General features: G+C 38.5%; 1 protein-coding gene and 1 non-coding gene across 8 annotated transcripts; both read right to left on the reverse strand.

Moving 5' to 3' along the window:
• Positions 1–240: 240 nt before the first annotated feature.
• On the reverse strand, positions 241–47,633 carry MATR3 (matrin 3). 7 transcript variants are annotated; one of them, XM_054568375.1, is made up of 20 exons: positions 47,468–47,632; positions 45,527–45,555; positions 44,144–44,221; positions 43,356–43,440; positions 37,508–37,622; positions 36,801–36,955; positions 17,499–18,584; positions 12,608–12,669; positions 11,657–11,698; positions 11,234–11,346; positions 10,937–10,989; positions 10,115–10,240; positions 9,299–9,424; positions 8,970–9,137; positions 8,124–8,255; positions 7,693–7,736; positions 7,203–7,575; positions 5,297–5,663; positions 4,690–4,811; positions 243–2,253 (listed from the first exon to the last, which is right to left on the reverse strand). In XM_054568375.1, exons 7-20 carry the CDS (start codon positions 18,408–18,410, stop codon positions 2,203–2,205), a joined length of 2,691 nt encoding a protein of 896 aa, XP_054424350.1. In that variant the 5' UTR covers positions 18,411–18,584; positions 36,801–36,955; positions 37,508–37,622; positions 43,356–43,440; positions 44,144–44,221; positions 45,527–45,555; positions 47,468–47,632; the 3' UTR covers positions 243–2,202. The 7 variants fall into 7 exon arrangements, with proteins under 7 accessions (XP_054424354.1, XP_054424356.1, XP_054424355.1 ...); XM_054568378.1 differs by having other exon boundaries at positions 786–2,253; positions 5,297–5,519; positions 47,468–47,627; XM_054568379.1 differs by lacking the exon at positions 4,690–4,811 and having other exon boundaries at positions 241–2,253; positions 47,468–47,633.
• Positions 43,503–43,703, reverse strand: LOC129066799 (small nucleolar RNA SNORA74). The gene has a single exon (XR_008528734.1). It is a non-coding gene; the product is annotated as a small nucleolar RNA SNORA74 (small nucleolar RNA).
• Positions 47,634–64,646: the final 17,013 nt, after the last annotated feature.

Raw genomic sequence — 64,646 nt, forward strand, 5'->3', positions numbered from 1 at the left:
ATCCCCAACTGGAGGCATGCGAGAGGCAACTAACTGATCAACATCTCTTTCCCACTGAGGTCCCTCTCCTTTTTTCTCCCTCCCTTCCCCTCTAAAGATAAATAAAATCTTTAAAAAATAAATAAATAAGACTTTACAGCAGATTTAAGTAAAAACATTCCTACTAAATAAAGGTTTGCCATAATCTGGTAAAGAGTTGTTACTGTTTTATTTATCACTAGCAGTTTATGAGAATTTCTGCTTTCTAAATGCTCTCAAATGAAGATATTAAACATTTTCTACAACTCGGTACTTTGACAAGTAGGACCTATGGGGGAAAAAGCTATCATTGACAGCAAACAATTAGGAATGCCATTATACACATAAAGCTTTGTGTTGTTGCTGTTAGTCAAAAGTTGGAATTAAACTAAAGTAGGTAATTAGTAAAGACTACAATTAAGCTGAAGAAGTAAACTGGCAAGGATTTTTTGTGCATGTTACATTAAAAAATTATCACATGATCTTCAGAGGTAATTACACCTTAAAATTCTATCCAACTACTTGACATTTCCTTTAATACACTTGGACCTAAGAGTTTAAAAACAGAATTACTGTAGCCCTGGCTGGTGTGGCTCAGTCAGTCAGTGTTGGCCTGTGAACTGAAAGGTCACTGGTTTGATTCCCTGCCAGAGCACAAGCCTGGGTCGTGGATTCGGTCCCCCATCAGGGCTTGTTTGGGAGGCAACTAATCAATGTTTCTCCCTCCCTTTCTCCTCTAAAAATAAATAAAATTTTAAACACATAAAAAGAAAAGAAAAAAAAAAACTGAAAACGTTTAATCTGTTATACCAAGAAGCCCAACATATATTAAAAGGCTGGTACAACTATTTCTTGCTATTCCACGCTATTTACAATTTTACTGTTAAATATAGTTAAACATGTTTAAACTTCAGTGTTTGCTATTTCTTCATCCTTGGCATGTAACCCCCAAGGTTTGAAAAAACCATGGACAGCCTCAGTTTCTTTGTTACATAACAGGAACAAGAAATCCACCAGCACCAAAAACTTTAAAACTCAGATCTTTAGTAGCACTCTTTAGAACACTCTAGATTAAAAAACGTAGTAATTTGTTAAAGCATGCAAAAAAGCGTAACAGTGAATAAAAACCACAACTGACAAATATATTGGTTAACATTCCAAACATGTATAACCAATGAACATGACCTAAGTTTTTATTGTATTCACTTCAGAAACTTGAATCCACAGATATAAGCAGTATATAACCAGAAAGTTACAAGTAAACACAGATTATACATGCAAATTTCTGTTCACAAAGGTCACATGTGCAGGTATATGGATTAGAAGCGTGCGTCTAGATTATGGCCAAACTGTTTTTAAAATGCGTTAAGTGTAAAATTACATCTTGAAAATATGAAAAGATGGTCTACACACTTCAAGAATCAGATGTTGCTTATACCAGATGTATGACAGCTACAGGATTCAAGTGACAAGCAATAAGGTCTCAAAAAATTAATACTGGTCAAAGAGAATGGGCATTTTTTTACATTTCACTGAAAATACATTGACTACTAGAATACGAAATCTAGCAGAAACTTAGGGAAAAAAATTACAAAATCTAAAGCCAATTACTTAATATTTCTTATTACCTAAACAACAGCATAACATTAAAAGAAAACTGCACCTGTATTTAAATTGCTACTCAGTTAATGAAGTTCTCCAAAAATGAAATGCAATCAAAAAAGCTTCAAACTCAAAATGAAAAGTCTGCAAGGCTCAGATTAAAATGTGGAATGTTTCAGATGAAAATAATAAAAATACAATTGGTTTTGTTCTTTATTGAATGGAATCAAAAGTTTTGACATTTCTTTGAAACCTAGAACTACTAAATTTCATTTCTTTGAATAGTTCTATGTATCTTTTTCTTAGTGGTGCAAGTTGTCTTAAGTATCTTACTGAAGTCAGTCTCTACAAAGTACTTGTCTGTTACCATTCTGATAAAACAAAAACAATTCTTCATTAACTTAACCGTATATGTGTTTTTGCTATAACACTGAACACATGAACAGACATCTATTATTTTTCCACTAAAACAAAAAGAGTACAATGTTTTTCTTCTAACTATCAGTATTGTATTTAAAAAAGGTTAACATTAAAAACAAAGAACCATTATTTCCTTTGAAATCTTTAAGCTTCTTGCACATCTTAAGTTTCCTTCTTCTGCCTGCGTTCTTCTGCCAATTTATTCAGAAACTTCTGAAAAGAAAAAATAAATTACAGGAATTGAGTTACTTAAGAGAAACACAAATTAATTCTGAAATAAAATGGTGTATCCAAATTTGGGGGTTTGAGTATAATTTAGTCTATAATCTTATCATTATTTTAAAGACTCAGTTATTCCTATTAGTGTACAAAACTAAACTGGTTCAGGATACCACAATAAGGCATGGGAGGGGAAAAAAATGGTAAAATGTGAAAAACAATTTTCAATGTGCAATTAACAATAACATAAAGATGAGAGAAACAAGACCACACACAGCCCTGCCTGGTGTGGCTCAGTGGATTGAGTGTTTGCCTGCGAACCAAAGCATCACTGGTCAGATCCCCGGGGGGGGGGGGGGGGCGCGGGGGCCCACACGAGAGGCAACCACACAGTGATGTTTCTCTCCCTCTCTTTAAAAATAAAAATCTTAACCACCCCTCCCCCAAAACAACACACACTATCACAGAGAACTGCTGCTACTTCAAGAATATAGATTAATTAAAATGACATGAATTTATTCAATGCTCCTTCCACTTAAACCAAGTAGGTAACATTTTCTTAAAAGGCCAGCAATAAATTTTTTAGGTCTGTGGGCCATTTGGTCTTTGTTTGAACTATTAATTCTGCCATTACAGCAAATAAAATCAGCCATAAACAATACTTAATGATGTGGCTGCATCCCAAGAAAACTTTATAAAAAAATGGAGGCTGGGCTGCAAGTGTAGCTTGCTGACCCCTATATCAGACTGATAACGTCTAGATTTCCCAAATACCAGAGATCTGTTAAGACATTAATGAAAGTACAAAAACTACAAAGAGTATTGTCCTGCCTGGTGTGGCTCAGCACACTGAGTGCTGGCCTGTCAACTGAAAGGCTGCTGGTTCAATTCCCAGTCAGGGCACAAGCCTGGGTTGTGGGCTGGGTCCCCAGTTGGGGGCATGTGAGAGGCAACCACACATGGATGTTTCTCTCCCTTTCTTTTTCCCTCCTTTCCCCTCTCTCTGAAAATAAACAAAATCTTAAAAAAATAAAAATAAAAACCTAATCTAAAACTTCAAAAGCTTCTTTAGTTTTGGCTGAAATTCATCAACTGCAGTTACTGGAAACTGAAGAGGATTAGAAGCCAATATAGCCTTAAAAAGTAAAAAGGTTGTTAGTAAAGTATCAAGTAATTTATCATTAGCAAGATACTACTTAATAATTCTTGAATAAAGTTGACAGAGTTCTTTTAAAATAGGAAATGAGAGCCACCTCCTAAAGAATATCTGGAAAAGCATTAGAAAACATGATATTCTTTATAAAGTATCAAGCACCCAAAGACCACATTTATGTATCTCTAGGAAATAGTTTCTGCCATTGAATAGCTTTATATTAAGTCAGAAAAACGTGTATGACATTGCTCCTACTGTTGAAAATCCATCATTCTTTTTACATATTCATGATGGTAAGTAAGGTACACATAGAGAGCAAAGAACAGGTACACAGAACAAATGATACATCCCTAGCTGGTGTGGCTCCGTGGACTGAGCGCCAGGCTGTGAACCAAAGGGTTGCCGGTTCCACTCCCAGTGTAGGGCACAAGCCTGGATTGCAGGCAAAATCCCCAGAAGGGGGTGCAAGAGATGCAACCACACACTGATGTTTCTCTCCTCTTTCTCCCTCCCTTCCCTGCTCTAAACACAAAACCTTAAAAAAAAAAAAAAAAGTGATATAGCCAAGAACTAGATTTCCTGAATTCAATACTATATCCATCTAATCAACACATAGAACATGTTTGATGACTAAACACTTTTGTAGTTTTGTATTATAAAGCAGTGTAAAAAACCAAGTTAACTACAACTGTGAGTTCAGTTCTTTAACTCCTACTTTGATGTTGTTTTCCCACCATCTATTTCAATGCTCAGTCCTTAAAGCCACTAAATTATCAAATTTTAAATTATCCAAATAAAAACTTACTATTTTGTACTTTATTAAGTTATCCCATTAACTTTATATTCTATTGGTTATAAAAGTAACTGAAGAGTGTCATTAACAAATAATAATTTAAAGTCCATGTAAAATCAATTAGGCATGACAGGACATAAACTTTATAAAGCTGAAAAGGCTTTATACTATGCCACTTGGTCTTCTGGCTTCAGTATTTTCCAAATTAGACAAATTATAGTCCAATACCCATTTGATAATACTTAAAAATACCTTTAATTTTATTACAAAATTTATGATATGGTTAGAAATTACTAACGTATCATCATTATAGTATTATAGAAAGAGGCTGAATAAATGTTTCTAGAATTGACTAAACTACTCAGGGCCTATCAATGTTACACCTCTGGGTCCAAAGAAGGTTGCTATACACATTTTATTTTCCATAAACTTATATCATTTGTTTTAACAAGGGAACTCTCCTCTTTTTAAGATTTAGCCTTACCTTTAATTTCTGATAATGAGGAAGGCTGCTGCAATGAGTATTCTTTGCAACTTCTTCATTTGTATAAAAGAGTGAACACAGCTTACAGTAAAACCCTGTTTTAGGTATCACATAGTCTATACCTAGAACACAAACATACATTCTTACAAATTCAGTAAACTGAGTATTAGTGTTCTCAAATCTTGTGTGTGTGTGTGTGTGTGTGTGTGTGTGTGAAGTCCAATATAACCTAATCTAAAAAAAAATTAAAAAAAGGAAAATCCAACAAAAACCACGACATTAGCAGTGAGTTGTATTTAATTGATATTCAAGGTCCCACCTGATAGTACTCTTTAAAAGGCAGAAATATAACACGTAAACAAAACAAAAGCAAAGTGAAATTCTCTGAAAGCTTTGAGGAGAATAGTACATATTGTGTAATGGTAACAAAAGATAATACAAAATCAGGTGACCTGGGTAAGAAAGAAAGAATATATCAAGATTTACAAATTGTTCTGTACAGAATTAAATGTAAAATGCTATCAGAGCTTACGTAAGACCAATTTTTAAATCATATAGTAAGAGTTTGGGGAGGGTGAGAGGGGAAGAACAAAGCCTTAAATCTCACCAACAGGAACATTGGGCTGATATGGTCCAATTCTATACTCATCTGGGATTGTATAGTCTTCCTTGTTTTCATCACTTTGGCCATCTGCATTTTCACTTGTGTCTTTGTTCGGATCATCAGCATTCTCGCCAGATTCAGCGCCTGGTTCTGCGTTTTCCTCATTTTTAATTCCATTTTCCAACGCTGCTTCATTTTCTTGATCAAGTTCCTCCATCTTGTCCACCTTAATTTCAACCAAACCATCATCATTTTTGTCACCAGATTTAAATGCCATGCCCGATTTACGAAGTTTCTGAAGTTCCGAATCTTCCTCATCACCAACCTCATCTAGAGTGACAAAACCTTCCATATTCCCTGGGAAACGACGCTGTTAAGAAAGACAAATTTACTCTGCAACAATTGTCCTGCAGTATCCCTTCCATTTTTGCTTTACTTGAAGGGAAAGGGATAGCGTCTTTTGTCTTTATGTAGTCTCTCAAAATACTGACTTTTCTTTTTCCCCCAAAAATCACTAATAAAAAACACACACACACAAACTTAGTTTGTTTTAAAGCTAAATAATTGAAGACTTGCCTTATACAAAGAGTACAAGATAAACGAAATGAGGTCTTTCGTATTCTACACTTTGAGGCTTTTATACTTCTAGGGAATGTATTAAAAAAACTGGTTACAAATAATTGAATGATGTCCTTTGGAAGGCAGTATCTTATGATACAATTGTTGTTTAAGAGAATTCTCAGTCTGAAACAGTGGATTTAAAAAAAAAATAAAAAAAAAAAGGCAGGCTTTGGAGCATGACCACCTAGATTTAAGTTTTGGCTTAGTCACTTATGAGCAGTATGATCATGGACAATTTACAATTTATGGAACTTCTCCATGCCTCAATTTCCTCATTCATAAAATACAGATAACAAAGGCATCTATTGCACATGGTTACTGCAAGGATTAAGTTCATTAATGTATAGAAAGAGCTTGCAAAACTTTATAGCATGTAATAAATGCTCAATAATCACAAGCTCTTAACAATATGGAGGTAAAAATTAAGTTTTCCAATAGTTGAGACTTGTTTGGAAAAAACCAATAGAACAGGATTACAAAAGTCTCAATTCCTAAGCCATTTAACGTAGAGGCTTCAAAGGCATTTTAATGCTTGAATCCTTGATGTAGGTAGTATTACATAGGTCATTACTGTTCTATGTATTTTTATATTTATATTCACCAGATAACGCTCTTATTTATAACATGTTAAAGAAAAATACTTTAAAATTTATTCATGTGTCTGCCCTGGCTGAGTGGCTCAGTTGGTTGGAGAATCATCCCATACACCAAAAGGTTACGGATTCAATCCGGGGTCAGGGTGAGCACAGGAGGCAACTGATGTTTCTATCTTTTTCTTTCTTTCTCCCTAGCTCTCTAAATTCAATAAACATATCCTTGGGTGAGGATTAAAAAAATATTATCTTTTAAAAAGTTATTAAAGTATGTGATCAAGCTCATAATTCTCAAATATAAAGGTCTTCAATTTTTTGAGTAAGTGGACAAATGTTTTCAGTATCTTTCATCAGTTAACTTAATGCAAACTTATACCCCATCTTTTAAAAAAAAACAAGATGAACTATACAGCTGCCTACAAGACACACTACCAACTACAATACAGAAAAAGTCTTTCTCCTTCATTACTAGAAAGTTCTCTGTTAAGCTGGCATTTTCGGGCCACTGTAAGAGGTACTATTTAATCTATTTATTGCAGAGTTTAGATTTAAATGCTTGTATTTTTGTTCATATCTGTTTTTTTCTAATATAAATGACTAATTCTCTTTAATCTGATCCTGCTAGGGTAAATAATTTGAAACATTCATCTGACCTAGTTTTTTATTAGAACAGGTCAGTGTATAATCTTCTTTACCTTTTTAAGCTTTTTCTTTGACGCTGAAGCACTTGCACTTCCATCTTTTTTCACAGCTTTGTCTGAAGGTTCCTTTTTCCCATCAGAAGTCACATCACCTAAATTAGCAAGATCTGTCTCATCTCCCACTGAACTGCCACTTTCTAGCAGTGCTGCTGCTTCTTCTTCATCCACGAGTAGCTCATCTTCAGATTCAAGAAGCATGCTAGGTTCTTGTTCTGCCTGGTCATCTTTTGTGTCTTTTTCACCATCTTCACCTGACTTTTCTTCTTGTTCTTTACCTTCAGTTGTACTTTCAGTCTTCTGGGAACCATCAGTTTTCGATTTCTTATCACTCGGAGATTCTTTGCCGTCTGGAGAGTAAGATCTTTTTCTGAAATCAAGAAGATACACCTCAATTAATTTTGAGCTGGAAAATAAAAGTCCAATATACTACTGTTTATATACATACACACATACACACACACAAAGACACACACAATTAAATTACCGAGATTTATCTTTTTTCAGTAGGTCAATGCCTCTGTTAGGAATCTAAAAGACAAAATTTTGCATTACTTAATGTATTAAAATATTCATTTGCAGAATACATAATTATCTCATTAACTGATAACCACCCTTCCCTTCGTATAACCAAATAAGCTTATTCAATCCCTATAAATATATCCAAGAATTTAAGCCACCTATAGTCAGCAGTTCATTACAAACATTTCAATAAAGCAATATATAATAAAACATCCTGGTAGCAGAACTGTTCAAATAAAATCTAAAATACAACAGATAGATAAAAGCAATAAAGGTGCTTTTGCAGAACACTCGATAAAAAAACTTTTGCTACCGAGTAACACCAGAAAAAGAGAAGTTGCTCTCTTCTAATAACTAAACTATATTCTTAATAATTACAAATCAAGTACTACATACCCTTAGTACCAATTTTTTGTATTTTTCAGACAGGTCAACTTTCACACATCTCCCTTGAAACCAAAGGGCCTTTTTCAAACAGTGGTCGACCATTGCCATTGCATCTTCTCTGGTCTCCATCTCAATAAAGGCCTTAAAAAAATAAGAAGGAACATTACTTTTCAAAAAATTGTACGGAACTCTAGTGCTTATTATTCTTTCCATCCACTTGTTAGGAAAATTTAATCTTTAGCAGAGCCATTGGTAAGAGTTAAAAGTCACCCAATAAAATAAGGACAACTTAAAATTTACAAAGTAGCACCAAATATTAAACCACCTGTATGAAGGCTTTCTGTAAAAAGTAATTAAACTAATAAGCTTAGAAGATATTAGTCAAAATATTGTAAGGAAAAGAAAAAGTTAATAAAAATGTCTGAAAGGATATAAATTCAGAATGCTGTTTAAGTAAATATCAGATGGCGCAACAAACAAATGAACAAACCAAATTCTTAAAAATTATGTATAATGTGGAAAACAGTATAATCCTGGGTGAAGTGAGAGTGAGAGTTTGAGAGAGACAGACCAATACACACAAAGATTTTTGGTAAGCAAAACCTGGAAACAAATAGTGTTACTAGCCTGAGCAAGATAGCTTTACTTTCCACTTATACTCTTCAATATTTATTCAATGCTTTACTCTTAGCATCAAGTACAATGTGGGGAAAAACATATTTATCATTTTTTGCCTAAGAAAATTTACCTATGAGATGATAAAGAAAATTCCCTTGCTTTCTTTACTAAAAATGAGTATATACCAAAAGAAAATTTAAAAAATAATCTTTTTCAAAACCTCTACACATATATTACCTGACTTTTCATTCTCATCAGTATATAATTCTTTATTTTCCCATAAGGCTCAGCAAGCTTAAGGACAGCACTGTCAGAATAGCCAGAATGAGGTAAATTGCTGAGATGTATCACACGTCCAAGCTCCTGCTTTTGATCAAACTTCTGGTCTGGCTTCCCTTCAGGTTTCTTTAATAAACAAGAAAAAAAAAGTCATGTCAAATGTTGGCAGGTGTGCAATAATTATTAGTTAATACTTAATATTATCCTAAGTATTAGCAGCAATTTAAAGTAGCTAAGATTAATTATTAAAATGATTGGTAATACACATCTGAAAAAAATAGATTTACCTTTATTCTTTTATACTTCTGGGATAAATGAACTCTCACTGGCTTGCCAAATACTAATGCTGGTGTTGTTGTATAATAATCTACTGCAGCCTGAGCATCTTCTGTGGTTGCCATTTCAATAAATGCCTGAAGTTGTAAACACACAGACAAAAAAACTATTTCAAACAAACATTGTTCAAAGTCTTTCCAGACATATTTAACCATTAAATAAAAAATACTTTCAAGAATCTAAAAGCAGAAATACCAACATTGCTGACGTGCTATTTTATTAAAGGTCATCTCATACTTTATTTATGCTACTACAACTATAGCTTATGCCCACTGGACTTGAAATAATGATTCACCACTATTTTGGTTAAAGTCTGAAATGACTTCCCAAAGAATTATCCTTTTACAGACCTTTTAGTAGTTTAATAATAACAATTTACAACTTAAGAATCACAATTTATAAACTAATTACCCATTAGTACTAGAATTTAGTATTACACAGGTTCTTGAATGTTTTGTTATGACATTGATGAGATGCCTTAAGAACTTAACTCTTGTTTATACTAATTAGCACATGGTAAAAATGGTTTCATTATATGTCATTTCACTTAAAGAACATACTAACTTAAGACTTCCTATATCAACATACTTCACTGGCTTTTCCTCTACTTCATTCCACATTGATGATTTAAGGTTACATACAGATAGTTCCTTTTCTTTGCATTTTTTCACACTGAGTTTTCTAATACAAACTCATGTTATCCCATGTTATCTGCTTGGGAAAATATATTAGTGATGAATAAATACTACATTTATTTCAACTCATACCTCATTAATTTTATTTAAAATGAGATGATTTGAAATGACTCCAAATGGTTCCACCAGCTGTAGCAGTTGATATCTCAAGTTTTTCCCTCGCTGAAAATCCATGATGTGAACAACTCGGCTAGTTTCCTATGCATTGGAGGGGGGAAAAAATCACGCCAATGAATCTCTTTAAAAGCAATGAGACAGATTAGGCACTACAAATTTGGTAAGTCTAGTCTAATGTTAACCAGAATAGAGTATTTAAAATAACAATTCATGTAACATTCTAGAGAATTTAAAAACTAGACAGAAAATCAAAAGTCAGTGGGGTAGATCTCAGTATTTCAGAAAACAGTCTCTACACTGATTTTTAAATTGAATACTGTGGACACTACTGGATAGCAAAGATCTTAAGATCCTGAATCAAAGTGAGATGTATCCACTACAGGCATATTAAAATTAAAGTTCTATGCCCTTGCTGGTAGGGCTCAGTGGACTGAGCATCAGCCCGCGAACCAGAGGGTCACTGGTTCGATTCTTGGTCTAGGGCACATGCCTGGGTCACATGCCAGGTTTCCAGTGGTGGGCGTGCAAGAGGCAACCACACGTTGGTATGTCTCTCCCTCCCCTTTTTCTCTCCCTTCCCCTCTCTAAAAATAAATAAAATCTTAAAAAAGTTTTAACTCTTATCAACATCACAGAAAAGCCTGATGGCTTCAAACTATAGCAGTCTTCTGATAGCAAGGACTATGACAAAGATTCAGAGATTCAATTAGCAAGGATTTAAGTCAAATCATTCATAAAACAGTAAATACAGTAAAAGCCAAGAACTGTGTTACTGACCACTCTGCCTTTTTGCATGTGTCTTGGTCCTTGCAGGTTCCCGTTTCCAGCACCTTTATGGGGGAAAAAGTACTTTTTTCAGTCTTATACTTGCTATAAACATACTTGCCGTAACAGGTGATTTCAATTGGAAAATAAACTTTTAAAACACTAAAAGAATATTACAAATCATGAGCACCATGTCTTTTCATGCAATGTTATTTTTGAGTAGCAGTTTAACTGTCCTTCTTTTGCCCATAATCACTGTTTATTTGTACAGTAAAAGCTCTTAGGAAACAACATAAACTTTATAATCACCCAGATTTCCTCTTGGTCCAACTGCTGGTCCCCCAAGATGAAATGAGGGAGGTGGAGGCCCCAGAATTCCTGGTGCTGGGTTTGTTGATTGCTGCAACATGAACGGATCACCCCTAGCAATGTGAAGAAATAATATATAAATAAGGTGCATGACAAAGACATCCATCAGAAATAAGATTTAGTAAAAACACTCCTTGTATAACTACGATTCTAATCTTTGGGGGCATTTCTGTGTGAAGCAACTAGGGGAAAATCTTAATAAAATAAAAATTACTACATAAAATAATTTCTAAAAATTCTTTCACCCACTGACTTTTCCCTCATATTCAATAAAAAAAAAATTCAGAAAATATTTTGAAAGTTTAACCTGAATTCCTTACACTCATCTCCTTTACAAACAGTAGCTTAAAAAATTTAACTTACATTGTATGTCCTGTATCATTGTCAGGGTTCCATTCTGGGTAGCTTTAAAAAGACCAGAAAATTAACTTTAAAATAAAACTGTCCTTTTCACAAAGTAGCCTTGTTTGGCCTTTAAAATAGAGATTAGTTATTAGTAAAGTTATATGAGAGTCTAAATGTTAGAAATATTACAATTTAAACATGTCATATATATTTCCCAAATAAAAATGTCAAAACTTCAAGTTAATCCAAATGAACAAAACAACAAAACTTGTTCTGTACTGCTTGAAACTGTAGGTAGTTAATACTAAAATTAAGTTTTCTGTATTTGTCAAGTCTTTAAGTAGGAAAACTGCTGCATGAGTAATTGGTAGTATGGGCCATATAAAGAAAGACCAACCACAGGCTTTCCTTCTCCAATATAAGTACCAAGAGCACACTAGAAAGGATAGCCCCAACAGAGCTAGGCATATGTGAAAATTGCAACTCCAGAAAACGGATATTGTGCGTGCTGCTTAGGCAGGGAGATTCTTCAGGAATTCAACTTCATTGTAGCTTAAAGTCAGAAAAAAAGGTATCCCAAAACCAGAAAGTATATCCTGAAGGCTTCTGATTAAAAACTAATTTATAATTTGCTAATGACTTGCCCTCTTTTGTATATTCAGTATTTTTAGAGCATGTAAATATCCTATGTATCAAAAGCTTTCTTTAAGTCTATTAAAAATTCTCTGGATTTGTATAAAAAGACCGATGTTAATTTACTCTAGAAATAATATTAAGTAAAAAAGCACCTCTATCACTGAATCTAATATTCCATATACGATCCCTTATAATTAGCATTGCCTGGACAGTATCAACTATGCAGCAATAATAATGTGGATATTACAAGTAAATAGCCAATTCCCAAAAACCAATCAATAGCTGTTTCTGATTCACGATTAAGGATGCTTTAAAGGTATTTCAAACTCCTACATTTCAAGAAGAAGCTGGCATCGACGACTGTGACTTGCTCCATTGATATGTTGACTCCACTCCTGCAGCAAAGTAAATTAGTAGAATTAACAAAAATAAAACTAAAATATTTTCATTTGAACCATTCAAACTCTAGATGTTAATCTATATGCAATATCATAGGCTGCACAAACACCTGCACATTCACTTATCATACTGAATTTAAAACTATTTCTCTGAAGCCATGTATCTTGATCCTGCCCTCAAATACGCCAAGCACATTCTTGGAAAAACTGGATAATTTGGTTAATATACTAATAGACCTGACAGGGAAAGATACAGAGTTAATAAAGATCAAGAGGAGTAACTGACCTTGAGATCAGCTAGACATTAATTTCTGCTGTAGACCAAACTAATTTATTCATGTCATTTTAGAAATGCTTTTTTATAGCATTCTAAATATGACTAAGTATGACAAAATATGCATGCTTATATCTACTTTTGTAGGAAATATACGCTTTAAATGTGAACAATGAAAGATATAGGCTTTGATTTCATCCAGCCTTTGAGGTATGATCCAAGTATACTACAGACATAAAAAGCTAAGAGGACTAAACAAATGACTTTGTTCAAAGAAATGCTCCCCATTTATCCAAAAACTAAGTCCCCCATTGTATTTCCCAAAAATAAAAAAGCAAATTTCAATGCCTGTTTCCAACTTTTAGTGAAGGAAACATGGTATCAATATTTGCTTTGTGGTTATTTTAAATTTAACGGGATTAACGTTTTTCCTATTTCATATATAAATGATTGATGTTTTAGGTGATGTAAGAAAAAATTATTAGGAAAAGTAGGCTCTGCTGCACACTGCCTGGTTTCCATTTCCAAGGTTTCACTTACTTGCTAGATGTGAATCCCTGGTACAAAAAAAATTCACTGTGATTCAATATTTTCACATGGTTTTATAGAAAGTAAATAATGAAAGGTAAACTGCTTATCAGAACATTGCCAAGCACACAGAAAGTGCTCAAAAAGTGAACTATTATTACACTGCTTATAAAAGCTACTGTGTTTTACAATTCCTGCTTTTTAAGTATTGTTTCATAAATTCCCACAAAATGAAGCAACATCTTTTGTGACACCCACACTACCCTAATACAATTGTATTTGGAACATAAAACATGGTCAGGCAATGTTTTTAAAAAGGGTCTCACTTAGAGCTAAATTAAAACAAGGAACCAAATTACAAGAGATGCTTTTTGAAAAGCTTTAGAATTATATTTTATAAACGGGATCCTAATTTTAAAAAGTGGTTTATATTACAAGTTTACATACATTCCTATCCTGTAAGAGAATTAACTAAAATCCCATGAGAGAACTAAGATGGAATACATCCACACAGAATGGAACGTCTTCAGAACTCGAAGAGCTATCTCTCAAATCTAGATTGTCTTTTAAAAATAATGGCTATTAACTAAGAAATTCAAAGAGATCATCCAGCTAGCTCTACACCCAAATATTTAGGTTATAAAAAGGTTTTACTTGTAAAGCAACAGACCACTAACTTGTTGGAGGCCATTTTTAAAATAGCTGTAAGCAAGGGGCATCATAGGTAGAGTTCACAAAAATCCAGAAGAGTAGGATTAAACAAGTAATTTAGAGTTTTTTTTGAAAAATATTCTCAGATTTTACTTATAAAATAATCTTGAAAAGTAATGTGTTGGGAGGAGTAAGACAGCCTACTAAGGCATCCTTCTAATTCATAGGAGATGGGATGGGTCTCTAGTTGAACAGAAATTACTTACATCCAATCCCCCATGCCCTCTAAAGGTTCAAATTTATATTAAGTGTGGCTGATCTTTCTAAATACTGAAGTACCAGAAGGCCTGCCAAGATGAAAGAATCAGTTACAAACCTCCCAAGCCCACCCATTACTAATCTGCACTACCCACACTTTATCTTTTACTGTCTGGTTTCAGGTGAAGATTAAGAATCAAAGGGCCTTTTGAAAACCTATTTCTTTGGATTCTACACTGAGGTAATTCTCACATCAGATTCATAAAGAACAAGGATTCACTTTTTGAATTCAGAAGTTCTGTCAGAAAACAGTTATATAAAGAAAGAATAATTTGGAGAAAGATAATTAAAAGGATAATTCTGGAATGGCAGAATAAAGAATAACAATTTCTAGAGTAATAGTAAAAGGAAAAATATGGACTCAAGTGACAAGACAGCGAAAGGGCAGTTTTCTTTAAATGAAAGAATTTGAGGTTGTGTAGAAAAGCAACTTGAAGTTCTAAAAATGACCTAGAAAGAAAGAAAAGCAACACCATCACTGAAAGTCACTTAAAATAGCAAAAATAATGACGACAAATTAGACGATCTTTTTCACCTAAAAGTTTCTCATTTCATTTTAATAAGTTTAGATCGTGTATGTTATGTAATGTTACCACTAAATGAAAAGAACAGATTTTCCAAGTTATGCAGCAATACCAGAGAGCAGGATTAAATGTTTAAAAAATTTTTCATCATCTACTTTCACCACAGGAATTTTCTCTGAAGTCACTGTTTCTATATCAGCTATCAAATAAGAAAGAACCACTGCGAAACATGAGTATTTAATTATTTTTTTCAATAACCCAGAAAATATCACCGATGTTAAGGAAACTAGAATACACTCAGAATCAATCCAGGTGTTTACGCTTAAAATTGGTCCAGTTTACAATGATAAATTTTGTAAATAAAAGAATCAAAGGGCCTCTAAACTAATTCTTAAATATTCCCAATACTGTGTCAGAAAATCAAAACTAGCTTGGGCCTAAGCATTTTTCAGGTTAAAAGTACCTATTACACTAGAGTTAGGATATCTCAGTCTTGAATCCAATGTTTCACCAAAATTTTTAAACTGTTCTATGTTAATTTAGACCTATTTATTATCATTTATTAATATCATTGTCCAGGAACTAGAAAGTAGCAAAATTTGGAGAAAAAAATCATCATATATAAAAAATAGAAATTTTTCTGATTCAAGTCCTCCCATGGCTTCCTTTTGTGTTCCTTTATTCAACTTATTTTCTATATGCAAGCAACAAGGTTAAATTACCATTCAAAGTCAGGAGAAGGGACTTCTAACAACAGGTTTTGATTTATGATGACTCCAGTAACAAAGATTTTAAATCCCTACATTCACTTTCATTTGAGACACTGTAACTAGTGATTTTCCTTGGAATTTAAGAGATCCTACCTGAAAACAGTGATCAATATTGCAATTACTGCAAATAGGCAAGAAGTTAATGAAAACATTTTGAGTCATCAAAGTTTAACAGACCTCTTCATTAAATCAACTCCCATCAGACCTAGAACTTGAAATTTAGTACTGAACAAAATCTAAATTCCATGATAAACACAGTATTATCCAATAAATTTGAAAAAAGACAACACCAAAAACACCTACCAAACAAAATTTCCTAATTTCTTTGACTTTTTTTGGATTCTGTCTTAAATGGAAATTAATCTATGAACTTAAATTTAACATTTAATGTAATTTTGGTATGAATTAAAGATTAAAATATTCCTTGTTTGTGTACTTAAAACTATACATGAATTCAAAAGATTTTTGTATGAAAGAAATACATATTAAGAATTACGTTTTTAAAGACATTTTAAAATATTCTGTCAATTCAAATATAAGAAATTTTAGTTATTGTGGACAAAAATACTGAGATACAAACAGAATATTAAACAAAATCTCTAATAATTTATGATTTCATTTATTCAAAAAATACTAAAAAGTGTATTTAAAAGGAATACGTATGAAAAGAAAGTGACCTTTCCAGATGTTACTGTAAATAACCATCAATTTCATGACAGCAACATGTTCCATTTAAATAGAATTAACTATACAGCACATCAGGAAAAACGGATGGTCAGATTATAGATCAAGCTAGTACAGTGCTGTAACGTTGACTTTTAAGTCAACTGCACTGTATATTGAAAAAAAAATCAAAGAACAAGTAAAACAGAAACACTGCAAGAGAAAGGACATATTTAAAAGGGCATTCTGAAAAAGTTCCCAATTTGCAAGATGTGATAATTAAAGCAAAGGAGAATTCGATATACCTTTTTTTCCCCTCAAACGACTATACCAGAAGTCTAAGCCTAAGTCAGAAAAAGATTATGCTTATGAGGAACACAGAGCAGGATACTGCGGTAGTTGAGTTTTCTAAGTCTCTAAAGGGATAGATGCAGTATGTGATAATAAAAAGTGAGTTCTGAAGTATGTTTAAGAAAGTTGTGGAAAAGGAGAAAAAAAAATGATGAAAAACTCCAGTCATAGTATGAGAATTTGTGTTAAAGGGAAATTAAAAAAGGAAGAATGAACTAATTTAAAATATAAAACATACTGAAACACATACCAGGGCTCTACATTAACTCTTTCCCTGTAGCCACAGATAAGGAAAAAAAGAGAATTGTTCAAGAATCCATCTTTACTACATACAAATCAGCAATCAAGACAGATGGAGAGCTAAAATCTAGCATCCTGAGTGGCAGAGCGCATTGACTGCAAAAAATAAAAATAAAAAAAATACTTAAAACAATTCAACAAAGCAGACAAAAAAACTGCTTAAATATGATTAAGAAGAATATACTGATGCCAAAAACCAACAAGATAATCCGAGTGGATGACAGCTTTGTGGCCAGAAGTAATCTAGGCAGATTGTATTAATGTAAAGCCCTGGTTTAAAATGCTGAAAAAACAATTAACCTTCCAAATAAAGTGTTCTCAAAAGTATAAAAATTCTTGATCAACTCAGTGTCACCAGACTACAGAATTAGAGTAAAAGATATAGGTAAATACAGAATAGACACTACAATGTAAAAGAAATTAGAAGCATCTGTTGCATTAACTCACCTTATTAGAATGAACTGGCAAGTCACATATAGAGCACAGATGGGGATAACCCTTCGGTAAGAGTCCATGGAAGTCTTCAATATTGCTACTTGGAGGAGCGCCCCTCTTTTTCTCAAAGAGAGATCTCTCTTGTAAGGGGCCAGGACCACGTCCCATTCTCTCATACTCACTGTCAAATTTATGATAGTTATGCGAGGTCTCGCCAAAAAAGGAATCATCCCTACACCTTTCTCCATCTCTTAATCTGTCATCTTCATAATCCATTCTGTCATAATAACCAGATTCTTGAGAACGACTTCCATGGTCATAATCAAGCACTGGGTTGAGACTAGGACCACGATCATCAAAACTATCTCTTCTAAAGTGCCTTTTATCTTCCCAATCATCCCTAGGTACTCTGTATGGTGGCTCCCGTGTAGCAGATCTGCCATCTCTACCATAACTCAATGTAGGGCCTTCTTCAGTTCTCCTCCTTTTAAGTTGTAGAAGGATTTGGGGCAAATTCTCAGGAGTGATCTTGTCCTCTGGATAACGACTCAGTTCATCTAAGTCTCTAGCAGACAAACCAAAGCTGGCCAAAATGTTACTGGCCTGGTCTGCATCTCCACGGTGTTGAGAAGACAAAGGGAGTGGACCTCTACTTCCAATGTTAAATATAGACTGCAAATTATGGGAAGAAGTACTAGCAGAAGACAGTGCACTATGAGCTCCTTGTTGATTCAATGAAGAACTCATTCCAAGATTCATTAAACTAGCAAGGCGTGCAGTACCCTGGTTCATCCTTCCAAGAGATGCTGGCATACTTAAAGACTGGGTAGCAGCAGCAAGAAGGCCTATTCCTGCTGCAGACAGGTCACGCCCATGACTCTGCGCGTCCCTACCGAGAGATGACTGCTGGAATGACTTGGACATTGTAGAACTATCTCTTGTCTAGTTTACAGATTAAAAAAAATTTTTTTAAGATGGCCAAAAAGAAAGCTCAAACTAGAAAACTAGGTTAACTGTGCTTCAAAAAATGGTAACGCCAAGAAAAAGGATCAATAAGGACTGGAGAATCTTCTTCAAGCTGAGAACCAGCAGACAACTCTGTAGAAAAATAAGCAATTTTAGTCATAAATCCCTTTAAGTAGATGCCGTTTTTTAAAGAAAAAAACTTATGCATCATGTTGATTAAAAAAAAAAAACATTCCAAGATCTCAAACTTAACAAGGAATTTATTATATATCTTAAACAGATTCCAGATGTATGCAGAGCCTGCATATATTTAAAAAGTAGCCTTTCATGCTAATATTTAACTATTAAAGGGAATTTCATACTAAATTTAAAAACATTTCAATTGAAAGGTTAGATGTCAGAGTACATCAAAATTTTGGTAAAAATACAGATGGGTCTCTTCTTTCAGAAGAATAAAAATACACCCTATAGTATGATGCTTAAGTTCCAGAAGACTAAAAACAAACAAAAAAAAATCAATGTCAGCAAGTCAAAGATGAATCAGTAGTATTCTGCTTTAGAAAATGAGACCTATTATAACTATCAGAAAGAACCAAGTAAAATCACAAGTAAGTGAAGTTTAGGTGTCAAGTACCTAGTATAAGATCTAAGACCAAACACAATAGCCGAGACTTTTATACAGCAAAATCAATTTGAGGTGAAGACAGATGTGAAGAAAATTAAGTGACTTCCTACAGTTCAAGGAATTCTGCACAAATTTAAGCCATATAACTAACTGTCTTCTTTTCTGTCTACCCTATGTTAGGCAGTGCTTATTTCTTTTCTAATCTTGTAAGGTAAGAACCAAGCATGGTAAGTACAGAAATAAGAGACTTCCCAAGGAAAAAAAATCCAAATACAGGAAGTGTAGGTGATTTAAAGAAGTGAAACTCCCCAAATTAACATCCACCAACACTTATTTAATGCTCAGGGTTTCTGCACCTCTAGAGCTCAAAACAGGTAAAATGAAAACAAGATCTTGCTTGCATAGACTTCTGGAAACTTTCCCCAAGAATAGCCATAGTCAACTGAAAAATTTAAATTCTGAATAACCCAAGCTGTGTTTCTAGATGAAATTATTTTAATTTTCTTTCTTAAATTTTTACCTCAGAAATAGTTATGTAAGAATTTGCAAAGTATTTACCTATGATTCTCATACAATTATCAGTTAAATGATGTACATAACAAATGGCCCTAATGAAACCATTTTTTTTATAATCACAACTACATACAGAAGTTAAATTTTTTCCTATGGAATTCTTTTTAAAGGCTTTGTTCAGTTAAGTTTTGTTTGATCATTGATCCACCTAAGCACTGATAGTGCAATACATTAAACTTTATTACAGTAAAAACGAGGCAAGTCAATAGCTCTTAGTCTATTATGAAACCAATCCCACCAATGATAGAATAAAGCAAGGAAAACACTGGACAAATACAGTAGTAGAGGAAGTATTTTTAAAAAAAGGTTACAGGCAGGACTACATTTTACAAAAAGATGTAAAAAAGTTAAAAAGACACAGAAATGCTATCAGAGGTGACTGGAATTACAGATGTTTTCGCACACCAAGAAAGATGAACCTGAGAAAGGACATCAAAGAAACTAGTTCTGGATGAGATCCACTATATAAGCTACGTAGGGTTTAGATAAGATTAATAAAAATAAAGACAAGAGTAAGTGGACTTCTTTGGATGAAAGTTTCTTTGATATATCCTATAAATGCTATACAGAAAAGCACTTGAAATACTGTGTAAAAACATTGGTAGGATTCTCTAAGTTTTTCTGTATACTTTATTATAAAAGATCAAAACTTTCATAGGGTTTTCAAAATCAGTATTTCAAAGTACCAAGGTTATTAATAATTGCAATTTTGCCCTTTATGTTATAACCAAAGCTTTGTATTACTGAAAAGCCAGTTTTTAAAAAGAACTATTCTTTTCCCTCAGTGAAATTATACAATAGTATCATGATCATGTATAAAACTTTTAAATTCGTATTTTAAGAAAATGCTTGTTGGATTAGAGATCTTAATTACTTTTCTTTGTAAGATATAATGAAAACAATGGATCTGCAAAAAAGAAAGGTTAAGATAAAGTAGAAGATAACCTTAAAACAGAAAATGGATGTCCAGAAAAAAGGGCAAGACAAACACTGTAAATTCCATGACAACTTGCAATTTCATTAAGAATAACCTTAAATATTTTTTACTCAGAGTTTCAACTTACATACACCCGCACACAAGGACATGAGAGTAATATTACTGAAAAGGAAATTAACCCAAACCTTGAAACACGTATAATTAAACAAAATTCTTAAAATTTTTCTTTTATTAGAACAAAGAAACTAAGATAAATCAGATATGACAACACTGTTTAAAGAGCTTTTATAAAAAAATTCTTTTAGTATCTTTGGTCAATGGTAAACATAAGACATGCCATTTTAAAAGGCTCATTTAAGCGAGAACTACCACCTATTAAAATTAGCAGAGTACTGAGATGTTAAGTAAAGGTTTTTAAAAGAGTGGCTTCTTTTACTGAAGGTTCCCCCCCCCATAATTATAAAATTACTGTTTCATAGTATACCAGAGGTTAATAAAAGTTTGAAAGTAGTTCCTTGGAGAAAATTCTAAAATGTAACATCAAAATTTTATTTACCCATTTCAGAACCTTTCACTTACAAAAAGTAAGTACCTTCACCCCCAAATGAGGAAAACATTAAAAAAGTGCTAACATTATCCATAACTAGGCTTCACAAACGCCATTTACTACAAACTGATACTCAAATTCGTTTTTTCTTTTAAGATTTCATTTATTTATTTCCAGAAAGAGGGAGAGAGGTAGGGAAACATTAATGTGCAAGAGAAACATCCATCAGTTGCCTCTCACACACCTCCAACTCGGGACCTGGCATGCAACCCAGGCTTGTGCCCTGACCTGGAATTAAACCAGCAACCTTTCAGTTCGCAGGCCAGTACTCAGTCCACTGAATCACACCAGCCAGCGCAGACACTCAGATTCTTAACAAACAAGCTTAAAACTCATTTTTATAGACAATTCTATTAAATAATTAACTTAGAACTTAAAGCTAGTTTAAGGCCTAATTGTAAATGCTACTAAATATGTTAGTTTCATGTTCAACATCTGAATATTACCTGTATGTATGGTTAAGAATTAACTTTCAGTTAGCAATACTCAATCTTCTCCTCCATGAAGAGCTAACTATCTGATATTTTTTACTTGATTTATTTTTGTCTCCAATTAAAAGTGAAATACTAAAATATTTCAGAAAACAAAGTTTAACACACTCAGAAAGATCACGAAAAACAAAAGCAAATGGTTGTTCCATATTTAGACCTCCTCCTATGTAAAATAAAATTACCCGTCAATCCTATTATTCATTCCTTCACAGGGTTAGTTTATTTAGCAAGATTACTAAAGTAAGCACAAACAGATTCAGTTCTTTAAAAGATATTACAAAAGAAGATTTTTAGCTACTAAATTCAAAATTTTTCAATGCTGTGTTTTAATGGTATCTACTACCATATGGATCTTTAGCTATGCTCTTTAACTGTGTGAATTACTTCTTTAAAACAACTAATTTTAAGATGACAGAACCATAAAATTTGTCGAGATACTCAGGAAAACACATCTTCATGATGACATTACTTTAATCCCTTTCACATAAAAACTTACAAGCACCAGCCAGGAAACTATAGTTTCTTACATTATTTCCCCTTTCTGAATTAAAAAAGACAAAGGGTACAAGAAATTTTCAGATTTCCCAAATGTTCTATCAAGGTCAAACATTCTTCTAATCTGTTAACTTATTCTTATGAAAATACGCCAAATATGTTTAAGGTCGCAACCAATAATACCAATACAGTAAAAATGTCCCAACCATGTCAACAATACATGACAAGGATAGCACACTATTAATAATTTTGAAGAAGCATCATTTGGAAAGGTAGCTGCTTAATTTTTCAGTCACAAAAACAAAAAACCATTGAATCCTATGGTCAGAACTTTTAAACTAAGTACCTTAATCATTTCCAATTAAAGTACAAGTTAGACCCTGGCCAGGTAGCTCACCTGTTTAGATTATCATCCCAAAACACCAAGGTTGTGGGTCTGGCCAGAGCATATACAGGAAGCAACCAATGAATGTATAAATGGGTGGAACAACTCAGTATTTGTTTCCTTCTCTCTTAAATCAATTTTTTTTTAAAAAAAGGTGTAGATTGTTGGTACCCATGAGAGAACTAAAGTTACTGGAAAGGGTGCCTGAAACTTTGCATAAAGTCAGGGTTAGGTTAATTATTCCTTAAAGTTTTCTTGCTTATTAATTTTATAAATAGTGTATCAATAGTTTCCAATTCAAAGTTATAGCCACCACCAATTCTTTTCAATATATTTCATAACTTATTTCATTTAAGGGTTTAATTTTTCAAAAATGATTGTATCTGAGGAACTATTCAGTTTTTTATATAGAGCAAGAGCTACTTTAAAACCTTATACTTTATCTATTCTTCAGTGCCACAATTTCACCTATTGCATACCTATGAGTGACTCAGGTTTTTCAAAAGCCCCAGCTCCATTGATTTCAGTTTTGTATAAAGCAATACATGCAGTATGTGCTTCATCACACAATAAAGATGAAACATAAACTGTAGTGCCAGAAAGGCTGAAAAAATATATTAGTATTTTTAAGTGCTTTAAGACTATTGCTCTTAATCCATTTTACAGACCTGGATTCAACTTTTAGACAGACCACTTCTTGATACTTAGGCTACCTACCGATCAAAGTTTGCAAAGTGTCTTCAGCTGCTAACATAAAAAACATGTTAATCAGAAGAAGGAATTCCTATTCATACTTGGAATATTTTTCTTCTTCCTAGCTTTAAAATTTTTCCTAATGACTTTCAATTTGACATTAAATATTTTCAGATTAAAGCAATAAAGAAAACTGATTAATAAATCCATACTACAGGACAGAAAGTTACTCCACTTACCAGACAATTTTGACTTCTATCTGATCTGGTACCACTAACTTGGCTTACTCTTTTCTCTACTTATAAAGAGCAAAATCAGTTTTCATCAAGGCACCATTCTGCACCCTTTAGATTCTTCCCTATACTCACTTTATGTTTTACTTTCTTGGCTTCCACACACACACACGTACAATTCTTTGATTTGGTATAACTGAGATTTTTGGAGCCCAAAATGCCTTGATTTAAATCCTAGTTCTATTACAAAACAGCTGTATGACCTTGGGCAAATTACTTGTTTATGATACATAAAATGGGAATAAAAATAATACCTATTTCGTAAGACTTAAGATTTAATGAATTAATCTACATAAGATACCTAAAATGGTGCCTCTCACATGGTAAGCACACACAGTATCATCTATGTAATCTGATCCTCAAAACCAGGAGAAAACAAACTTTAGAGATAAAAGGCCTGACCAAGAGATATATGCATAAAAGAGCTTTTAAACCTTTCACTTGCAGTGTATCTTTATTTCTATGAAAGCCAAAATTCATATTTGAACCCTGTTACTGAACCTGAAGTCAGTTTAAAAGACCAGATTTGAGGACTGGTAGTAACTCAGGCAAATAAAATCGAAGAACAGAAGTGGATTCTAGTGGAAGTGGACAAATTAAATCTCTACCTTCTTCATTCTCCACTGCCTATCTACCTTTAAATTATCTTATTCTCCAGAACAAAGTACTTACTGCTCTATTTCCTCTGCTATAACCTCACTGGAGATATTCAGTCCTCCTGCCTTTCAGCTGGCTTCCTTGCATGCATCCATCCATGTTCAGCTTCCAATATAAACTCCCAAAAACATCACTCATTATCTTCCACTCTACTGCTTAAAAACAATAAAAACATACTACTTACCACATCAAAGTTCACACTATGGTTTTCCACCCTTTTCATATACTGGCTGCCTCCTACTTACCTAAACCCACTTTCTACCATACACTAACATCTTATGAGAGAGGTCATTTTATGAGCAGTTCCAGAGGCTGCTCAGTACCTGTGCAAATTATTACCTGGAATGTGTGTCTCCTCTCACATTTTCACTGCAACACAGATATCATTATGGTACAAGTGCTTATCTATTCTGCAACTATGAACATTTAGACTATTTCCAGTTTCTTGCTTTACCAAAACTATAAAAATGTCTTGGTGACTCCTGACGCTTAAGTGTGAAAATGCCTCCTTCACGGTGCTTTTCCAGAATATCACAGCCCATACCAGGGCACAGTTAAGCATTAAAGTTTTCCTGATGTTTCACAACTCACAGGAAGAATACTTTAAGTACTGGGTTGGCCAAAAAATCCATTACGTTTCCCCATACAATAGTTCTAGTAGTGCTTAGTTGTCTTTAACTTCATTCGAAACAATTCTGTTAGATTGTATTGTGACAGCAGTCATATCAGCATGCGTTAAAAAAAAAAAAAGCTTATCAAAACGGGTGAGTTTTTGTGCAGCCATTTTAATATTGAAGATGAAAGAAAATACACATTTTTGGCATATTATCTTTTATTATTTCAAGAAAGGTAAAAACATGACCCTGGCTGGTGTTGCTCAATGGATTGAATGCCAGCCTGTGAACTGAAAGGTCACTGGTTTGATTTGCAGAGGGTACATGAACGGATTTCGGACCAGGTCCCCAGTAGGGGGTGTGCAAGAGACAACCACACACATTGATGTTGCTCTCCCTCCTCTTTTTCTTCCTCCCTTCCCCCTCCATAAAAATAAATAATCTTTTTCTTTAAAAAAAAAAGGTAAAAACTGAAATAGAAAAAATGATTTGTGCAGTGTATGAAGGAGACACTGTAATTAATAGAACATATCAAAAAGTGGTTTGTGAAGTTTCTTCATACTACTGACACCTGGCCAAATACATCTGTGCTTTGGGGCTGTCTTACACATTGGAAAACGTTTAGCAGCACCCCTGGCCTCTACCCACTGGAAGCCAACAGTGGAGACAGGCAACATACTCAAAATATCCAAATCAATAAAGTTATTGGTGAAAATAAAAAATGTGTCTTATTTTTCGGGAAAAAACCAAATGGACCTTTTGGCCAACCCAATACAAATGTTTGTATTTACTTGATATTGTTATCCCTTTTCCAACCATTGCCTACTCAAACACTTGACTGTACACATGGAGTAGGTTCTTCAATACAAAAGGAAGATGTTTAATATTCTAGTAATCCCCACAAAGGGGGAGGGAGTGAGAACCATACAAATCACCTTGAAAAACTAGCAAGTTCTTCATTAGCAATCTATGATACTGTAAATCACAGGTCCTATTTCAGACCCTATTACCAACTGACTACCTTCCATGCCTGCTGCATTTACTGCCTACCCACTATGACCTCCACTACAGGCCCCCGCCTCCACCTTTGCTCTTCTTATCCAGCGGAGTATCGAACAGCAGTATCTGGGAAGACCTAAATCCAGCCCCCACAACAGCACTTTTTTGCTTTCCTACTTACAGAATTCTGCCTAAAATATGTACCACAGGCTAATTGGGACCCTAGATCAAAGAGAATGTCAAAGATACACCATTTGAAAAACTTTCAGGGAAAAAAAAAATCAAGTATTTTATATCAGTTAGCCTTTAAACTTTAGAAAAGCTTTTCAAAAATTTTAATTGATCCAGTGAGAAGGGCCTACTGAATAGCTAAGAATTCAAAGAGCAAAACTATACCATCTAGAACTTTTTACCCCACCTCCCAAGAATCCTTTATCCAAAAGCCAGTCAAGTACACTCAGAACACGTTGCCACAAGCGTGGGACATTTAATGCAATTCTAACTAAACAACATATGTAAAAACAAAAGGTGCTAATAACATTAACAACCCCTTATCCAATTCTTTGGTTTTGCTCATTTTTAAAATAGTTGATGGGTATGTTTCATATTGTAAACTAATTAGAACTAATCCCATTAATAGCGAACTTAGTATTTTAAAATAAGAGTGTTTTCAGGTTCCTATGTTTGTCCACATATAATAATCAGAGTATTTTACATAACAAGCACTACTACTTTTTTCTCTTGTAAACTTCACTTTAGACTTCAAGAAGCTAGCTCACTTCTAACAATTCACATCAAAAATACTCGAGGATCCTAAAAAACAAAACAACACAAAACTCTGGTCTTTTAAGCAATTCTAACATTTACAAGAATGTTGCCTTTCCCTCCCTCATTACAAAAGGAAATATAATTTCTTGGGAAAATTTCAGAAAAACACAAAGATGGAAATACAGATCACCCATAACGCCAACATTCAGAGCTAACGTTTTTGGGGTATATTTCTATTTTTATGCTTATTTACACATTCCTTTAAACAAAACACTAAACTCGGCACCAGCAGTTTTATTACATTTTCTTTCCAATTTATACTATATTCTGTTATCATTTCCTTGTCATTACTCTTCTTTTATGCCTGTATAGTTACACTTGATAGCCACACTCTAATGAGATCTCCAAATGTTCAATCTTTCAGATTTTTAATATGCTTAATAACCGAGATTAACATTTACGTACATAAATCTGTAACTTTCCTGGGCTTTAACCTTCTATGAAATTACGGATATGAACTACATTTTATTTCTAAAATTATGTAACACATTTTCTTTGCATTCCTCCATTGTTAAAATGTTATCATTAACTGACTTGTAATATTAGCGTTTACACTTCCCTAAAAATATTAGTAAAGACTCTTTTAACATTAATATTGAGATCAAGGGTGGTTAAATCCTTAATTAGTTCAAAACGCTACATAAAAGCAATCCCACTTACACACCGCTGAGAAGAGAGGTATGTGAAGATGATAAAAAAGAAAACTACCTCTCTTGGTAAAGTATACACTAATATTGTTAGAATATAATGTTAAATGTAAAGGAAGAAATATAAATTTAAAGCACTTAAAACACAAACATCTGGCTAAAGATCGCTTTTCCAAATGTTACATAACCAACCAGAAAAATCTTCATGTAGTACTTCAGTTGTGTCTAATTTGGAGTTTGCAGAAACATTCTTAGTTAAGTGGATAGACACCACAGAGCTTTTTCACAACAGTCTGTCTTGCCTTCTCCACCTTCTTGATTATTAAAACAATGCTAACGTTGAAAAACTTACGTCGATATACTGCGTAGGTGACTAACCATAGCGTTTTTAAAAGGAAATTTTATTTTGAACATTTAAGCCTCCGATATTATTTTCGCCCGCAGAGTACAGTTTAAATTTACCTGGAGAAAACTGTCTTACTATTTAAAAATCTTCAACCAAGGCCCGTTCAACAAGCAAAACACAGCCATCAATCCAAAACCTACTACGACCTGGGGAATCAACGACTCTTACGTTACTCCAGCCCACTTGAAAGACTAAAAATTTCGGAATTTCCATAACCGTTCTAGAAATATCTGGATGGAAAAATTGTAACTGAGCCAACAGGAATATTCCACAGAATAGGGCCACAGAACAGTATAAACGCCGAGGAAATATTCCTCTACAGTAGATGGTAAAAGTCCCTGTAGAACACAGAAAGAACACTGCACAGCGCTGGCAATGAAAAGAACAACGATGCGAGGACTACACCAGGGTACTCCAAACCCTTTGTCTGGAAACCGGAAGGTCCCACACGACACGATCCTCTCTAGAGGAACCTAGGTTTATAGTATTTTAATAAAGGGGAAAAGAATGTGAGGTGACTCTTCGAACAAGGACAAATCTCGTGCCTTGCAGCGTACCGCAGATGGGTTTATCCACGACGCAATACGAAAAACAAGCGTTAACGTTTCATTTTTCGGCCATTTTTAAGCGCTTGGGGGTGGGGAGGAATTGTTTCTGAGGTCCGGCTAAAATAGCGCGCGCATGTGTGGGCGGGGCGGGGGGGAGACACTGGAGTCTTAGGGGGCGCTAAGAAGCGATGGGCGAAGAGGAGAGCGAGGCCCTCGACACCCACCCCCGGCAAAAAAAAAAAAAAAAAGGCAAAGCACGAGCTGCTCAAACCGCCAAGCTTTTCAGTCTGCGAAATCCTCCATTTTGTGATACATTTTTTAGGCCCAAAGTGGAAAAAATAAAGCATACATGTGTAACTAGCACTACCCAAGGACTTCGCTATCTTAATTGACCTCCCCAAACGGCAGGCCCCCTAAGGACAGTAGGTCCCTCAGGCCTCGAGCGCTCCTCCCTTCTCCTCAACGCTGCAACTCGCGTGTAACGGGCTCCTCGTCCCGCCCCCGCCCACAGAAAGTCCAGGACAAGGGAAGCTCGGCTGATCGGTTGCCCTCGGCGCCCCCCAACTATCTCACCGCACCCCAAGGCCTTGGCTGGCTGCGTGTCGCCCTCCAGGACCGCTCACCTCAGCCGCCCGAGGAGGCTGGTTGCGCCGCCACTGCGCTCCTAACATGGCGGCCGCCGATGAGGCGGCTCACATACGCAGAGAGGAGGGAGGCAGAGCGGGAGAGCGGGAGCGAGCGAGAAAGGCGCGCCGCCGGCTCCCCACAGCCCCTGTCGCCGTCGCTGCCTCCTCCCGACGGACGCGGAGAGCCCCCGGCCACCCCACCCCGATTCTTACCCGCTTCACGCCTACCTTAAGGAAAGGGAGAGGGAAAAGGAGAGGTACCTCTCTCCTAGCAAGCGGGACGCGGAGGCTCCCACAATCCCCCGCAGCAACGGCGTTGGTAAGAGGTGGCGGCGGCGGCAGCAGCCAAAGAACCCACTCTCGCGAGAGAGCTTGCCCCCACCCACCTCGGACCTCGTTACTGCGCGCGCCAGGTCCCTCCCCGTCCTCATCGCGAGCTCGCACTCGCAGCTTCCGTCGTCGTTCTCTAACCGTGGAGCCCGTCCGTGGCGGGAAGAAGGGAAGCAGTTACAACCTTCGAGTTCGCTCCCCGTTTCCCCCCAAAAGCCTTTTTCCAAACCTTAAATTAATTGCATGGTGTAAAATTTAAGTAGGATATGTGTTAGGATCGAGTCGCGGGAGTTCCTGGCTTAGACCTGATTTCTGTCCTCCGGTTATTCTGATTATTCGCCGAGGAACTGTAGGAAACGTCAGGAAGGGGGAACCGACACCATTTTGGCTGGTTTTTAATATCAGGAATTCTGTGTAGGACGGTCATTAAGGAGTAAGACAGCCAACCCATCCCGCCGAAAAGACCGCCATCACCAATTGGTGAATCCGACTAAATGTAAAAGTCTTGAGACGGATACGTTCTCTCTGAGCAAAGGAATAAGCACGTGTGAAAAACCTGTGGAGGACTTTGATAAATTGCATAGATAAGTCCGCGGGAAATAGCCATTGCCCTGGGGTTTCAAATGCAAAAGCTGAGGGACAGTTGTCTTTTGAAGTCTGAGGTAAATCAGAGAATATAAGTCCTGATTTAATAACACTCAAATTTTTATAATCTTAAATGTGTTGAGTCAAATTCTCATCTTTGAAAAATTATTCTGGGTCCACTCACTGTGAAGGTAGTAGAGGAGCATAGACGGAGAAGACTAGAGACAAGTAGAAAATTGAAGAGATCATTTAGGACAAAAAGCAGCTAATCCTGTTAATTTGAATGGATATGGAAGATGAGGGAGAGAAGTATTATGGATGAATGACAATTCTAAAGTTAGCAGTGCTATTGAGGGAGCACTGGAAGGTGTTTCAGCTAAGGAGACAATAGACAAGTTGAGTCTGGCATCAATTTTTAAAGTCAGGAGTGGTATTTATGGGTCTTGAACTTGGAGAAAAGGGTGTGCATTAGTGGCAAATTTGACTTGATATAAATGAAGCAATAGGAGTTGATAGTGTGGTGAAGAGACCTAGGGCCAAGCCTTGAAAAACTAACTAGGTGGAGTTTCATGGCAAAGGACATGGAGGTGGGAGGGGTTTTTGGTGGGGAGCAATTAAAAAGAGACATGGCAAAAGAGAGGAGGCACAGAAATTTTGACAGCCAAAATTCTTAAAGGACAAAACGATCAACAAAGTCAAATGCTATCAAGGTCAGACTAGAACTGAAACCATCTACAAGAGTTAGGAACGTGGGCATCATTGTTAACATTGAATTGCTTCCAGTAAAGTGGGAGAAATCAGACTGGAGATGCTGAAGTTTATGGGAAGGAGAAAGATGGAAACTAACCCAACACAGAAGGGGTTGGTTATTAAGAGACTGGAGGAGAAAGCAGGGTGTTTTACTATGGGAAATTTGAGCACAATTAAGTTGGCAGGAAGGGCATTTTAGGTATGAATTGATTGAAAAAACAGGGAAGAAAAAGGAGCATAATTCATAATTTATGCTCCTAAAACAGTGGGATTGGAAGGAGACATGTCTTTATTGTAACAGGAGGTATGTAGAGGATGATGTTCAGTTTCACTAGTTTTAAGGACATGGGAATGATAGTCAGGTGACTTCAATTTCCTGTGACTAAGTTATCTGTTGAGAGGTCTAGAGTTGTACCAATGAAAAATTTAACCACTGTGGAGACTGGAACTACAATCCCTCATCTCCATGTATGCTGTATGATTTTCTGCAGGTTTTGAAAGTGCATTTCAAGGCATGGGGATCCCCTGGATAAATGTTTAAGCCCACACTGTATATTCAGCTTTGGAATGAAATTTGGGGGTATCCTAATTCCCCACTGAATCTTGGGTCTTCCACTCCAAACCAGATATGCTTTCTACTTTGAGCCTTTCGATTCCAACTTATCTTGGCTAAGACTTCACTTTATGTTGTGCCCAGTTCTTAGAGGAGAAGCTCTACTCTTCTGGAGACAAAAACATGGAACGCATTTTAGTTCAGATATGTACTTACTCATGCTTTTGTATGACTGTAATGCCATCTGGTGATTGTAAGAAGTCAAACTTTTTCAGTTGAGTAATTATTTATTTAGACTCTGCTTTGTGGCTCATCAGCAAAAAGACACATTGGAAACCAAACACAAGATTTCAGTCATCAAAGTGCCTATTTCATGAAGGACACTATATAAGAGTTGGAATAGCCCTCACAGGGTAGCTCAGTTGGTTGGACCATTGTCCTGATGCACCAGGGTTGCAGGTTCAGTCCTGGTCAGTGCATATATAGGAGGCAGCCAATGAATGTGTAAGTGGGTGGAACAATAGAGCAATGTTTCTCTCTTTCTCTCAAAATCAATTTAAAAAACAGGGGTGGGGGGCGGGGTCAAAGGGCGGGGAGGATATGCTTTGGCTGGTGTGGCTCAGTTGGTTGGAACATTGTCCTGTGACTGAAAGGTTGCAGGTTCGCTTCCTGGTCAGGGCACATACCTGGGTTGTGGGTTCAATCCCAGGTCACGGTGTGAATGGGATGCAACCAATCAATGTTTCTCTCACTTCCTTTCTGTAAAAGCAATGAAAAAATGTCCTCAGTTGAGGGTTAAAAAAATATATTTTTAAAAATGGGGATAAAATGATGGGTAAGAGGAATTGCCAGCTTGACCATCCTGGTCTGATGAAGGAGTCTGGCCTCAAAGTGGACCTGACTCTGAGAAGAGATGGATCAAGAGCTCTATTCATGTTTGTGTTACTGGAGAGTTGGTATGGTTGGCACCAGGTGTGGTAAAGAATGTGGCTACAAAGTAAGAATGTCTATTGAGACTTTGAAGGGTCTAAGTGGCAAGTTTGGTACAGCTATATTATATAAGCCTTTAAAGTTTATTTATTGATTTTAGAGAGAAACATCAATTTGTTGTTCTACTTGTTTATGCATTAATTGGTTGACTCTATCTTTTAAAAAAGGATTTTATTTATTTTTAGGTGGGGGAGAAAGAGAGGGAGAGAAACATTGATTGGTTGTCTCATATGTGTCCTGACTGGGGACAGAACCGGAAACCCAGGCATGTGCCATGACCAGGAATCAAACCAACCGCAGCTCTTTCACTTTGCAGGGCGACACCCAACCTACTAAGCCATACCAGCCAGGGCTAAACCCAGCTTTTAAACATTATACTGTACTGCCTTCAGCAGACCCATGGTCTCAGAGTCTCCTGGCAGTCCATCATTTTCCTGAACAATGTCTTTTCTATACTTCAGGCTATTTAAAAACAGAAAACTGATAATCAGTGGTTCTTTCATCAGTGGAGGAAGGGACTTAAAGAGGAGCTTTTGAATAGGTAATACATATAATAAAATTCAAACACAACAAACTTTTCTCCCAGCCTCTTATTTCCCTACACAAAGGCAACCAGTAGCAACCACTTCTTGTGTGTGCTAAGGATTTTCTATAAATATATGAACATTAAAAATTGTTTTTACTTACTGATTTTAGAGACAGAGGAAGAAAAACATTGATTTCTTATTCCATCCCTTTATGCATTCATTGGTTGACTCCTGTATGTGCCCTGACCAGGGATCAAACTCAAAACCTTGGCACATCGGGACAATGCCCAAACTGAGTCACCCAGCCAGGGTAAGTATCTAAACATTTTGTGTGTGCACATATATGATGAATTAAAGACAGCCATGAATTCTACTCTTCTCATGGACTAGTGAAATCAATTTTCCCTCTACTTGAATCTGGAAGGTACCTATAACTGGCTTTGACCAACAGAATGCATAAGTTACCTTTAGGCTCTGCTTTCACTCACTTGGAACCCAGTTGCTATGTGGTGAAAATCTCAACCAATATGAGAAGGCCACATATCAACAGAACCATGGCACTTCAGTGTACAGGCCCAGCTGAGGTTCCAATGACAGCCAGGGCCAATTGCCAGGCAAACTGGTCTCTAGGTGGCTATAGCCCCAGGTAAGTCCAATTAAGCTACAGAAGTTTAATACTTGTTTGAACTAGTACAAAGGTTTAAGGTGCTTTGTTGCACAGTGATACATTAAACAAAGCTTTAAGATTGTACATTGTTCTTGTTTTACTTCTTTGGTTATCTTTCATTAAGTCTGCCTAGTATTTCATTATATGGATGGTATAAAATTTAACCAATGTTCTTCCAATTTACAATTTAGGTATTTTCCTATTTTCTGCTATTCAAAGCAGTGATAAAAAATTCATGTACATATTATTCTAGACATGTAAAACTACATGTGGTTCAAACTAAACCCCTTGTTTTCCAGAGCTATGCTGTCCACTGTTTCACAGCCATAAGCTGCATTCCCTTTCTCAATCTTACTATCTACATTTAGGTAGCAGACGACTGGGAGAACATTTTTGTCATTGCAGAAATCTTTATTATACAGTGCTATTCTAGAGCAAGGCACAGGCAAAATTTCTGCAGAGGGATAAATGAAATTTTAGGTTCATGGGCCATTTGGTCTGTCAGAAAAAGCAGTCACACTGTTGTGTGTTTTAAATTGTTGATTTTAGAGAGAAGGGGAGAAACATCAATTTGTTTTTCCACTTAATTATGCAATTCATTGGTTGATTCTTACACATGCCCTAAATGGGGGTCAAACCCACAACCTTGGCAAATCGGGAGGCCAACCAACTGAGCAACACAACCAGGGCTATGTTCTTAACTTTAACATTGGAATATCACAATTTTTGTGGCACAGAACATTCTTTTGATTGCATTGGAGGTTAAAATGTTTTTGAAATTTAAAAACTAGATTGCCCTCCTTAATTATTATACCAATTTTCTCTGAACAAATGAGTGCCTGTTGCTCCATTCCTTCAGTAGCTGCTATCGAAATCTATTTGAAAATCTGAATGCTAGAGAATAGAATCTCAACTATGGATTTTATTTGCTTTAACTGAGGTTAAACATCATCTTTGAGCCGTTCATATCTTTTGCCCATTATCTATTGGTTGTTGAGCTTACACTTTTTGATTTGTAGAAATTGAACTAAAGAAAAATTAACCTTTGGCAAACATATTCAGTATGGTGTTTCCCCATACAGAATCTTTAAGATCTAGTCATGTCATCCATTCTTTTTAAGTATTCATTTTGTATTTACCTCAGAAGGCAAAGCCACTGCACAATTTTATAAACAACAAAACTGCCTGTTTACTTCCTGTATTTTTATAGTTTGTCTCAGGATCTATTTCTAGGCTTTCTTTTTTAAAGGATTTTTTTCCATAGATTTTATTTTTAGAGAGAGGGGAAGGGAGAAAGAGAAGCATCAATGTGTGGTTGCCTCTCGCATGTCCCCAACTGGGGACCTGGCCCCCCACCCAGGCATGTGCCCTGACTGGGTATCGAACCAGTGACCCTTTGGTTCACAAGCTAGCACTCAATACACTGAGCACCAGCCAGGTATTTCTAGACTTTCTTATCTGTCCCATTCATTGAGTAATGCATTCAGGTCCCAGTACCACCCCATTTTATTGTTTTTGCAATGTTTTCATATGGTGTAGTGCTAGTTTTCCTTTGACTCATAATTCTGCACATCAGTTTCCCAAATGCATGTTAGAATCAATTTGTCTAGTTCCAAAAATACTCGTTATTTTTTACTCAGATCTTTTAGAACTTAGTGTCCTTTAGAATTATTTTTATGTTGAGATTTCTTGGACATGGTATAGCTTATCTTTTAAAGTCTCATTTGTCAATATTTTAATGTTTTCTTCATATATAACTTATAGATGTCTGAAATATTCCAAGTTTTATTTTCCTTCCAGCTTACCTTCAAACAGATTACTTGCTAGTTCAATGACCTATTTTCAATGGACACTCACAGTATTTAAGTAATTCACCACCTACAAGTGATTTTTACTTTCCCCCCCATTTATACCTTTACTTTCTTCTCTTGCCTGACTGCCTTTGAATGAAGGTCTCTTTTTTTGATAGGAAAACTTCTAGTTTCCCTATTAAACATCACACAAGCTTTTGGAGTAAGATACATTTTTTTTTATCAGGTTAGGAATCTTGACTCAGCAATTTTAGCAAAAGCCATTTTAGCATTATAGGGAGATGATGTATTTTTTTAGATTAATTGCAAATATTCTCAATGTATTTTTTAAAAAAATTTTATTTATTTTTAGAGAAGGGAAGGGAAGGGAAAGGAAACATCAATATTGGTTGCCTTACACGCTCTCTACTGGGGACCTAGCCTGCAACCCAGGCATGTGCCCCAACTGGAAATCAAACCAGCAAACCTTTGGTTCACAAGCTGGCAACTCAATCCAGAGCCACACCAGCCAGGGTTCAATGTATTTTTAAATAATCTAGAAATGACTTCTTTATTGTCATTATATAATGGTTTGCTTATAATGTATATCTACTAAGTTTTTATCTCTTAATTTAACTAGGGGCAGGGATGTGTGACCCATTCAGGCCCTCCAGAGGGGCATTTATTTATTTTTTAAAAGATTATTTATTTATTTATTTATTTGAGAGATGGGAAGGGAAGGAGAGAAACATTGACTGGTTGCCTCCTGTACACACCCCAACTGGAGACAAACCCACCACCCAGGCATGTGCCTTGACCAGGAATTGAACCGCTGACCTTTAAGTTTGCAGGCTGGTGCTCAATCCACTGAGCAAAAGGAATCATCCTCAAGTTACAGCAAGAGTGGCTAAGATGCTGATGGCCTGAGACAAGGTATTTGGAATTTTAACAGGTGTAGATACTAGAGCAAGACAGACATTTCAGTAGTCCTTGAAAGATGTTAGTCTGAATAAGGTTGATGATGGTAAACACAAATAGATTTATAAGAATTAATTGGAAAAGACTTAGATCACTATACCTGAAAGCCCCAAACCAATCACTAACTTTGAAGATTCAATGAACATCACATTAGTTCCTGGACCCACCAACTGTGTGACCATGGGTAAATAACATGTACCTTGTAGGGATTTGTTGAGAGGATTAAGAGATGTGTAGAATGAATTTATTAGCTGTTCTGGAACATGGTCAATATACAGTAAATGTTGTCAGTTTTCTACATTGCAACATGTTCTGCAGAATATTTACATAAATATGCTAAAATGACAAAATCATAGATTCAAAGATTATTCATTTGTATAGAGCACCAGAGTATGTATGTTAAAATTATCCTTTTAAATTTGGTTCTAAGTTTTATCCTGGTACCTACTTGTCAGTTATAACTTATAAAAATGTTTCACAAATTTTCTTAACTATGAAGACATTTACAGATTACCAAAAGTAACAAAAGTCCACACATATAGTTAACAGATATCTCAAATTTGAACAAATCCTCTGCAAATGCATTATTTTCATTTAATACTTTTTGAAGCTAAATTTAGTTTAATACAGTTGTACACTAGGATATATATATATAGACATATATATATATCTTTAAGGTCCACTAGCAAATGATTTGGAATACTGACACATTTGATACCAATTTTTTGTTTCAAAAAAAATTTTTAATCCTCACCCGAGTTTATATTTATTGATTTTAGAGAGAGGAAGGGAGAGAAACATGGCTGTGAAAGAGACACATTAATCAGTTGTCTCCTGTACACACTCCAATCAGGAATCAAATCCGCAACCTTCTGGTACGCAGGACGATGTTCTTACCAACGGAGCTACCTGGGCAGGGAACGAAATTTTTTGAGAACAAAACTAGCACTCACTCTCACTACATTTACTTGGGTATTATTGAAAAGCAGGATATTCCTATGGCCTTCCTCTAGGGTGCATTATTCTACAGATATTAATCTTTTCTAGGTGAGGCTCTTTAGTTAGCTGTCAGTAGAATTGAGGCCACTTGGTTATATGGGAGTGAGGTAAACTTTTAGAAGCTGGAGAATGCCTTTTCAAAGGACTCTTACATAGCATCTGACTCTAGCTCTGTGGTTAAACATGGTTCAATGACACATATATTGGGTGCTGACACTCAGGGTAGGTGGCTTCTCTGCAGATGTGCAGCTAAGATCTCAAAGCAAAGTGGAGGAGGCAGATGGAACCAGAAAGAGAAACAGTATGTGCAGAACTAGTCTCAAAAGGCTTATTAAAGCCTGAAAGAAACTAGTATGGCCAGAAGGGAATCTGGGGGTAATAGATGGGGTGAGAGTTAAGGGCTAGATTGTGCAAGTCCTGGCATGTTAAGGTGAGCAGGGACTGTATCTTGTTCAAGCTTACCCCCAAAGTCTAGCGTAGAGTTCAGTGGATAAAAGCCGCAAAAAAGTATGAGTTAAATGACCAGTCTTCTGACAAGATGAGTGATTAGCATAGGTTATTTCTTCCTCTAAGACACCTATGAAGATATTAAACACAGAAGGGTTTAGGGATCTGAGAAATGTAATGTGAAACATCCCCTGGAAAAACAGATTATGACTAGATCCTACTACACAAGGGCAAGAAATGGAAAAATGCAGTGCAGAAAAGGGTAGAACGCCATGGTAGTAGTAGTATAGGCTGAGACAAAACTTTATTACATCCTTAACCTCTCCTGTTCATTGCCTCATGTCCAATCCATCACTGACCAGGGTGTCCAGTATATCGTAACTTTACTTAGCCCCTTGAGTTCTCCTCTAGAGAATTACAACCGAGGGGAAGTAGAGGAAGTTCCACTATCTGTCACTGGTGAAGCCATGATTCTAGTGCACAGGCTCTGTGCCTTGATGGCCATCTCCATTCTCCTTCAACTCATCAGAACACTAGGGTCTGGATCCTCCCTTTTACCAGAAACTGATAAATTTCCCATCCTTTACCGTGAGCTCATAGGGTAGGAAATAATCACTCACCTGGGGCCAAAAGCAACCACTATGAAAGACAACAGGCTCAATCCCTATTCTAGATTAAAGAGAATAAACAAAGACAATGGGATAAAATGTGTTGAATATTAAAAATGGAATGTTTATAAAATATAGGGAGACAATGAACTATGGATCCTGGTTACATTACATATATATTTCATTGTTCTATCTTCTGACAGGGCCTAGAAGCAACACTTCAGCATCAAGAGGCGCTGGGTCCTACTATACAGGTTCTAGAACATCTAGCACCCAACTCTTCATTCCTTAATGCCATTAAATTATAAAGGAACCAGAGCTTCTTAAATAACTGGCAGACTCTGAAATTGGGACAGGAAAAAGTCAAGATGAGCCTGGAACATTTTATAGTATCATAAAGTGAGACGTCCTTAAAAACAATAACTCCACAATGATGGAGGCATACTGAAGAGACACAGGAGCCAACTGAAAGAGCTCCAAAAGGTTAGTGCTGGGACAATTTGAAAATGAAGTATTACTGGATTATTTCCCCAGTACGCACTAAGTTATCCATGAGTCCATAGTGATATAAATAAGTTGAATAAGCCCTGGCTGGTGAGTGCCAGCCTGTGAACTGAAAGGTGACTAGTTCAATTCCCAGTCAGGGCACATGCCTGGGTTCTGGGCCAGGTCCCAAGTGGAGGGGCGTGCAAAAGGCAACTGATCGATACATCTCTCACACATTGTTTTTCTTCCTCTTTCCCCTCCCCTTCCCCTCTAAAATTAAATAAAATCTTTAAAAAAAAATGACTGAATGAATGGAGGAGAAAAGATCAATTTCTTTCTGGAAAATTCTAAGTAACCTATGTGCACATTCTACCTTTAAGGAGAGCAAAACTCTTCTATCCTTAATTGTAGGCTGCATGCAGTGATTGCGAAGAGTACAGGATTCTCTGGCCACATAGCTCAGTGGGTTAGAGCATCATTCCTATATGCCAAGGTCGTGGGTTAGATCCCCAGTCAGGGCACATATGAGTCAACCAATGAATGCATAAATAAATGGAACAACAAACAGACATTTCTCTCTCTAAAATCAATACATTAAAAAAAAAAAAGAAGAAGACTACAGTATTGGATGGAGAGGAATTTTACAGTGGACAAAGCTGGCAAATAAGACCTCAGCCAGGTGATCAAGGCTAAAATCAACAGAAATGAAATACATAATACAGGTATTGTGTATTTTAGAGAAGGTAAGGGAGGGAGAGAAAGAACAGTGTGATAGAAACATGGGTTGGTTGCCTCTCACACACACCCCAACCAGGGACCAAACCTGCAATCTGGGCACATGCCCTGATTGGAAATCCTTTCACTTTGTGGGATGATGCCCAAACGAGCCAATGGTTAGGGCTGATATATGTATTCATTTTTATAAAAGATTTTCCCAAGCATGTGCCCTGACTGAGAACTGAACTGGCAACCTGTCAGTTTGAAGGCTGTCACTCAATCCACTGAGCCACCCCGGCCAGGGCTGTAATATTATGTGATGAGAATGGAATTTACCTGTCATCTTCCTCTCAAAATCCCTTAAGACCAACCTAATCATGAGAAAAGCTCAATCCTAACTGAAGGACTTTCTACAGAATACCTGACTCAAAACTCGAGGTCATCAAAAACACAGAAAGTCTAAGAAGCTGTCATAGCAAGAGATGCTTTAAGAGACATGAAGACTAAATGTAGTATCTTCAATGGGGTCCTGGAACAGAGAAAGGACATTAGATAAAAATGAAATCAGAATGAAATACGGACTTCAGTTAATAATGTATGGACACTGGCCCATTAATTGTGACAAATGTATGATACTAATATAAAATGTTAATATTAGGGGAAATTGTGTGTAGGGTACATAGGAATTCTTTGTACTATCTTTGTAACTTTTCTATATATCTACAACTATTCTAAAACAAAAGAAATTTCAAGGTCCATTTTGTCACCCCCTTCCCAGGTAGTAAAAACAGCATAGAACATTCTCACACCCCAGAGGGTTTTTATTGGAGAACAAGGAGAGCCAAAGTAACAGGGGCCCCTTTAAACCAGGCCTGACGGTACTCAATGGACAAATACATAACTGACCAAGCTGGCTCATTAAAATAGCAATAAACAGAAAGGTGTTTTTAAGCAGACATTCTAAGCATTATAGTTGATTTGTTAATTCAGTGAAATTGTTTCCTCAGAGAATATTGACAGGAGCATTAACTGGAGCTATTTATAAAGCCCCAATTAAGCAACAAGATTAAATTAATAGGAGTCATTGTCACTTTTTAAAGTTCTTAATTAGTTGCTCTTGTAAGGTTGTTTTTCTTTGTGTAAATTCCTAGGCATTGAGTCTCTTTTCCACGTTTCTTTGGTGCCTGCAGAATTTATTCCTATGGGATTTTGTTTTCCTGATTAAAATTAGAGATGTAATCCAAAATTTCAATGCAGAAGTCCATTGACAGTAGTTCTATTGATCCTGACAGGGAAATAAATTGATAGGTGACAGGATAGCATTCAATACTTGGGGTCCCCTACTCACCCTGCTTTAGTTTTTCCTTAGTATGGTACAGGACTGGGGCCTGAAATGTTAACAGAGCAACAAAGAGGGGCACTTGTGTTTACTGTTACTTATGGCCGGAGGTGGCAGCTTGGATATTTACAGACTGGTAACCTGCCAGTCCAATTTCAGCTTCCATTGCAGCATGAGAAAAAGATAGGGAAAGAGAAGAAATGAATAAAAAAAGCTACTTTGAAATGTTTTACTTCATCTTCTTAGACTCATGGTGGGTGGGGGCGGGGGGGGGGAATCAAGTTAATAGGGAGTAATAGGTGACTAATTAAACTTCACTTATCAAGTAGGAAGTCCCATTAAATTACCTAAATGTGCATGATTAAGCCACTGAAACCTCTTAGGGTATTAACTACAGGAACAAATACCAAATAAATTATCCCTTTTCAAGTAGTAACATAGGGACCTCTCTCTGCACCTGGGTAGCATGTGTTACCATGGTCAGGAAGTCAATCTGCTCAGGGGAATGAGATCCCCTATTTTAAACCCTGGCTATTCATATGTAAATATTCCTCCTTAGAAGCCATTTCTATTTCACTATCTAAGACTGAGGCTGTGATTAGGCTCTGCTGGAAATTAAAGACCGCTGTTCTTTCTTAGGACCTCTTTTTTAAGTATACATTAAAAGAGGAGAAGCAGTGATCAAAGTAATCCATGCAAAAGTTATACATAAACCCCAAATCTAAGAAATAAGGACTATTCTGCCCTGGCTGGTGTGGCTCAGTGGACTGAGTGCTAGTCGGTGAACTGAAGGGTTACTGATTCGATTCCCAGTCAGGGCACATGCCTGGGTTGTGCACTGGGTCCCCCGTTGGGGGCGTGCAAGAGGCAACTGATCGATTTATCTCTCCTCTCTTTCTCCCTCCCTTCCCCTCTCTAAAAATAAATATAAATTAAAAAAAAAAAAAGAAATAAGAACGATTGTACTACTAACAACACCTTAGTCCTCTAAAACATGAAGAGTTGAAGGTTGTATGGTAGTCTTGCTAACATGGAATTTTTCACATGTTGGCTCTAGCCCTGAGTCTATCACTAATGAGCTGTCAAGTCTCATGGCCTAAATTTCATTCACTAGAACAGGGCTTGCTAAATTATAGTCTGCAGGCCAATACTGGCTTGCCACCTGTTTCTGAAAGATCCTTAAGCTTTAAATGGTTTGGGGGACAATGCTTTTTGTGACACTGAAATTTTATGAAATTCTAATTTCAGTGCCCATAAATAAAGTTTTATTGGAACATAGTAATGCTCACTTGCTGCCATGTTGTCTCTGGCTGCGTTTATACTGCCACTGCAGAGCTGAGTAGTTGCAACAAAGATTATGTGGTATGCAAGCCTAAAATATTATCTGGCTATTTACAGGAAGATTGCCAACCCCTCTCCTCTAGAAAAACAATGTATAATAAAGCTGTCTGCATTGGTGGAATTATTCTGAGATTTCCAATATGGTAGTCACGAGATACTGAGGTGGAGAAAATTGATTTTATTTAATTTTTGTCAATTCAAATAGCCACATGTATTGCATAGCAGAGCTCTAGGAAATGAGAGTTTAGTTTAGGTTTAGCTTTCCACCTGAAATAAAACCTCACTTGTTTTTCCTTTGCTCTCTCACAATTACCACACTCTCAACACTTCTGACACAGATATGTAAGTTTTTTCCCAAACCAAGCAAATCTGTGTCACCAGCTGGGTTTCCTACAATTTAACTCAATTCTGACACTATCTACAGCTGGAAACAGCATCAGACACCACAGGTTAAGGACACATTCCCCATGACTGTCCCCTACACACCTCCACAAATCAGAAATCGAGTTGTTCCCGTACTTCTGACTGATAGGCTAAAAATTGGAAGGTTCCGCCCTGGCCAGGTGGCTCAGTTAGTTGCAGCATCATCCCACACACCAAAAGGTTGGGGGCTGATTCCCCATCAGGACATATATGGGAGGCATCCAATCAATGTTTCTCTCAAATCAAAAAACGTATCGCTGGGGGTGAGGATTTAAACAAAAAACAAACAAAATGAAACAAAAATGGAGGTTTCTACAACCTTCTCAGGTTCAACTTACTTGCTGGAGCAGCTCAGAGCTCAGGAAAACTGAGTACCAAATTATTATAGAAGGACATAATAAAAGACACTGAAGAACATCTAGATGGCAGAGGCATAGGACAGGATGTGGAAAGGGATACCAAGCTTCCATGCCCTCACTGGGTGCATTACTCTCCCAGCACCTCCATGTTTTCACCAACCTGAAAGTTCTCTGAATCCCACACTACTGGAGTTTTTTAATGGAGGCTTCACCATATAGGCATGATCAATTATCAACTCCATTTTCAGCCCCTCAGCCCTCTCTGGAGAATGGGGGATTGGAGGGCTGAAAATTCTAAGTTTCAGTCCTTGGTTTTTCTGGTGACCTGGGTGACATTAGAAGACACTCCTATCACTTGGGAAATTCCATGGGATTTAGGAGCTCTGACTAGTCAGGAACCAAAGTCAAAAACTGAGTATTAAATACAAGGTGCTCATGGTGCTCTTATCACTTAGGAAATTTTAAGTGTTTTAGGAGCTCTGGGCCAGGAACCAGGGGCAGAGGCCAATATATTTCTTTTTATTATTTCATACCATCCATCTGAGCTGAAGCAAGTTAGTTAGAACCTACTTGACAAAAGGACTACATACATTACTTATTTTGGTGTCACACAGGGTTGCCTATCAGACATCTGAGGTCCTGATGGAGACAGGTTTCTCATTCAGGTGAAGGCACCTAGGATTTAGAGAAAAGGAATGACACGTTGTCCCTAACAAAGGTCCTTTTCTAACAAAAAAATTGTTCGCACCCAGACTAGGACCAACTCCACACGAGGAGTTATTCCACTCTCAGAGGTGCAAAACACTGCCGAAAGGTACTTGGCTACAACACCAAAACAGTGCTTGAAGCCAGACCTCATTAAAGGCAGTGCTTGCTCTTCCAACAGTGTAACACCATCCATGGCATCACATTAGCCTGGATAGCTGACAACTGCTGGATAATTCTTGAAACAGCTTTCTTATGCATTTCAGATACCCAGGCACCCAAGGCAAAAGACACGGATGCAGATATATCCATGAATTAAATCTTAAGTACAAAACAGAGGCCTGGAAGCACTGGCTGTAGACCCTGTTGCCAAATCCTTTAAATAAACAGCAAACAAGAACCCCTTTCCCATGCACCAGGCACTGTGCTTGGGAGCTAGTAGTGAAAAAGGCAAGATACAGTATTACTATCTCCCTATAAATTCCTTAGATGGAATGATACAGATACTGTCATAGACCCCATATTCCTTCAGACCATAACCATCAAAATCATACCCAGGCCTTACTTTACTGGGGGCAAATATAGGTAATTTTGCCTCCCAGTGTTTCTTGATGGACACCAACTAACAGAGGGCTGACACATAGTCAATGTTGGAATGAATAGGGATATTTACCTGAAAACTCCAGACTGTCCACCTGCCACTAATTTCCTCTCTTCAGGAGGGCCAAGGATGCCCTACTTTCAAGTCATCCTAAAAAGAAAAAGTATCACTGGTCAACACCCCGGACTAAAACAGCAGCTCCTAGCGCTGCTTTTCTGTAGAGATGTAAACAGAATATCGCCTGACATTTATAATTTAACCATATTTTATATCTCCAGAAATTATTTTATTTTCCACTATTTGCCTTTTTCTTGCCTATAATTATCATTAAAACTAGCCATCCCCCAAGCCCTCTAAATATCACTAGTCTTAAGACCCCATATATAAAAGGCTATATTCCACAATTAACATTTGAGATATTCAAACAAAGCACTCAACTTTTAGCTAAGAGGATCCTTTTAACGGGGAGCCAATTCACAGAACAAAACTAGCTTTGATAAGTAACTTCCCTGCCTCCCAACATCCTTACCAGTTCCTCCTATGGAAACTAGGATGTTACTTTTCACAGAAGCAGCAACTACGTCAGCCCTATTGGACAATCTCCAGCATCACCCTGAGTGACAAGTGTTTGCCTAGAACTGAGAACCATCTCTTCTGAGAAAGTTAGCATCCCAAAACAAAATTACTACCAAGGGGGCTCAAGATTTACTGCTCCAAAGTGGCCACAACTCTGTTCACTCCTGGAAAATCAGTAAGAAACCAACACAAAGATACTATCAGCCTAAAGCAGAAATTAGTATGGTTGAAGCTAGGCCTAGTGTTTAAGAGTCCCTCAATCAATTGCTATTTTTATATTTTATTAATGAACTAATGAATGCCCATAATTCTAGAGCAAATTCATACCAACATTCCCCTATAAGGCATTCTCATAGATAAATACAGCTATGAAATCCCTCTACAAAGGGTTATCCTGACTAGCTTTGTATGGTGGGGGACCCATGAACTTTGATTTCAGTGAAATTAGCAAAAATACCAGGGATTTCCTCCCTGTATAAGGTACCCTTTGCACTTGGTAGGCGCTCAAAAAATAAAAGCCTCACTTTTCTTCTCTACTTATACATCCCTTCATGGCTTTATTACCTTTTTTGTTTCCAAAGTGTGATTCAAACAAATTCATACCAGCCAAACCTGTTAAGCCAGAACTCAGAAAGATCTGGATTTTTAGGTTTCTCCCTGCAAAGTTACACTCATATATATTTAACCTGAGTGGATAAGCAACTATGCTGGCATCCTGGTATAGTTTACAACAGAGATGGCATGCATGAACCAGGCCCAGAATGCCAACCAGCTACTGGCTGCTGCTCTCCCAGCAGTGGAACACTTGCCTAGGTACAAGACAACCTAGGCAGTTGCCTATAGCTGGAGCCAAAGGTAGGCGAATGGAGTTGCACTTACCTGACGCTGCATCTGTTCAAAGTCCAGAACTGCAATCAATCAAAGCACTCCAGGTTAGAGTCAGTCAACAGTTAGTGAACACCTGCATGGAGTTCAAGACCCCTGCCATCAAAACCCCATAACAGGACCTGGCTAGCGTGGCTCACTTGGTTGTGTGTTTGCCTGCAAAGCAATGGGTCACTAGGTTCCATTCCTGGTCAGGTCACATGCCTGGTCCCAGGTTGGGGCATATACAAGAGGCAACTGATTGACGTATTTCCCTCTCACATTGATCGATCAATTGATCTCTCTCTTTCTCTCTCTCTTCCTTCCCTTCTCTCTAAAAATATATAAATAAAATCTTAAAAAAAACAAACGGTGAGGCCTGAGCCACAGAAATAGCAGGCAATAATTTTTCCTTGGTTAGCATTATTTTCACATGTTATTGTTACTTATGACCCACAGTTCAACAGGAGTAAATAAATGATCTGGTAAATAAGTATCAGGAAGCTTAACAGCCAAGAAACAACTGACAAATAACTTAAAGTCTCTATCTCAATCTCCTCATTTGTAAAATCGGAATATTATTAATAGTACTCTGTATACAAGTAGGTTAGGAGGCTTAAATGAAATGTAAATTATGTCCACAGGATGATATTTGGTATAGAATGGGCACACAGTAAACACTTGCTATTATCAGGATCTACATTCCAGGCAAGGAGATGATGGATACAAGTGGGTGGACAGGAAAAGTTGCCCTGACTGGTGTGGCTCATTAGGTTGGGGGTCAATCTGCAAGTCAAAAGGATGCCAGTTCGTTCAGGGTGCAGGAACTTGCCTGGGTTGTGGGGGTCCCCAGTTGGGGGAAAACAAGATGCAACCAATCGAGGTTTTTCTTCCTTTCTCCCAACCCTCTCCTCTGCAAAAATAAATAAAAGTTTTAAAAAGGGGGGAAAGTTACCATGGGAGAGCAACGGGCAGTGAAAATTGGCAAGTTGGTTAAAACTAGGTTATGAAGGGCCTCGATTATGGGATTTAAGAATTTGTAAAAGCAGCCCTGGCTGATGTGGCTCAGTGGACCGAGCATTGGCCTGCCAACTGAAAGGTTGCCGGTTCCATTCCTGGTCAGGGCACATGCCTGGGTTGTAGGCCAGGTCTCTGGTTAGGGGCATGTGAAAGGCAACCAGTCGACATTTCTGTTACTCTCCTTCCGTTCCCCTCTCTCTAAAAATAAATAAATATTTTTTTAAAAAATATTTATAAAAGCAGCACTTTAGAGACATAATTGCATGCAGTAATGGATGTGTAAAGGATAATCCTGACTAGCTTTGGGTGGTGGGGGGAGTAGGAGCCATGAACTTTAAAAGGAACTTGAGACAGATTGACATTATTGCCAAAGACCTCGGCTATTGGTTGAAAATAACCAAAATGTTTGCAATGTTAATAAACATTCCTCCCCACCCACCATTATAATTTATCTTTTTAATATAAGGTTAGGTTATCTAGGACCATACCTTCTCCCAGCCATCTCTAACTGCACTCCTAACCGCCTCCAAATTATTTAAAGGAAAAGTAAACTACAGGGAGGTCATTGTCCAGGACTAAAAACGAATCTAAAAACGGCCTGCCCCTTTCAGGGGCTTGGGCTGAATTAACTGACAAACTCCACCAGACACGTGTTCCTTACAACCCTTCTCAAATCTCTTGGCCTCGTGCCTGGAGAGTGAGGCTCTCCGCGACCAGCTCTAGGTGACTCTCCAGGGACAAGAGGGATGGTAGAAAACGGAGGACGACTCTAGGGCTACTACGTCCCAACGACTCTTTAAGGTGCCCTCCAAACCTGGGGTCACAAGAAAACGAACCCCAATTTCGTCCCGTGCCTTGAAAGAAGCCTTCCCACAACTGCCTCTCGTCCCGGACTGGTAAACCTCCAAGACCTCTTCCTACTTGGTCCTTACTCACACGCGAGAGTCCGGAGCTCGGCAGGGCCACTCCAGCCCCGGCAGAGGCCGCAAGGAAAAGGGAAGCCGGCAGCCGCAGGAAGCCCCGCCCCGGGGGCGCTACGGGGCAGAGCCCCAGTGAGCGGGTCCCGGAAGCCCCGCCCAGGGAAGAGTTGGTGGGGGGAAATGCAAGTGCGGTGGCCTAGGTGATTATATTCCGTGCAGAAGTTAGACCCCAGAAAAGAATGGGTAGGAACGGAACAGGGACTACGTTCATTTTACTGTCATCCCATTTGTTACTTACGGACGGAAGGGGCGGTGAGTTTGGAACGGCTAAAGAGAAAACCTGGTGTGTACTAAGGCGGCTGTGCTTCCTGTGTGCCTACACCGAGCACTCCCGTGACGTCGGTTCTCACACGTGTGTCGCCTTTCGGTTCCTGCAGGCTCAACCCACGCTTTTCCCCTATCCCACGCAGCTCCCCTTTCTGGCTCTCTCCAGGAGCACTCTCACTAGGCTAATGGATCGCCCACCCACAGAGGTCACCTTGGTTTTCAGAATCTCTAGTAAGTTTTCGTGTAGATTATGCCTGTCACTCCTACAGACATCCCTGGTGCCTGTAGTGTGATCCTTAGCTAAGCTGCAGCAGCTAAAAAAACACTGGCTTTCTCTGCTAGACTTGCATCGTGGCACAATCAACCAGAGGCCACATCCCCGGTCTGGACAGATTGCTCATCAAATTACCAGCATTTCTTCTGAACACTAAAACTTCCCTCCTCTAGCTGAACTCAATGATTCTGTCCTGCTGAACAGCAGGTGAAGCTGAGGCCCAGAGGGGCGAGGTTCAGCAGCAGTAATTCCTAAATCCATTCCCCAAATTCTAGAGCCGATCCTTTCCTCTCCTTCGCAGCATTCTACCAGCTCTGCTGATCTATTGCACCCGGCACCTTTGCCAGGCGAGCCTCTGAGAATCAACCACTGCTCTTGGCATCTACCAACATGTTTTATTATCTTTTCTCAGTTTTGTCATAATGGAAAAAAAAAAAAAAGTGCTTCCTGTGCGCACAGACTTCTGCTGAGAAAGCCCAGAACCCTAAATTGATTCTAGCAAGAGACCCTATGTCAGAAGGCTAGAGAGCCACTGGAGAAGTGACAAGCACAAATCCTCTCCAGTTTGATGGAGTTGGACACAGACTGTGGTTGGAAAAAGGCTTACATAAATATAGTAATTTAAAAAGTCACATGAGCTGTGCTGGCCTAGGAGGCAGGAGCTCTGCTTTGCAATTAAATAGGAATGTGGCTGAAGACTGCTGCCATAATCAATGCCCGCATCTGACTGTCACAGTGTGTTCATAAAAGAGGGTTATGAAAGTTATAAAACCAGGCAGATATGGTGGGTAATTGTCCTGCGGAGCTGTGCTAAAAAAGAAATTGCATTAGCATCTCATATATTTTGCTTTCTTTCCTTCCAAACACACAAAATGGAGAAGACAGAGCTACCCTGAGTATTCATGAAAAGGAAAGATGAAGTTTCCAATGGAAACTTTCCAAAGGAAAGATGAAGTAACCAATGACATAGTGTCGACCGGATTCACAGATTAGTCCAGGCAGAAGGCAGAATTGTGTGGAGGGAAGGCCAGCCATTATGAGTACGGCTGAGCGGTGGGCCATGTTCTCATGTTATATTGAAAAGATGGATACCATTTTTAGGTATAGGCTGTTTAGTGTGTCTTTTGGAGGAAAACCTAGATTATGGTTTTTTCGTTTCCTAAAAATCCTTCATACTCAACCTTCTTAACCTACATCCTTTTAAATTCTGAAATCATTTTAGTGGGATGATTTATGTGGTATTCTACCTGTAATAACTGCTTTTCTACTTGCTTGCTTATTTCTTGAAGACAAAATGTTAGGAATAATAACAAAAAAGAAAAGGAAAAATTCCAGAAAAAATTGAGCCAGATGAAAGGCAAAGGATTAGGACAGGTCCATTAGTTCTGAGTTTGACATCATAATTGAAAGGCTGGCCACAAGGGAGAGTAGGTCCCCAACCTGCTTGCCTGCCTTTCCCTTTCTCTGTCTATCCTCTTCTCCTTGCTTCTCTCCTTGGTACCCTTTGCCCCTAAGACTGTTCTTTTCCTCTCCTACCTGGACCACCAATAGAGAAATATTGTATTAAATCATTTGTTCAGTCAATCAATCAACATTTATTAAGCGTCTACCTACCATTTGCCAGACCCCATTCAAGCACTGCAGACAAAGTCAGAGCAATACAGATTACTTCCTGACTAAAGCTTACAGTCTAGTGGGGAAGAAAGACAAATATAGGTATCCTTGGCATATGTCAGGGGGTAGCTAATCTAGCCTGGGGAGTCAGGGAGAGTACTAGAGAAGGCAGTATTCCCTCTGGCTGATCCTATGGGCTTAGATTAAAAGAGAGATTTCTTTACCATCTTCTTGTTGGTTCTCTCTGTAGTAGCTACCCAAGTTGAGGGGGGGACTGCAGTTCTTATTATTTCTCAAAGGCATAGTTGGATTGGCAGGGATATAAAGAAATTGGAACTCTCATACACTGCTGGTGGGAATGTAAAATGGTGTAGCCACTTTGGAAAACAGTCTGGCAGTTCCTCCAATGATTAAACATAGTTACTTTATGACTCAGCAATTCCACTCCGGGGTGTATACCCAAGAAAATAAAAATGTATGTCCATACAAAAACTTGTACACAAATGTTCATGGTAGCATTATCCGTAATAACTGAAAGGTTGACACAACCCAAATATTCATGAACTGACAAATGGATAAACAATGTAGTGTATCCATAAGGTGGAATATTATTTGTCCTTAAAAAAGAATGAATGAACCTTGAAAATATTACATTAAATTAAAGAAGCCTGATCACATATTGTTTGATTCCATTCATATGAGAGTCCAGATTAGGAAAATCTAATAGAAACAGATAGTAAATTCGGGGTTGCTTAGGTCTGGGGGTTGTGGGTATGGGGTTACAGCTAGAGGTTATGGGGTTTCTGTCTAAAGTGATGGAAATGCTCTAAAATTGTGGTGATGGTTACACATATCCGTGAATATAATAAAAACCATTGAATAGTACACTTTAAGTGGATGAATTGGATGGCATGTGACTTACATCTCAATATAGCTATTAAAACAACGATGAAAAGCATACCTGGGGACCTGAAAGATCCACAATTCTGATTCAAATTTTGGGTTCAAATTTTGAGTTGCATGGTCATTGCTTATTTTAAAGACTAGAGAGGACTTTTTATGCTGGGTCCTTTGTCCTCTCCGAGCTCCTTCCTCCATATACAGAGAAACTTAATGCATTTGGGTGGGCAGCACAAACAAAGAGGTAGATTGTGCATTCCCGTACATCCCTTCCCTCATAATGATCAACTCTCTCATAATTATTTTGTTCAACCATTAATAGTGTACCTACTGTGTAAAAGTTACGTGGATCTGAAAGAGCCAGAGTCTCTTCATTCCCTCCAAAGGTTGAAATTAAATTATTAATATAAAATCCTCCATATAAACAAATAAAGCTCTTTAGAAGATAGACAATGTGGTACAAAGAATAGTTGCAAGGCATCCTGGGATTCTCAACTCCCTCTATGGCACTTAGGGAAACATCGTGGTGACATCAGCTGGAGCAAAACCAATTCCCAGGCTTTCTTGATATTGAGCAAGTTCCAAAACTTGGCTCTCTTCTCACGTGCCTCCAATCACTCCTTCATGTGGTTTCTAGACTCAATTAGTCTATTTCCATACCCCTCATTTTCTCACCATCCCCACCCCCACAATGTCCAAATTGGCCCTCCAATACTAAACCATTTGCCGGAAATTCATTAGCTGAACACATGGGAAATTACAGAGGAGATTTCACTTGTCACTTAGGCTCAAATATAGAAAGTAATTTTAAAAGGACAGTGGAGAGAGGCTATATTTATCTTGCTTGTTTGTGCTGCTTTATCTTACTGCCTCTCATTCTCTTTCTGGCTACCTCACTTTTTCCTTGCTTCTTTTTAACTCGCTGGCCAGCACTCAATCCATTGAGCCACACTAGCTAGGGCTTCCTTGCTTCTTTTTAAAATAAATGTTGGCCTTTTAATCTTTGTCTCAGGTTCTCTTATCTTGCTTTGTAGATTCTTTCCTTTCTGCCTTCTTCATCCATTCATTCATTCAACAAATATTGGGTGTCTACTATGTAGCAGGCCCTGTGCTAGGCATTAGGAGGCGTGCAGTAATGAGTAAGACAGACATACTTGTTATCATGGTGGAGATTATGGTCTGATGGGGCAGGTGAACATCAGGTAGAGTGAATTCTGACTTGGTCATAGGAAAGGCTTAAGGGAGTGAATTGCATTTTTCTGATGTTTAGTTTACCCTACAGTGAATAAATGAGCATGAAAAAATAGCTAGAACCTTAGCATGTTTGTGAGGTTAGAGAATAAATGAAATATATTCCAGGAATGCAAGGAAATGGAAGACACCGGTTTCTATGTGATATATACAGGTCTCCTGGGTAGAGAGTACATGGATTTGGGAGTCAGATGTGGATCTGATTTCTGACTTCACCACTTACATATTAGCTATTTGACTTTAGGCAAGTAACCTCTGGGCCTCAGTTTGCTCACGTGTAAAATGGGAATTATAATCTCTACATTTTAGGCTGTTGTGAAGCTTTAATAAGATATCATACTTAAGGGACCAGACGAGTGCCCACTGGTATGTATGCCACTTCCTTTAACATTACCTCTCTAATTCCACCTTTCAATCCCACAGTTACAAAACAAAAAACAAATAAACAAAAACAGTCTCCCAACTGGTGGGAAATGAGGTTCCTCAAATGATATTTACCAATCATATAGCCAGAGAGATGGGTTGTTACCATATTTGTTACTATGCATGCTACTTACGACAGTCAGATCACTCCCTTCTTCTGGGGTAAGGGGAAGGCAATGAAAAATGAAATTATATAGAAAAAGACTGAAATGAGATACAACAAAGGACTCCCTCACTATGAGGGCTGGAATGTGGGTGGATGCCAGTGAGAGCAACAGAATCTTTTTTTCTCAGAGTATGTGTTTGGACTGGGCTAAGGCAGGCCCACCTTGAGGTACAGAATAAACCTGCCAACCTCTTCATGTCCCGTTTAGCCTAGGGAATCTTTGTGGGCGGAACTGCTATTCCTCTTCCTTTTCCAAGCCAAGAGTGCTCTGGGGAGATGAATGCTGCCAAGACGGGTTATTGCTCACGAGAAAAGTAAAAATGGCAGCTGCCATTTCAGGCACTTAATAAGTACACTAAACTGAGAAACTGCTGATTTCGTTTACCTGATTCCTCCTCCCTGATAAAGAAGAAATCTCTTCAATCAGAGGTTCTTTGAAGCTGAAAAGGAAGGCTGGGCTCCAACTGCAGAAATTGGCAGAGGCAACATTCAAAGGAATAAGCAGGCTCAGTGAGCAGCACCAGGATTCCTGAATTCCCAACCTCACCCCGACCCCTGGGAAATTTCAGATAGCCTCTGTTCTGCAGAGTTCTTTTCAAAGGGGGTGAGTTTAGTTGTCCTTCATTCCTTCAAAATCATTTTTCTTTCTTCTTATTTCTCCTTTCCTTGTTCTCTGTTTCCTTCTCGTCTCTCTCCTGCCTCCTTTCCCTTTTTCGCCCCTTCCTTCCTCGGTGCTCCTTTCTCCTCTCTCTCCAAGCCTCCATTTCAGCTATTGGATCTCCTCACCCACCCCAACTGGGATTTCTGTTTGAAGAACTTTAGAATTTTTTCTTGATCTAAAGTACTATCCTGATAACAAAGGCAATGCTCTTAGATAGCAATGTTTCTCCAAATGTAGTCAGGTACTGTAGGGGGAAGACCTTTCCTGCAGGATTTGCAGGGCCTTTCATGTGCTAATGTGAATTGTGAATGTTGGAGAGGTCATTAGAAATTGAAACCCACATTTCCCAAACCTCTTTGACTTTTTCCCCCCACAGAGCCTACTCTGGGATGTGGTCTTCGGAGCACATTTCAGAAACACTTACCATGTGTTAGATTGTTAATAAATACTGTAATATTAATCATCATTTGAATTCTACAAATACCATAATAACCTCACTTTACAGATAAGTAAAACTGAGGCCCAGAGAAGCTACATGCCTGGCTCATAGTAAAATAGCTAGTCAGCAAGCAACAAAGCCAGGTCTTCTCATTTATGATTTTAGTTTCTCTGCACTGCCTTACACTGCATATAAGTAATATATATGTTATATCATAATATGTCATGTGATACATGATATAGAATCTAGAAGACATACTTTATTTGGTGAATTATGACATTCATTTTTTCTCACTCATTAAATATGTATTACACATCTATTATGTGCTTATCATTAATCCAGGTGCTGGGGAGAGAGCAGTGATAAAAATAGGCAAAAATCACATGTTCTTGCCTTCATGGAGCTGCATTCCATGAATTATATTCCAGTGAAGGAGATAGACAATACAAGGTAATTAAGTAAACTATATTTTATTATATATTTTATATAATCATAAGGGAGGGCCAAAAATAAAAATTAAGTAGAGAAAAAGAGAGGCAGATGTGGAAGTTGCTGTTTCAGGGCACAAGGGGTCAAGGAAGGCTACGCTGGAAAGGCTCCATGTGAATAAAGACCTGTAGAAGATAAGGGAATGACCATGCAGAGATTTAGGGGTAGCTGGTGGGGGCTCCAGGAGAGAGAGGCAAAATCAAAGGTCCTGAGGCCGGAGTGAGCCTAGGGTGAGGCTGAGCTGGGGAGAGGAAAGCATAGTAAAAGGTGAGGTTAGAGAGACTGAGAGGGTGGGATGCAGATGCCAGATCTGATAAGGAAATAAAGTGACATAATGCAGATGATACACCATGATTTAATAATACTCTGACAGTTTATTATGTTTCTCCATAGCAAATTACCCCCAAACGTTAAAGGTTTATTTCCCCAGTTTCTAAGAGTCAGGAACTGGGAGCAGCTCAGCTGAGCTGGCTCAGGGTCACTCATGAGGTTGCAGTCAGGCCATCTGCTAGGGCTCCAGTCATCTGCAGGCTTGCCTGAGGCTGGAGGATTGGCCTCCAAGCTCACTCACGTGGCTGTTGACAGAAGGCCCAAGTTCCTTACATATGAGCCTTTCCATAGGGGTTTCATGACATGGCAACTGGCTTCTGCCAGAGTGATGTATGTGTGTGAGGGAGAGAGAAGAAAGCCAGTGATGTCTTTTATTATCCAACCTTGGAAGTTATGTACCATTACTTCTGTCATATTCTATTAGTCACACAGGTAAACCCTTATACTATGTGGGAGAGGACACTTTTTGTGAAAGAGAGGCATCCCACCTAGTCTAGAAGAATGATGACAGGGGACATAACATTTGTTCTGTCCCTGAGGCCCACTACTGGGTCTGTCCAGAGACAAAGACAGCTGTCCTGAGACCTAGGGGGACCTCTTGTCCAATGCCAGCCAGCCTTGGCCTTGGTTGTGTAACTAGAGTCAGCCAATTTCCAAAGTTGAGCAGCAGATGGCATCGCAGCCTCAGGAGCGAGCAGCTGAGGCTGCAGGCAAGAGCAGCAGCCCCATCAGGAACTCATGCTTAGGCTAGGCATCAGCGGGCTCCTGGGTGGTGGGGGCCTGCCTCCCCAGCTCCCAGCTCAGGGAAGTTTCTGTTCTGTGCTTGTGTATTGGGTATTGTTGGGCCGGTATCTCAGAGAGCAGGGCCTGGAGCCCCAGTTAGGAAATAGATGGCAAACACAGGGTCTTTTTATGATCCTTTCTGAGGAAGATGAAAATCAGAGGTTGCTGTGCCCAGAGCAACTGTGTTTTTTCATCACTGCCTGACCCTACTCATGAGGGTCTGCATGGAGTAATATCCTAGTTTGGAAGCTGGCAGGTCCCTGGCAGAAGCCTCCTAGGGTGGCCAGATGGCGCCAGAGACAATTTGCAGGATCAGAGGGCTCTGGAAAACATCTAGGGAATCCCAAGTGCTCAAAATTGAATTCTCTTTTTTTCTTTTTTCCCTACAGTGACCCAGACGAGGAGCTATACCCAGAGCTGCCTTCCCAGCAACCCAGGCAGCTCTGCTAAGGCTCCAGTCATCTGCAGCGTTCAGCCCTGCAGGCCTTCTGTTTATGTCTCAGTCTCCTTCCCTCTCCTTGCATTTCTGACTCCTCTCTGTTCTACCTTTTTCCTCCTTCCTTTTTCCTCTGTCATCTCTATCTATTTATGTCTTTCCCTCTATGGATCTCTCTTTTTCTGCTCCAGAGGAAAGAAGAAAGACAGTTACCACACTGCCTTGGCCAAGTGCTCATTGGCACTAGGCTGTAGCACCATTGCCTGTCTTTAGGGACTTGGACTGTTTCATTAGGCACACCCTTTCTACCCTTGTTCCCTTTCTCCTTGCTGTTGCTGCTTGATGGCCAGTCCCAAGGAGACCTGGACAAAGTGAGATCCAGAGGTCACCAAGAGAATATAGTCTCCTTCTCCTGAGTTTCTGTTCCTTGCTTTGCAGCTCTGGGAAGGAAAGCCCTCAGGGACTCCCCAGTAGGACTGAGATTCACTGAACTTCCTGCTCACTAGGCACTCATCTATGCCCCAAAAATGTGAAGTGGAAGGCAAGGCCCTTTCTACCTCATTCACTGTTGCATTCATAGTCTCCAATATTCAATAACTGTTAAAAACAATGAGAGGATGGATGGAAAGATGAATGCGGACCTCTGTACTAGGCATTGGAGTACAAACATTAAAGGGACCATCCAATCCATAAATAAAGAGGGATACCCAGAGAAGCAGCCACCTATCATCCGGAATAGTGACTGTGAGGATGGTGGCAGTAGAGGCTGCATTGGATACCTGAGTCTGCACTGGGTGCCTGAGTCTGCACTGTGAAGGCAGGAAAGGCTTTGTTCACTCACTACTTTAACAATTGTTCATGGAAAGGCCAACAATACTAGATTCTGGGTTATAGCAGGAAATAAGGTAGGCTCCCAGGTAGACATGGGAATAAATAAAAAGGTGGTAACAAACAGTATAAATGTTATCCTAGGGGAAATAATGCACTGTGGGGGCAGAATGTGGAGGCAGCTTGCCCAGTCTGGGGGGTTCTGCAAGGCACCGTGGTGAGGTGAGTTCAGGCTGAGACCTGCCTGAAAGGTTAGTTGAAGTTAGCTGGGGAGAAAGGAGGGAAAGAGAGTTCCAGGCCAAGGGAACACCATGTAAAGTCAAGAAAGAACAGCAAGTTTCAAGGAACTGAGTAACAGTGTCTAGATATCTGACTGGAGTACCAGTAGAGTGGTGGGCAGGGTGGGAAGACATCAAGCAAGAAGAGTGGGTGGGCGTGAGGTGGAAGAACTGCCAAAGCCAGGTTAAGGAGCTATGTGTTTACATGGAAGACATGGGAAATCATTGACAAGTTTAAGAAGGGTGCAGTGTGGGAAATGGATGGTGTAAGGCCCTAGTGGCATCCTAGAAAACAGTGAGGGAGTAGTTCAGGCAAGAAATGATGGCCTAGATGATAATATCAGTGGGTTAGAGGTCACGTTTGAGTCAAGACTGATGATAACTGGTTTTCCTGGTGAAATACTTGGGGCAGAGCAGACGCTGGCATTCCAGAGAGAGAAAATGCATATGCAAAGTTTTCAAGAACTTGGCATGTTCTGGGAAGCATATGTGGTTATGTATTTTTAGCTTGTGAGAGGGCATAGGGGTAGATAGTGGGAGATGAGGTAGGGAGGAGCTAGCCTTTACTGAAGAGCCTGGAATCCCAGGGTGAGGCCAGACCTCTTCTGTTAGAGCTGGGGCAAGATGGGGAGGCCATCCTCTACACATACCTGAATATGTAGAGGGCTTCCAGAGCATCCTGGTCCACCCAGGCATTTTCTTTCTTTTCTTTTTTCTTTCTTTTTTAAAAAAAGATTTTATTTATTTACTTTTAGAGAGAGAAGGAAAAGAGGGAGAATGAGAAGGAAAGAAACATTGATGTGATATGTGAAAGAAACATCAACACGCCCCAACTGGGGACCAGGCCCATAATGCAGGCATGTCCCCTGACTGGGAATTGAAATGGCAACCTTTCACTTTGCAGGACAACACTCAACCAACTGAGCCATACCAGTCAGGGCCATCCAGGCATTTTTTTTTTTTTTTTAACAAATACAGAACCTGAAAGACAAAGGTAAACCGTATCCAAGGAAGTAAAGGAGGATATGGGACTGGAGGAAGCAAGTGGACCAAGACAGGGAGTGAGGATAAGGGAACAGACTGCCTGCCTGCTGAGCACAGTGACATGAGCAAGGCTGGGTACGATGGCCTCCATCAGAACCTGGAAATTCCTCCTCCACAATTGTCCAGTCTCTGCATTACTGTTTCTTCCCTGTTCTGTCTCTAGACCTCAAAGACTTCCTACAGATATCTCTAATTTTTTCTCCACAGTAGACATTTGGAAAAGGATAGAGGGCACGATCAACTAGTGTAATGATTAAGAAAATGGGCTCTGCCTCTTCCTTGATTTGTAACTTAGGGCAAATCACTTACTGGAGTCATTTTTCTCACCTGTGAAATGGAGACGATAATAATGCCTACCTCATATGTGCCAAATGGTTGAGGTAATGTGAACAGAAACTTTATCCATTGAAGGTTCTCGATAAGTCTTTGGTGTTATTAAGATTTTGCTATGAGCCAAATGGGATGGCAGGGGTGGGGTGGGGGTGGGGTGCAGGTTATGGAAAGAGAGGGGTCGGGGGAGAGGGAGAGACGGAGGGGGAGAGGGGGAGAGAGAGAGAGAGAGAGGAAGGGATATATGTGAGGACAGCGACAGCTGAGTGGAAAGGGGGTAAGTTCCAACCTGTGCAGAAGTCTTCAGTGGTTTCCATGGCCTCTGGGATGAAATATTCTACCAAGGCTAGTTGTTGCCCCTATTCTTTCTCATCTGCCACTGCTCCCAACCCCACTTTACAGACTAAACATGACACTACCATCTGTGATTCCCAGGACATGCCAGGTTCTTCACACCTTACATGAGCTGCCGTTATGGAGAGAAAATGGCCCCTCAAACCTGTCTTCATACCAAATGTCAGAAGCTTTCAGAGACATGGAGCAGATGTTGGGAAGAGACCCAGGGTGAGTTCTTTGTGGAAGGGGGATGAGGGACAAAGGCAGGGAGGAGTGGGAAAGGGTAACATGGCTCAAATAAATGGCATTTGACATAGTACAGCAGGTTCTTGATTAACATCATTCAACATTGTTTTGTCATAACAGCAATGAAATGCCACAGGAACTTAACTCTTGTTTATATCAATTAGCCTATGGTAAAGTTGGTTTCATTATTTGTCGTTTTGCTAAAGTTGCAGAACTTATCAATGACAGTAGGTGAGGACCTACTCTATCCAGGTGAGACAGAAGGGCAGGCAGGCCAATGGTTATGCGTGTTTGGGTAGTGAAGCAAAAACTAGGGAGAGGCGGAAAAGGGGAAAGGTTTAGGGGAGTCCCAGCATTTACCTGACTTTTCACACTCCCTACTCTGTTTTCTTGCTTATTCCTTCCTTTAGGGTCCAAGTTCCCTGGAGGGAACTGCAAGCCTAGGAGTGTTCCCCAGAGACTTATTTGTTCCTGAAAGGAGCTAAGGCCCCATTACACAAAGGTCCCATTACTATACAAGGTGGAAAGTAACTTATAAAGACTTGTGCTGGAGGTCTCTGGGAGCCTAGAGGCACATGTAGCTAACCTGGTTCTGCCGTGCCACAGAGCTGCTGTGAGGATCGTAGGAAATTTAATACAGGGAAACACCTAGCGCAGCGCCTGGCAGGGAGAGCTCTCACCACTATTAGCCTGGTGTGGGCAGGGCCTGTTTCTCAGAGGACGTTTGGTCACCTTCATTGGATTATGCTTTCTTGGGAGGAAAGGATTACTATCTCTTTTGTTTTCTGTTAAATAAGCAATGCCATAGCACACTGCTGGGCATACAATCAGTAAATATTTGTTGGATGGATGAATAAATTCCCATTTTCCCAATAAATAAACCAAGACTGAGAGTTTAGGGGATTAAAACCCTTTAGCTAAGTTAGTGGCAGAGCAGGGACTGAAATCCAAGCCTCCAGATCAGAAAGACGCAGGCCCAGGATTTCTTAGATCTCAGTCCCAGTGCCCCTAGGGCCCCCTTGTTCTCTGATACAGGTGGATGGAGTGGTGGGATGTGGTGGGAAGAGGTACACACAGGCCTTTGATAACATCTCAAGTGGACTTAAAGGAGCCCTGTGCCTGTGACTCTCCTTACTCTCCCAGTCTCTCCTGACCAGCTGTGAAGGTGAAAGCCTGACACCCACGCAAATGACCTCTGAACCTTTCGCACCTCACTACAATGGGCTGCCCCCCAACAGTCAGCCAGCCATGCCTTGTGCAGAATTGTTCCGCCCCTTTCACCACTACATTCTTGACTGCTGAGAAAGCTTTCCTCCCTTCCTCTCTCTCTCTTTCCCTTTCTTCATTCCTTTTTCCACTTTGCCTAAAGTTCTCCCTTTCTTCCTATCTCTTCCCCTCTGATTCATTCCTCTCTTTCTAGATTGCTGATCATGCTCCCTTCTCTTCTTCTTCCCTTCCTTTTCCTTTCTCCTTTAAAAAAACAATAGCTGTGTTCTTTTCTCCCTAAATTGAAGGACAGTAGTGCAGTAAAACAAATCATTGTCAACAGAGTACATTTCCACTGTATTCATCCTCATGCAGAAAAGATTTATCAGGGTCCCTCACCCTGTACTGTTATGTAAATGTGGTAATCTAGTGAAAATATGATATCTGAGGAGTCTGAGGATAAAGTCACCATAAAAACTATCAATTTCACACTGGGGCTTGGGTTTGGTTAACTCACTTTCTTACAGGCCTCCTATTTTTCCCCCTCTGTGGGGGGAGGGACTTGACAGGCAGTGACAGCTTATGAATGATGCTTTCTGCCTCCTTGGGTCCTTGGAGGTCAGCTGGAGGATCAAATGGTTGTAGAGTGCCTGAGGAATTATAAAGTGCTATATAATTCAAGGGTATTATTATTTCTATTGTCATGTGGGCCACCTCTGTGCCTTTTTAGTGTGACATATGTCTGCTCTGTCTGCAAGCTTGGGCTAACCCCACACTTGGGTATCTGTACCTCCTTCTGTCAGCCTGCAACTATAAGCAATGATCCTTTTCCCTCTTTCTAGGTAGCTCCTGGGCACCCCAGAATCACACTGATGCTTGTTTGTTCTAGATGTTTAAAAAGAAGATAAGATTTTGCGAGGGACAAGAATCCTCTGAGTAGCCCTCCATTCTCCCTCCCCTCAGGAGTGGAGTGGCGCAGGTCCACAAAAGCCATGGGGAATAGGAGGAAGGCTAGTGTCAAAGCCCTTAGCCCCAGCTGGACTTCAGGGCATCTGTGCTGAGGGCCTCACAATTGCAGGTACTGCCCTAGCTACGCTGACCCCCATTCTCAAAACAGGCAGATGAGCTTGGTGATTAAGAGTCCTGGTCCTGGGTTTGAGCCCCCAGCTGGCTACTGTCCAAATTATTTTTTCTCTCTTTTCTCATTTGCGCAATGGCAGTGATAATACTATTGGCCTCATAGAGTTGTTGGGAATAATAAAGGAGACAAAGCATGTGAAACACTTAGTATGTAGTAAAATAATTTTGTTGCTCAAAAGCTTTCTACATCACGGGCCCTGCCCCTCAAAGGTCTCGTGCAGGGATGCAGACCTTGCCTGGACACTTTCCCTGGGAAAGGACCCCTAGGTCTGGGTTGGGCTTGCCTCCCTTGGGATTAGGCTCTTTCAACCCAGCAGCCCCTGGAGACCAGAGTTAAGAGAAAGGAGGAGGCAATGGAAAGGCAAGAGATTTTTTGGGGAGGAGGAAATTGAGAGTCAGAGCTGAAAGTAGAGGAGGTGGCGGGGGCGGGGGGAGGAGGGAAGAAGATAGGATGTCTCTAAACTGCCAGAATCTGGATAGGGCTGCAGCTCTAGGGCCCTGGCACTTTCTGCCACCCCCAGTCTTGTGAATGAGTCACTAGAGGGAGGAGTGATGGAGGTGTCATGCTCTGCCCACAGAGCACCAGACTGTTCCCCAAAAGAGGGAGGGAGAAGGAGATGCAGAAGCTTAGGGGCTGAGAAGAGTCAGGAACAAGAAGAGGACACAGGAAGCACTTCTAAGGCTCTGTTCACCTTTGCAGGGTCAGGGAGGCAGGCCCCACCCCCTACTTCTTGTGTCAGCCTCACTGCCCATCCTGGCCAGGAGTAATCAGTCCACAATTTTTCTTGACTTCTTCCTCTGTCCTGGGTTGGCTTTATCTAGTTTTCACCACAACGGAGTGCTTCACATTCTTTTCATTACCCGCAATGGGGGGAGGGGATAACTAAAAAATCTCTCCTCCTCTTTAGAATATATTTTTAAAAACTTTCTAAATCTTCACCAAAGGATATGTTTATTGATTTTAGAGAGAGAGGAAAGGGGAGAGAGAGGCAGAGAGAGATATTGATGTGAGATGTGAGAGAGAAACAGCAATTTTGTAAACATCTCAACAGGGGATCAAAACTGCAATGTAGGTATGTGCCCTGATGGGGGATCAAACCTGCAATCTTTTTGGTTTACAGGATGATGCTCCAGCCAACTAAGCCACTCAGCCAGGGTGTATTCTCCCCTTTTGAAGCCTTTCCCTCAGTCCCTGAGCAACTTTTCCATAAAGATTGCATTCTCCCTCCCTCCCTCCCTCCTTCCTTCCTCCCTCCCTCCCTTCCTTCCTTCTTTCCTTCCTTCTTCCTTCTTTCCTTCCTTCCCCTCAGCCTTCTTGCTCCTCAAAGTCAGTGACTTTATGTCCCTGGAGCCCAGTCAAAAATTAGTCATAACTGTACAGATGTGGCCTTAGCCCACAGATAGTGTTTCTTCTCTGACTCTCAGGTTACCCCTGTTCCCTGACTCTTTTTTATATTTTTCATTTAGTGAGTATCTACTTTGTGCCAGGTGTCTTTATAAGATAATTTATTTAATTCTCATGATGACCTAACACACATTTTAAGATAAGAAAAATAAACTCAGTGAGATTGATTAACTTGTCCAAAATCACAAAGTCAGGAGGTTCCAGAACTGAGATTTGCCAGCAAAGCCCTCAGATGTTGTTTTAAAAATCATATTACTATTTTAAAATACAACAATCACACTTCTTAGTTGTAACAATTACATGCAGAATTTTTAGTTAATTTTTGAGTTGTCCATTGCTTTTTATTCCCATATATGTATGTGTATATATATTATATGTATTGAAATTTAATTTGCATACTATACAATTAATTTAAAGTGCACAATTCAATGGTTTTTAGTATATTACAGAGTGGTGCAACCATTATTACCACAATCAATCCTAGAATATTTTCATCACCTCAGAATTAAACCCCGTAATAATTTGGAGTCACTTCCCATTTCCCCCTCAACACGTCCAGTACTAGGTAATCACTAATCTACTTTCTTTTTCTATAGATTTGCCTATATTTTCCTATAAATGGATTCAAATGTATGTGGTTTTCTGTGATTGGCTTCTTTCACTTAGCATAATGTTGTCAAGGTTAATTTATGACGTAGCATTTATCAATACTTCATTTCTTTTCATTGACAAATAATATTCCATTAATATTAATGAAATGGAATAGTAATATTCCATTGTATGGATATTGTTTGTGTATACAATATAATACCACCTTGTATTTACCCATTTATCATTTGATAGGAATTTGGATTGCTTTCACTTTATGGCTCTCATAAATAATGTTACTGTGAACATTTATGTATAAATTTTTGTGTGAACACCTGTTTTCAATTCCCCTGGGTATATATCTAGGAGTGGAATTGCTGGGCCATATGGTAACTCTATGTTCAACCTTTTGAGGAAATGCCAGACTGTTTTTCAAAGCATCTGCATCATTTTACAATCTTACCAGCAGTCTATGAGGTTTTTAATTTCTCCACATTCTGTCCAACACTTGTTGTTATCTATCTTTTTTATTATAGCCATCCTTGTGTTATGAAGTAGTAACTCATTGTGGTTTTATTTTTCATTTCTCTGATGACTAATGATGTTGAACCTCTTTTTATGTGCTTATTGTCCATTTGCATATCTTCCTTAGTGAAATGTCTATTTAGATCCTTTGCCCATTTTTAAATTGGGTTATTGGTCTTTTTATTATTGAGTTACAAGAGTTCTTTAGATAGTCTGGATTCAACTTTCTTATCAGATATATGACTTGCAAATATTGTCTCCCATTATGTGGGTTGTCTTTTCACTTCAATGATGGTATCCTTTGAAGCATAAAAATGTTTACTATCAATGAAGTCCAACTTAGTTTTTTTTTTTGTACCTTGTACTTTAGTTGTCATATCTAAGAAGACTTTGCCTTACCCCAAATCATGAAGATTTACTCTTCTATTTTCTTCAGAGTTTTAGAGTTTTAGCTTTTACATTTAAGTTTATGATTTATTTTGCATTCATTTTTATGTATGATATGAGGAAGGGGTCCAGGTTCATTCTTTCGCATGTGGATATCCAGTTTTCCCAGCATTTTTTGTGAAAAGGCTGTTCCTTCACTATTGAATTATCTTGATATCTTTGTTGAAAATCAACTGACTATAAATGTGAGGGTTTACTCTGGAGTCTCAAGTCTATTCCATTGATTTACATGTCTATCCTTATGCCTGTAACACCCGGTCTTGATTATTATAGATTTGTAGTGAGTTTTAAAATCAGAAAGTGTGAGTACTCCAACTTTGTTCTTCTTTTTTAAGATTGTTGTGCTATTCTGGGTCTCTTGCATTTCCATGTGATTTTTTAGGATCGTCTTGTCAATTTTTGCAAAGAAGCCAGCTGGAATTTTGATAGGGATTGTGTTGAATCTGTAGGTCAGTTTGGAGGAGAAAGCACTTGCTCTTAACCAGGACATCATACCAGCTATCAATCCTAATGCAAAAGAAGACAGGAGGAGCTATACCAGAGGAGAGAGATAGGGACAGAGATAGAGATAGAGATGAGAAGAAGGAGGAGGAGAATAAGGGAGAGCAGGAGGAGGAGAAAGAGAGAAAGGAGAATAAAGGAAGAGGAGTGGTTATATATATGGGGCAAGTGGAAATGATTCCAGATATGAGAAGATCCCAAGCCAATCAAGAGGCAGAATCTTGGAAA

Source organism: Pteronotus mesoamericanus, unplaced genomic scaffold (genome assembly GCF_021234165.1).
Source record: "Pteronotus mesoamericanus isolate MK-2021 breed Mesoamerican mustached bat unplaced genomic scaffold, CSHL_Meso_final contig_2, whole genome shotgun sequence".
Lineage (NCBI taxonomy): Eukaryota > Metazoa > Chordata > Mammalia > Chiroptera > Mormoopidae > Pteronotus > Pteronotus mesoamericanus.

Bases quoted from the DNA above. Each gene is read 5' to 3' on its own strand.
- MATR3 (XM_054568376.1), bottom strand. From the start codon at position 18,410: ATGTCCAAGTCATTCCAGCAGTCATCTCTCGGTAGGGACGCGCAGAGT. The intron at 11,347-11,656 runs GTAAGTTAAATT...TCACATTGCTAG, and splicing joins AATGATACAGGACATACAAT to GGGTGATCCGTTCATGTTGC. The intron at 5,664-7,202 runs GTAAAGAAGATT...CTTTCTTAACAG, and splicing joins CAAAGAAAAAGCTTAAAAAG to CGTCGTTTCCCAGGGAATAT.